Source organism: Euprymna scolopes, chromosome 46, assembly GCF_053919585.1.
Source record: "Euprymna scolopes isolate OS-2025 chromosome 46, ASM5391958v1, whole genome shotgun sequence".
Lineage (NCBI taxonomy): Eukaryota > Metazoa > Mollusca > Cephalopoda > Sepiida > Sepiolidae > Euprymna > Euprymna scolopes.
In genome coordinates, this window is record NC_136527.1 from 155675490 (window position 1) to 155747578 (window position 72089).

The window sequence follows — 72089 nt, forward strand, 5'->3', positions numbered from 1 at the left end:
CTAAAGAACAATCTATTCAAGGTCATCGGAATACGGTGAAATTATTATTTCGTTCCTTCTGTAAAAATGGCCGTTCATTAGTTGGATTTTTTATTATTATTAACGCTCCTTTATTATTTGTATGTCTAATTTATTAAAATAAATAAGATACATGAAGATATAAAAATAACGTTTATTTCTTGAAGATTGGACATTTCATTATTATTTGCATTAATCGAACAACTTCGATGGGAACTGTAGTTCAATCTAAATAAATCCTCATATGAAAATTGCGAAACTGAATGTTCTACATAAACAACTCAAATAAAAGGAAGGAATTGCACAAAGTGTAAGGTCAAATGAAAAAAATATATTTGGATTAAAAAAAAAAGAAGCAAATTATAACTACATGATTACATTATGAAACTTGAAACTTATTTTTATCAGTTATGATGACTTTCCCTTATTATTTCAAACTTAATTTGCTAATTAGCTTGCCTGTTAGACATACAATCAGCAAAGATACGGCAGTTATACTACTCATGCCAGCCATGTTTTCATATTAAAAGTTAAATAGCTAAATTCTTCGCAGAATCCTAAACTAAAAAAAAAGACAATCATAATGAAAATGTAGTACCTGTTTCTGGTTTATGTGTGAAAAAAATCTGTTTTAGTATTTTGACTTTTTTTTCAAAGTAGTTTTCATGATGAACAGTTTATGAATTGATAGACAGAACTATAGAATGAAAGTGTAGTATGTCGCTTGCGTGACACTGCTGTCCCAACTTTCACTTTCTGGTTACCACTTGACGCGTCTCCTCTCCACTCCAAAACGAACTTCTGCAACTTTAGCTTTTCTCTCCCCGAATCCGACTTTTCTCTTCTACAAATACAACTTTTCTGCTCGCAATCTAACTTCAGAATCCCCCCCTTCCCCAAATCAATCCTCTTTTATCTCCAATCAGGAGCATCTCATTTGCATACCTCGTGGTCACCCTGTAGGCATATAAAGAAACAGGGCAGCCATTTTTGTTTCTTTCTTCTTCATTATGAACACGAGGTAAGCCACACAAAAACGCGGTCGGTCGTTCTTGTTTCTTTTTTCTTCATTTACACGCCCCCCTGATCTTCGAGATCAATAGGATACTTCGTAATCCTCCATCCAAGCAGGCCGCCTCCTCTCACGTCGAGGCCTCTGGGGGACAACTTCTTGGGGGTTAACGTTTTCAGGTTCACTACAACGCGGGCCTAAGTCAGGTCGAGCAGCATCATTTGCTTCTCGATGGCCCTCGATTTCCCCTTCTTCACTGCCCTCACTGCATACCGGCAATGTCACACGACGCAGGTCTAAGATATGCCGGGGAACGCCATTCACCATCACATTGTTCTTCGTCTGCAATTCTGTTACGACCCCTCTTTTCCAACGAGTGGTACACTGTGCATTGGGGGGTTTCACCCACACCTCTTCACCTACTTTGATAGTGGCTTCTTCACTCTCAATTCCTGCTGTTTTGTTGCACGGATGCCGCCACTTATATGTGAAAACGGCACTATGAGGCACAGTTGTCTCATCTTGTTTGGTCTTCGGCGAGATGTTATACCAAAACACCGCCTCTATGGGTGATACGTTGCTTTTTTCCACAGCGGCTTTAATGGTGCGATGATTCCTCTCCACTATTCCGTTGCCACTCGGCCGATACGCTGCTCTGACAAATTGCCTTACGCTCCACTTATCGCACACCCCTTTAAAGGCTTCTGATCGGAAAGCGGGGCCATTGTCCATTAATAGTTCCTCAACCGGCCCTCTCTCCAAAAATATCTCCTCGATGACCCCTCCGATCGCCCATGCAGCTTCTGCCCTGATCTTTCTCCAGATGGCAAACCTTCCCGGTCCACAGTCGACCATCGACAGATACAATTTGTGGCGATAGTGTGTCACATCAATGGCCAATCGCTTCCAGTCCTCCGCAACGTGTAGCTCTCCTGCTTCGTGTCTGGACGGTCCAGGGTCAATTGATTGGCACTCTCGACAGTTCTCCACCACCTCCCTAACCTCCTCCTCGGTGGTCTCCGGGTAAACCTCTCTGGCTAGGAATAACGTTCGTTCTCGACCAAAGTGGTGCATTTCGTGTGACTGTTTGACTTCTTCCCCTGCACAGCATACCGAGGAGACCTCCTTTCCCTCCTGCAGCCAGGCCTTCTTCACATGTGTCATCGAATCCGCCTTGTTTTTTTCTGACGGGACCAACACAACAGATACTCTCAACTGGAATTCTGCTATCAGGTCGGTGAGTGCTCTGAGTCTGCGCTTGATCAACATTTCCGCAGCACCCCTGGTCTTAACTCTCTTATCGCCAGTTACTGCCGACCGAATCCACGACGCTACCGTTGCCGAATCGGTTTTGACTTCAATTATTTTCAATCCCCATTTCAGAGCCAGATTGATTCCTTTTATAGCGGCATCTAGTTCTGCTACGTTGATATGGGAGAAGTCGTTGTTTTTTCTTAGCCACGCCGCATCCTCCACAGTTACACCTCCTATCTCTAGTACAATGCCCAACGCCAGGTTACTGGCATCGCACCAAACCACACCCGCGTCTTCGCCGCTGACATACCATTTCCCTTTCACTGGGTCCTCATTCCTCACTCTCGCAATGACTTCTTGCAGCATGTTCATGACCTCCTTCGTCACACGGCCCTCCCAGCCATCAGTGCCTGTTTGTCGTTTAATAAAGCTGCATGCTATCATTAGCCAGCCAGCGATAGGATAGTGCCCGACCAGCCTCCCGCAGACTGAGAAGAGTTCTCGCCTCGTCAGCTCAGATCCGATTATTGCATTCCCTCGTTCGAAGACAAGGCTTTCTTTTCCATCTCGCCTTAGTTTCAACCCCAGCACCGCTCCTCCATCTAGGGCCTCCGCCGGTTTTGCAGTTAACCCATACTTCTCGACATGGCTTCTTACTTTCTCTGCTGTCACCTCTGCCTCCTCCACCAGGATGTCGTCAATGTACGAACTAGTGGCCTCCTCCACTGTACAGTCTTTGCTCAGCACCGTCTTCAGCACAGCAGTCATAATTTTGGGGGCTGAACTCAGCCCAAAGCCTAACCTCGTCAGTTGGTACTGCCAGAGTTTTTCATCTACATGGATCTGCAGATATGCCGATTTCAGATCGACAATCTTAGTGGCCCGCCCCATTCTTCTCCATTTCCTCATGACCTCCTCACATACGTCGATCCCCGTTCCAGTTTGGCAGGCTACGTGTCTGTTCAATTCCCTAAAATCTAGCACGGGCCTAATCTTGTTTTTGGTAGGCTGAACAACCGCCAGTAGTGGCAACACTCCTTTTTCTTCCCCTGTCCACGGTTTCAGAATTCCTTCTTTTATCCACCTCTCCACTTCTTCCTCGAATCCTTTTCTTATTTCTCCTCGCAGAGTGTTTTCGTAGAAGCCACCTTATTCTGTAGTTCTGGGGGCCCGGAGATCCATTTCCATTCCACCGTCCACCTCACGCCATCAAACTTCGCCAGGAAATCTTTGTCCTCAATGCAGCAAACCTCCGGTTTTGGGGTTCTGACGGTTCTATCACCTTCCACTCCTGCCATCCCGACTGCGCCGAGACGTCCAAACGTCACTTGGCCCCCTCTTAACGTAGCGCCCCCCAGTCGGTTAATTGCACTCATACCTATAATCACGTCGACACCACCGACCAGATGATTCAACACTAGGGCTTGCAGTCCAATGGGCACCCCTTGCACCATCACTTCCGCTGTCGTCTCTCCTAGGCATTTCACATCCCTGCCATCCACGGTCCTAATAATCCTGGTTCCGCTCCATGACCTTGCGACATTCCTCGCTAACAACGTTGTAGTGCAGCCTGTGTCGACAAGGGCTATGGCTCTCTTCCCATTGACTACCACCGGTAACCGAGGCAATGTTCCATCATGCGCCATTTCCACACAGAAGGGGTAACCACTGGCGCAATAGCTCCCCTTCACTCGTTTCCCTGGTCCCGTGCAGCAACACAATAGCGGCTAATATGCCCCACTTGTCCACATCGGTAGCACGTGATCCTCGGTCTCGGCTCTTTGCAGTCCTTGATCAGATGAGAACCCTGGCACCGGAAACACTTGATGGCAGGTCTCCCCTCCTGTTGCCTCGCCGGCTGCCTCTCATTCAAGTGAGGCCTCATGCACATATTTCTACTCACAGCTGCAGCCACGATTAGGCTTTTAACATTTTTCACTAGGACTCTGGCGTGGACCAAGAGATCGTCCACTTCCATAGAATGGATCCCCGTGATTCTCTGCATGTTCGTAGATATTTCCTCTGGGAAGCCGTTCACTAGGTACAGCTTTACCGTCATCTCCAGGCTCCTCCCCACGTAACCAGCCAACCCTGCCAGTCTCCTGATCTCTGCCGCAAAGACGTCAACGGACTCGCCGGTCCACCTCAAACTTGACAGCTTGCCAAGTGCTTCAAATGGGCCCTCAGCGAAGGCCAATTTCAGCCTTTGCTCCACTAAGGCAAGGTCTTCCTTGTCTTCATCTCGCATCTGCTGGTAAATCGTGAGGGCTTCCCCCTCTAAGTATAGCGGCAGCAGGGTGACCGCATCTTCTATCTTTTGCAGCTTCGCCACCATTTTTAATTTCTCCAGCCAGTTAATCAGGTCGCCCTCCCCAGTAAAGGGTCTCAACATCTGAGTGCTCAGTCTCCACTCAGCCATGTTAATTGCTTGATGCGCCGAAATAGCTTGCCGCTTGCATGACACTGCTGTCCGAACTTTCACCTTCCCGTTCCCACTTGACGCGTCTTCTCTCCACTCCAAAACGAACTTCTGCAACTTTAGCTTTTCTCTTCTTCAAATACACCTTCTCTGCTCGCAATCAAACTTCAGAATGCCCTCCTTCCCCAAATCACTCCTCTTTTATCTCCAATCAGGAGCATCTCATTTGCATACCTCGTGGTCACCCTGTAGGCATATAAAGAAACAGGGCAGCCATTTTTGTTTCTTTCTTCTTCATTATGAACACGAGGTAAGCCACACAAAAACGCGGTCGGTCGTTCTTGTTTCTCTTTTTCTTCATTTACACCACAAGTATTTTTCAATTTTTAAACTTTAAAAATCCATCAAAATGTTGCTATTGATTCTGTTTGTACGATATCTTCAGGGTCAATTTGAAATTTTATGCTTTTCCAATAAACCGAATATAATATCTTAGAAAAACGTGTTTTTTTTTAATTCACGCATCCCCCATTTTGAAATATCTATTAAAAAGTAAATAATTATTTTTAAAGTTAAAACTTGTTTTTTTTTTACACGATTTTTTTTTAATGAAACCGTTGTCCTTGCTCCCTTAATTAAAAAACAATTAGGGGTTTAATCACATTTTTCGAGTAGTTATAAACTTGAAAAGACAGGGGGTCGAATAATTTCACGCCTCCCATTTTGAAATGTCTATTAAAAAGTAAATAATTAATTTACTCACCAAAGTTTTATATATCACAATTTGAAGAAAAAAGATCAATAAATAATATATTCACATTTAAAACAAAAAAAGAACTGTTTTTTTTTTGAAATTTACCTATAAAGTCCGAAGTTTGAAAGCTTATGTTTTTATTTTGTTTTTGTTTTAATGAGAGCTTTGTCCTTGCTCTTTTAATTGAAAAAAAAATTAGGGTTTGAATTATATTTTCGAGTAGTTATAAGCTTGGAAAGACAGTGGGGCGAATTATTCAATATTTTTCACGCAGTTTCTGACACACCTATCCCTTCAATCAACTTGATAAAATCCAAGTCGAGTTACTTCCCTTAGATCAAGGCCTTTAAGATTAAATTTATTTATTTTTATTTATTTATCCCCAACGTCTATACATCCATATATGTGTGCTTTTTGAAGGTGCTGGCAATGGTCCTGTTGTCATAACTGGGATCGCTAAAGAGTATGAGTTGTGCAGTGGCGCATCTCTAATCTAGCTCATTGAACATTGTGTCACTTTCAGACATGATAGAAGCTGCCATAGCTCTTGGGATTTACACAACTGGCTAACTAGTAAATGGTTTGCAACAAAAAAGAAAACCGGTTTTCATTAAACGGAAATGGTATCATGTCGTCTTTTTTAGGACAACAATTTTATCGTTCCACCTTGTATATATGCCGAAATAAATCTGTTCAAGTTTATCAAACAAATGCCATGCGTCGCTTATTATACGTGTCCCAGGTAATATCCACCGTTCAATAAATGCCTTCAAAGACGACCCTTTGTATGAGGAAATATGATAAAAATGGTAAATGTATTCCTACGCGATATGATGTGTGCCAGTTGACACGGTTAATATTCGGATTAAAAATTGTTATAAAAATAAATACAATTTAGGCACGCATTATGATTATGTTGGCGCGTGAAAAATAAAAAATAACTCCCACGCAAATTCCGGCGTGGCCTTATATATTAAATCGACTCAAAACAAGCAGACGTAGTACAGAGCACCCCACGTGATGTTTCCGTCCAATGGGATTTCTCCAAGGACATTTTTCTAAACTTTTCTTCTTAAGCTTGCTGGAGCTGGTCCAAATAGTATTTAAGCACATACAAACATCAAATCTCTCTCAACACTCTCAACTGCATTTTTATTCGAACGTTCCACGTGTGTTACTATCACTCTTCCATTTTCACCGCTCCGCGCGCTTCATACAATTTCACAGGTGAACATTACCTATTGCCTCTCTTACCATGTTTTAACATATGAACAGTTCAACAAAAAAATACATTCTCCTTTTTTTTCATATGAACACTTAAAAAGGACTTCTGAACTCATTATAAAGAGAATTGCTAGGGGACAACAAAATGTCCAAAAATATAATGAGAAGTTTGTGGCTGGATAAACTCCCAGACACAACAGTACAAATTCTGGCACCCACAACGGAAGAGACAAGCACTGAAAAGCTCGCCGAATTCATGAAAATCTGAGGAACCGCAAAGTAAACTTAGCACAAGCACAGCCAAAACAGACGAGAGACGACGAATAGCCAGACTAAAAACTACGGTCGAAAATCTCACTCGTTAATTGCAGGAATTAATGCAAATAAACCGTCGTTACTCATTTAATAAACGACCTAACTACCGAAAACAAAGTTTTAGTAGAGGTCGAAGCGACACACGAGAACAAGCGACCGAAATCTGTTTTAACCACAACAAATTCGGCGCAGAAGCGAGGCGTTGCACTTATCCTTGTTCTTTTAAAAACAAGAACCAGGGAAATGATTTTACGAGTCTTTTTCAAGTCTCACAAAAACACACATTCATATTTCAAGCTGTCATATACATACGCGCACACAAACATACGCGGCCACGTCCACACATGTACACATATTCACGTTCGCGTACATACACTCACATTCATGTATATATACACACACACTTACGTATACACATGTACTCACACACGCGAATACGAACACACACATGGACGACATCACTTCCGCTTTCTAAGGAAATACACATGCGCAAAAGACACTCCAGAAGCGAGTATAAAACATGGAGACAAGCTGTTTCTAATCCTCTTTTTAGGACCAACTCTCAACTAGAGAGGTTGGGCGAACAAGCCGCCGCCGTTTCGGCGCGCGCGCACGCGCACCTCACGCCCACTTCCTACTATGTATGGGGCACGAGCTAATGACTGTATATATACATTCTCACTCTTTCTCTCTCCATCTACTACTGGTCACTAAGAACACCTTCGCGTAGCTGACTACTAACTGATGACAACTCTAATATCCTCTTCCTTGCCTATACGCTGGATTCTCATTTCCACTACAACACTCACTTCAACTCCCACGCGCGAACAAACAATAGTGACCCAAACTTGAGATGAAAACACATTTCCTTTTCTTGCTACAACACCAGTCCTGCAACGGACATTGGTTACATACGCGCGGACATGTTATAACTAAAATGTTCATTTCTTTCAACAGCAAATAAATGACGTTTATCTTATCCATTACTTGAGTCTTTGTTTCCTTCAATTCTCATTCGTTTCATTATTCTTTTGTAACGGGATTGGGGTATTTATATATCTTAGTCCCCTACAAATTTGGTGACCCCTTTATTTAAATGAAATGGATGAGGTTGAACGAAGCACTCATACACACACAGACTCTTTCTCTACAGGGATAAACGTTTCCTCTTCACAACTTAACGAGAGACGCACGCCAAGGTATAAACTTTCTTTCTCACGTGCTAACAGCAAAAGACGCACGCAAAACTAACCACGTGTGGTACCTTTTTCTTTCACTTGTTTCTTTCACCAAAGAGATTCCTGTTCGTTTAATTCAATTTAACACGTCGTTCGTTTCTTCCTCATGACAATTCATTTTCCCTCGGAACGCGAGAGGAGCACGCATTTCCTCCTATGCCACAAGTCCACAACAAACTGGCGCCCGACTGACGTGGAACGAGCAGGCATGGCGACCCTACCGTTTTGAGATTAATTGTTTTGAGCGAGACGCGTGCTTTATTTGCTAAAGAAAAAAACGAACTTCTCACCAAAGAAAACCAAGCGAACCACTACCCACAGGAATAACTACTACCAACCACAATGACAAACCCTCGTCAGACTCGGTAAAAAAAAAAAAAACGAACACGGAGCTGTCGACTTTCATATCGAATTTAAAAACAAATTCGAGCTTGACAAACATTTTCACGGTTTCCTGACATTACCCTGCAATAAACGCGAGGAGCAAAATCACATAGGCCTATGCAATTCCCTCTCGCACAAGCAGACGCAACAACAAAGAAACAGGACATCCCTATCAACACATAGGAAGAAGTTGAATCAACAATACGAGTTGAGATGCACGACGCACACGGAAAAACTCAAAACTTGGAAGTTTTGTTGACAGCCGGCAACCACGAACGACTACACAACAAACGCCCGTACAGACAATGTACACACACTACCGCAGACGCACTTGCGAAGACAACAGTAACCAGACCCCGTTCGACAAGAACAAACACGCGACTAGCGCCCGTCCAAACGATGCACATTTTACAGCAGAATCACATGCAAAGATACCGTCAACTGGGCACACACACGACACCATCAACACGAAACAAAAATTTTCCTTCCAAACGGAACAATTCACTTCTCTGTCCAAGCAACTCTTTGCACATGTCAACACACAACAGAAACCAAACCAACAAATGTCAGCCAAAAAAAGAGTAAACGCATTTTCCACGCGTAAGTAAATACTTTTTTTACGAACACACTTCGTTTTTGACATTCCGTTCCTTTTTGACGTTTTTTTCAAACAACCACACCAACAGCAAAAAAAAAAACAGGACAAAAAAATCAACTGCCGAAAACATTACTCACAATATATATATATATATATATACATATATACATAAATATATATACATTGCATGTATTTTTTTTTCCTAGGAAGGGGAGTATTTGTACGAGTCTTTTTCAAGTCTCACACAAAACACACATTTATATTTCAAGCTGTCATATACATACACGCACACAAACACACGCGCCCACGTCCACACATGTAGACATTTTCACGTTCGCGTACATACACTCACATTCATGTATATATACACACACGCTTACGTATACACATGTACTCACACACGCGAACACGAACACACACATGGACGACGTCACTTCCGCTTTCTAAGGAAATACACATGTGCAAAAGACACTCCAGAAGCGAGTATAAAACATGGAGACAAGCTGTTTCTAATCCTCTTTTTAGGACCAACTCTCAACTAGAGAGGTTGGGCGAACAAGCCGCCACCGTTTCGGCGCGCGCGCACCTCACGCCCACTTCCTACTATGTATGGGGCACGAGCTAATGACTGTATATATACATTCTCACTCTTTCTCTCTCCATCTACTACTGGTCACTAAGAACACCTTCGCGTAGCTGACTACTAACTGATGACAACTCTAATATCCTCTTCCTTGCCTACATGCTGGATTCTCATTTCCACTACAACACTCACTTCAATTTCCACGCGCGAACAAACAATAGTGACCCAAACTTGAGATGAAAACACATTTCCTTTTCTTGCTACAACACCAGTCCTGCAACGGACATTGGTTACATACGCGCGGACATGTTATAACTAAAATGTTCATTTCTTTCAACAGCAAATAAACGACGTTTATCTTATCCATTACTTGAGTCTTTGTTTCCTTCAATTCTCATTCGTTTCATTATTCTTTTGTAACGGGATTGGGGTATTTATATATCCTAGTCCCCTACATGATCATTCCAGCCAGTAGTGACGACAACTGTCACTGGATTGTCCACTAAAGGTCGTCGGTTTTTTATTTGTGATAGTAATCACAGATATAACTTCTTAATAGACACTGGAGCCGAAATAAGCGTGATACCACCGCTAAGTACACAGAAAGCTACTCCACAGCCTTACCACCTCCAGGCAGCTAATGGCACACAAATACCGACATATGGTGAAAAGTACTTAAGCGTCAATCTCGGCTTGCGTCGCACATTTTTGTGGATTTTTACCATAGCCAACGTGACGACACCAATATTAGGAGCAGATTTCCTTGCACGATTTAATCTATCAGTAGACAGGACTAATCGCACACTGACTGATGACCAAACAAAAGTCGTAATTGGTACAGAAATCAGACGCGACAACATGGCGTCCTTTCGGCGATTTCAGGAGATTAAATGCACAGACCGTACCGGATAGATACCCTATCCCACACATTCACGATTTCGCAATCGGACTGCAAAATGCCACGGTATTCTCCAAACTGGATTTAGTAAAAGCATATTACCAAATACCGGTGGCGGAAGAAGATATCCATACAACAGCACTGACCACGCCATTTGGACTTTACAAATTCGTCAGAATGCCATTCGGACTTAGAAACGCTTGTCAACCCTTCCAAAGGTTAATAGACGAGGTTTTTAGGGACCTTCCATTCGTATTCGCATACGTGGACGATGTCCTAATTGCTAGTAGAATCCTCGACGAACATAAACAACACCTGGAACAAGCTTTCCAAAAACTGTCCCATTACGATTTAAAATTAAACTTGGACAAATGTATTTTCGGTCAGCAAGAAGTAAATTTCCTCGGACATTCAATTGATAAGGATGGTATATCACCATTACCCGAAAAAATAAGTGTCATTACGAATTTTCCACAACCTACGTCTGTTAGACAAGTTCGTCGCTTCCATTGGTGTAATTAATTATTACAGACGATTTTATTTTTTACCCAACTGTTCCACAATCCTTGCACCGTTAACGTCATTATTGAAGAACAAAACGAAAAACCAACAATTAAAACTGGAAGGATCAGCTTTAAAAGCTTTCCATCAAGCTAAAACTGCCTTAATTTTACATATATATATATATATATATATATATATATATATATATATATATATATATATATATATATATCGACTAATCCAAATCATAATGAAATGTTCAATCTTTTACACGAGGAACAAATTAATGATTACACCGTTTTACGATGAACATAAGTTCTTTGTTCTGAAGCAGTTGATTTTTTCTTCTTATAATAATTTCACGTTTAAATCGTGTTTTTCATCTTTTAATTTTGATTCTTTTATATTTTCATATATTTAATTGCTTAATGAATTGGACACACAAAACAAAAGTTGTATCAATTTACTAAAGATTATATTAAGAAATCATAACAAACAAACACATTTTCTGCGTTGGACACAAAAGAAAAACGATTTTTTTTTCGTATTAAATTCCTGGAATGGAAGGTAAGTTTATTTTTTTCACTTTACAAAAATATTATTCAACAACTTAAAAATAATCTTAAATATTAAAATAAGTTTATTTTTTATTGCAATCAAATAAAAATATTGGTTTCGTGTATAAAATATATATGAAATGTGACCATGTGGGTCAATGTCAAGTTTCTTTCCAACTCTTCCAAAAACTTTAAACTGACGACTTATTTAGGTTTTCAATGATGCTGAAAACGAATATCACATTTAAATTTGGGGCAGATAAGTAGGTTTCATGATATGAAGAAATTACTTTTTTAAAAAGTGAGGGATCACTGTCTTATATAAATTTCACGTAAAAAAAGCACCCACGTTCTGGTCACCTAATAATTTCGTCATATAAAACAAACTTGAAAATGAAAAAAAAATGAACGAATCTCTTAGTAAAAAACAGCGCCGGTTTTTTGGGGTGCTGAAAACAAATATCACTTAAAAATTGTTTTATGATATGAAGAAATTACTAAGTGACCAAAAAGTGGGTTCTCGTTTTACGTTATTTTATATAGGAAAGTGATCCCCAACTTATTGAAAAAGTAATTTCTTCATATCATGAAAACTACTTATCTGCCCCAAATTTAAATGTGATATTCGTTTTCAGCATCACCGAAAACCTAATCAAGTCGTCATTTAAAATTTTTTTTTAACGAGTTGGAAAGAAACTTGACATTGACCGAAATGTGTTTATTTGAGTAAAATTAAATATTAAAATAAGTCTACAATCTGAAAGGTAAGTGATTTTTTTACGCTTTAAAACATCTCATTCAATAACTTTTTAAATAATCTGAAACAGTTTTTTTTTTGCAATCTCCTCCAAAAATATTGATTTTAAAAATAATATTAAACATAAAAAGGTTTAATTTTATTGCAATCCAATAAAAATATTGATTTTGTCAATAAAAGTGTGGGTACTCAGCCAGAGAATGATCCATGCTGAAATAATAACATTATTTAAAAAAGCTATTCTTAACATATGGAGGGGTGGTCTATCCTGTACTTTAACCTTACAATTGAATAAGAAACATATCATAAAACTTTAATTAAAGTTGGAAATACGATTTAAAAAATAGCGTGGATCACTCTCTGCATTAGCACCAAAATGTGTTTATTTAAGAAAAATTTACGTGATTTCTGTGAAAATCCTAATGTTAACTGCTTTTTTCGGTATTTAATTGTTTACTAGTGCACTTATTGATCCGTGCTGAAATAATAACGTTATTATTTTAAAAGCCATCCTTAACATGGGGAGGCGAGGGTGTTTTGTACCTATTCTATACATTAACCTTACAATTGAATAAAAAAAAAACATATCATAAAACTTTAATTAAACTTGGAAATACGATTTAAAAAATAGCCCGGATCAGTAAGTGCACTAGCATCGCCTATTTAATTATATATATATATATATATATATATATATATATATATATATATATATATATATATATATATATATATATATACATATATATATATATATATATATATATACATATATATATATATATATATATATATACATATATATATATATATATATACATATATATATATATATATATATATATATATACATATATATATATATATACATATATATATATATATACATATATATATATATATATATACATATATATATATATATATATATATATATATATATACATATATATATATATATATATATATATATATATACATATATATATATATATACATATATATATATATATATATATATATATATATATACATATATATATATATATACATATATATATATATATATATACATATATATATATATATATATACATACATATATATATATATATATATACATATATATATATATATATATATACATATATACATATATATATATATATATATATATATATATGTGTGTGTGTGTGTGTGTGGATCACTCTCTGCATAAGTAAAGTAAAATAAAGTAAAGTAAATTAAATTAAATAAAAAAAAACGTGTAAGTGGACTTCACAGTCGGCAGCCATTTTGAGTGGAAAACTACGCGTTTACAATTAAAAAATAAATTTTTAATTACATTTTCACCCCAAACAAGACACATTGCCACTTTGATGTAGGGGGCTACTATCAGGGACATAAGCTGCAGGGGTACTACATGGGGAGTTGGGCAGCAAGATCTCGTTTCACATTACACTTGAACTTCTGCATGTCAGTACAGTTGGGGAAGCAGGAAGCCAGAAGATAATTTTCAAGTCTATCAGTTCTGGGAAAGAAACAATTAGAGTAGAAGGCTTAGATGACAGTTCAGGATCTATCATGTTGCCAACTCTCTTTTGAACCCTGCCCAGAAGCGAGAGACTAGTAGCAGATGCACCAACCCAAATGTCACAACAATACTCCATACATGGGCGAATGTTAGCTTTGTAGAGGTATAGGATATTTTCAAGTATAAGTAACTTTCTAGCAAGGTAGAGAGAGCCCACCTTCTTCGTACCAGTCTTGGTAATGATCTCAATGTATCTATTCGAACACATGTTCCCTGCCTGAACACAATTAAAAGTAGACTTCATATTCTAGTGGTTGATGCCATTTTCTCTTCCCTGCAAACTCTTTCTCACAGCCTGTCTCTGCTTTATCATTATTTTCATGGCAAGTGCTCGTCTGAGCTCCACTCTATAGTCCCCCTCGCCAAACTTTCATGAGAAACACTCGTCTAGCTGAAAAAATTATCAATAATTTCCTCCACTTTTTACGACGACAGTGTTCCATTGACCATTGTATGCTTATTAACCCTTATCCTCGAGTGGTATCTTGACCTTGATAAATGATGCCCTCTTTTGTAAAAAAAAACGGTAAATTTGTTTTTTTATAGGTAATTGAGGTCGCTGACAACGAATCTGATAGTCAAACTTGGGGCAAATTTACCGTTTGCATGGTATTTACCCCTGAACCCACGAACTACTTTCCACCATTTTGCAGCTTCCGTTTATGCTACGCGCATGCACGCTGTAGCATAAACGATGGCTTCACCAAGCAAACTACGTTGGGGGGAGGGGATTTTTTTTCCAGGACATAGAATTTTCTAATTTTAAAAAATATATTATAACACTTTTTGGGTGAAAAATTTAAAATTAGCTGAAAAAGAAATAAAACAAGAAAAGGAAAGCACTCCAAGTTGGAGTAGGGGGGATAATTTATCTGATTTTTTTTTTACCTGGAACATAGAATTTTCAAAAAGTAACGCACCGACATTTACTGTGCGCCCCAACATCACATCCGCCCCCCCCCCGCTCGCGCCCCCAATGTACACAGTAAAATCTTCGGAAAATGTTAAATGGTGTTCTAATTGGTAAAGGTCAGTGCGTTACTTACGGGAAAACGTTTAACTAAACTGCAGAAGCACCTATTAAGCCACATAACTTCTATAATTGAATCCCCCTCCCGCAAAAAAAAGAATGAAAAATATAAAGATATGTGGTGCTTATGTTTTTGTAAACCACATTAAAAACTACGCGAGACAAAAAAAAGTCCCCCGATTTGTTGTACTTTTCTTTAACTGTAAGTCATTAAAAAAATGTCAATCCATAATTTTTTGATTGGTACGCCATGTGAGAAGGCAGTTTGCTAGGTGAAGCAAGCCGTCGTTCATGATGCAGCGCACGTGCGTAGCGTAAACGGAAGCTGCAAAATGGTGGAAAGTTATTCGTGGGTTCGGGGGTTAATACCATGCAAACGGTAAATTTGCCCAGAGTTTGACTATCAGATTCGATGTCAGCGACCTCAATTTCCTGTAAAAAAACACATTAGAGTGGTTGGTGTTCTGTAGTAGCGTATCTGGATATTTACCAAAAAACATAAGTCAAACATAGGTATATAAAATTTCAAACGAATAATGTTCACTGCTCCAAAAAATATAATAATTTAAAACTTTTCTCAAACTTGAAAACATATATTAATTATTGTGTAAAAACAACTTTTAAAAAATATAATAATTTAAAACTTTTCTCAAACTTGAATAAATATATTAATTATTGTGTAAAAACAACTTTAAAAAAAGCAACAAACTATTAAAAACTGTTACAAACTATTAAAAGCTGGGGTCACAAATTTAAATCCAACATGTTTCAGCATTTTGTAAGAACATTCTGTGGAGATCATAAAATTCTATAAAGTCTCTTCTGTAAACAACATGTGCTCTAGTTCTAATTGAATAACTTCATAACTTAAGTCTGCACCTTATAAACCACACACAAAATGGATAGTACCAGCTCAGAAATGTTAGGTAACCCTATCTAATCCAATGTTCATCTAACAATGAAGTACGACTGCACAATATATTTATTGTCTTATTATTATGTGAAGATGAATTAATATTGATACAGCACAATATATATATATTGTCTGATTATTATGTGAAAATGAATTAGTATTGATAAAACACATAAACATTTTAAGGTCAATCGATTTGGCAGGTGAGTTGTTACACATTCCTTACACATAATACAATTTAATGTCCGGGTAAAGTTTGCTATACAAACAGTAAAGATGATATTTAATGCCAATATGGATACTATGGGTTCGTTGAATTAGCATATCTTTCAATATGGCACTTACCTATCCACTGCTAATTTTATTACTTAAGATCATCTCAGCACTATATAAACGACATGGAATATGGATACTCAATAATAATGATAACCATATGAAATCATACTTAATTCAATACAACAAACTCAATAATGATAATCATATACAATCTTACTTAATTCAAGAAAAACTCAATATTAATGATAATTATAGGAAATGATATTTAATTCAATATAACAAACTCAATAATAATAATAATCATAGGAAAACACAAACCATGGCCGACAATTAATTTTGTGCTCGTTTGACATGTTTATCTAGTGTTACTCTTCATCAATTCTCTGTTAAGGTAACTCATTATAATACATCATCATATTCCAGTACCTTTCTATTCAAAGCTGTAAACTTATGTTTTTTTTTGTTTCTCCCTTTCAATTGTGACTTAACAATGAAAAAAAAAGGTTCATGAAAACATTTGTAATTCTCTCCCGGTTCCCTGTTTTCCTGACTATATATGCAAAACAAATCACAGGAGATGCCTCTGCTGATATGGCCCGAAATCCATAGTATTATGTTTCAGTTGCAATGTGTGTTGTTTTTGAAACGCCAACAATGATACTTTTTCAGTATATTTTGTTTATTAAATTTTTACGTGAAATTATTGAATAGTTAACGACACTTGGCTCTTATTCTCCCTCAACAAACGTAAGAAAACTAAAACCGATACAACTCCCTCTCTGCCACAATAAATTGTAACCATATTGCTTATCATGTTAAATGCATAAAATATAAACGACATGCAAAATTTGTCTTACTAATATTTAAATATGAAACATAAAACTCGCTTATAAGTTAAACGTCTATGATTACAAATAATTTTAACGTTTGAATGAATAAAAAATGAAAAAATATTTTAAGATAAAACATTTCAATCCAATTCTAAATTTTTTCGTCTCAAACAATAGAAGCCTTACAAGCAACAACAAATGAGAATGGTTGGATTTTGATGTTTTTCCGTTTGGTCGAGAGTAGGTATGTTTGTGCAGAGCGTATATTTGAGACTCTTTTAGAAGTCTAAGATAAAGATGATGTTGATAGTTGGCCGAAAGCATATTTGTCAACAATACACAATACATATTTGTCAACAATACACAATACATATTTGTCAACAATACATAATACATATTTGTCAACAATACACAATACATATTTGTCAACAATACACAACACATATTTGTCAACAATACACAACACATATTTGTCAACAATACACAATACATATTTGTCAACAATACACAACACATATTTGTCAACAATACACAATACATATTTGTCAACAATACACAATACATATTTGTCAACAATACACAATACATATTTGTCAACAATACACAATACATATTTGTCAACAATACACAATACATATGGTAATCTTAGCTTTGTAGACCTATACTCTCATGTGCTTACTATGTTTATTGTGTATTACAAATTATTAAATAACAATTTTGCTTTAACCAATAGTTAAAGATTAAATATTAACTTGCTGATGAGATAAACACGTAGTAACAACAATTTCTATATTCACATGAATTAGCGATAAACGGATATCATTAAACAATCGATAAATTTGAATAATATACGGATATCATTAAACAATCGATAAATTTGAATGATATACGGATATCATTAAACAATCGATAAATTTGAATAATATACGGATATCATTAAACAATCGATAAATTTGAATAATGTACGGATATTATTAAACAATCGATAAATTTGAATAATATGCTTTAAATTTGATAAATATATACGGAAAACAAAAAATAACTAATAAAAAATAAATGTACAGATTTTAATGTAGGTTTTCGCACCGAATTAGTTACGTTTTCGGCATTAAATAAATCCTTTATAAGAAATTGTCGATAGTTTTGATAAATTTACATATTTTATATACAGTATATGCATGTGCTTTAGGAAGGCAGAAACAAACGTTTTCTGCTGAACCTAGATATATATCTCTCATTATAACAATGGAAAATATTACATCAAGATTGTCACACACACATGCGCATACATGCGCATTTCCCTTAAAATAATATACGTTTATAATATCTTAAAATACAACGGTTTATTAAACTCAGTGAAAATTATTTACACTTTCAGAGCATATGTAACTTTATTAAACATTTAATTCACATATTGATTAAATTACTGCGTCTTACACGTGCTTCATTGCATAAACTAAAACAAATCATGAGACTTTTGATCAGTTCATCAAAGAATAAAACGTTCACTTTTTTCTTGGTTCAAAAAGGAAATGTTTAACGAAATAAAAATCCAAAATCGATTAAAGGAAATGTAATTTTAAAGCAAATTAAAAACAAAGTTTAAAAAACAATAAAATATCTACTGGTTATCGATAAAACATTAATATGCAGAAGAAAGAAGTTTAGTTCGTATCCCATGTATAGTCTCTCCTGTGAACAACTTCTGCTCTAGTTCTAATTAAATAACTTCATACCTATTAAGTCTGCATCTTATAAACCACACACAGAATTGATAGTGCCAGCTCAGAAATGTTAGGTAAGCCTATCTAATCCAATGCTCATCTAATAGGGAAGTACAACTACACAATATTAAGGCCAATCGATATGCAGAAAAAAGAAGTTTAGTCGTATACCATGAGTTAAATAGGCTCATTTTACAGGCGATATTTAAATTCATACAAAGCTTTCAACATCAATATATTTTAATAATTTATACTATTAGAAGGTGAAAACAATTAGGATAAAAATCATAAAGAAAATAAAAAAAATATATGAATAATAAATACGCAAAAATAGTGGATGAAATAATTTCTTAAATTTCCAAAATAAAAAATTATTTTACTCAAAATTAAAATAATTACTAAGAATATCAATTCTGTAATATTTGGTAAGGTAATCAATTCACCGTTTTTGCTATACAAATATGTATTACATCGTAATTTAAAAAATAAAATTGCAATAATCGATTGTTAAAACTGTTTATATCATTTCGATAATAAAATATGTGAATGATAATAATGCATTCAAAAACGTTGGGTTAAATAGTTTGTTGAATGAAAAATCTTAATTTCTTAAAATAATAGTAAAAAAAATAAAAACCTTATTCTGTTTCATTAAATTCGCTATTATCAGTATTAACAGATGTGTAATGTATGGAAAATATCCAGTTAAATATCAAACACATAAATAAGCAGCTAATATTTTAACACAGAAATACAAACAAAAACTATTTTAAAAGACCATATTAGTATGCATTGCTAAGTAACTAGATTATATATTGATTTCTATTATTAACTTTAATTTAATGAGTATTTAAATTAAATTTTCATGTATTATAAAATTATTATATTTCTATTGTTAGCAATATATATTTTTTAATTTCAGTAGCAAATACGGTAATTGTATGCATATTAGTAGCAATATATTTTATTATTAATTATAGTATTAATGTCCCTACAAATTCTTACTATATTATTGTTTATTTCACTTAATTAATTGCATAATTCTTTTATCAATTATAAAATAATACGAATAGTATTAAACATTTAAACAATATGAATGTGAATTAAATGTTTATTTCTGTGAGTTTTACATGTTTTATAAAGTTATGTTTCTTGTTTTCTTGACACGATTAAAATAAACAATGATATTAAAATATTTAATTTCATTTATTTTTTATTTGCAGATGTTCCTACTTGAATGTTTTTAATGAATATTAAGGGACCATCCTTCACCTTAAACAGTATTCTATACACAATTATTTCCTTACGTGACTGACAACAAAAACGGCAGCACAAAACTTTATTAGACATATATGTGTGAAGAGTTATTTTATCTGGATTGTTTAGCAAATAGTGATAAGAACATCACACATATTTCAATTTGTGAAATTTTTGTTTAATGTTTTCATAAATCATAAGATATCGAATTTAACATTTCAGAAAAATCTGCTAATTTCCAAAATAGAATATTTTCACTTTTACACTACAAAATATCTCTTATCAAACAAATGAAAAGTTATACACAATTAAGAATTCTTTAGCATAAACTCTAACTTCCATAAAAAACTAAGAATTCTTTAGCATAAACTCTAACTTTCATAAAAAACTACAGATTAAAACTGAAAAAGCCAGGATAAAATCTCATATTGCTTATAACTTGGTAGTGATAACTTTCGCCAGGAGCAATTTAATTTAATATGAATATACACATTACGGAAAAGCCACATTATTGTGAAGTGTGTGGCTATTCTTGTTTTAAAAAATCAAAATTAGTGATACATATGAGAACTCACCATGGGGAAAAGCAACATTCTTGTGAAGTGTGTGGATATTCTTTTATTAAAAAATCAAACTTAGTGAGACATATGAGAACTCACACTGGTGAAAAACCACATTCTTGTGAAGTATGTGGATATTCTTGTTCTGTAAAACACTCATTAGTAATACATATGAGAGCTCACACTGGGGAAAAGCCACATTCTTGTGACGTGTGTGGATATCCTTGTTCTCGAAAACCAGCATTAGTGAGACATATGAGAGCTCACACTGGGGAAAAGTTACATTTTTGTGAAGTGTGTAGATATTCTTGTTCTCGAAAATCAACATTAGTTACACATATGAGAACTCACACTGGGGAAAAGCTACATTCTTGTGAAGTGTGTGGATATTCTTTTTCTCAAAAATCAACATTAGTGACACATATGAGAACTCACACTGGGGAAAAGCCACATTCTTGTGAAGTGTGTGGATATTCTTGTTCTCAAAAATCATTATTAGTGAGACATATGAGAATTCACACTGGGGAAAAGCCACATTCTTGTGAAGTGTGTGGATATTCTTTTTCTCAAAAATCAACATTAGTTACACATGTGAGAACTCACACTGGGGAAAAACCACATTCTTGTGAAGTGTGTGGACATTCTTTTTCTCAAAAATCAACATTAGTGACACATATGAGAACTCACACTGGGGAAAAGCCACATACTTGTGAAGTGTGTGGATATTCTTGTTCTCGAAAATCATTATTAGTTACACATATGAGAACTCACACTGGGGAAAAGTCACATTCTTGTGAAGTGTGTGGATATTCTTTTTCTCAAAAATCAACATTAGTGACACATATGAGAACTCACACTGGGGAGGCAGAAAATGATAGCTCTAAATAGGCAGAAAAAGACAGCTCTAAAGTAGGCAGAAAAAGACAGCTCTAAAGGAGGCAGAAAAAGACAGCTGTAAAGTAGGCAGAAAAAGACAGCTCTAAAGGAGGCAGAAAAAGGCAGCTCTAAAGGAGGCAGAAAAAGACAGCTCTAAAGGAGGCAGAAAAAGACAGCTCTAAAGGAGGCAGAAAAGACAGCTCTTAAGGAGGCAGAAAAAGACAGCTCTAAAGGAGGCAGAAAAAGAAATGAAATTAAGACTGCTGCTCTAAAGGAGGCAGAAAAACACTACATTCCTATTATGGAAGAGGAGAACATTCGAAGAATTGAGCCAAGATGGACCTGGGATGAAAAGTGGATACTGATGTGGGCATAGAATATGCTCAGGCAAAATATTCCAAACAAAAACAAAGGACAGAGACTTGGAGGGAAATATTCTTCCATTTCTGTCCAGGAAAACGGAATGTCCCATCTCCAAAAATTAGGTCACAAAGATACAACAGCTTAAAGGTGATGAATGAGGAAGAAATAAGACATCTAAAAACAGAAGTCGCATCCCTCATTAAAACAAACCAGAACCCACTTCAAAACCCCATAGAAATACCACCCAATAACCTACCCATATCTACGAATGAAAATGAAAGAACCACAAATAGTCCCACACTGGTACTTGATTCTTTGGCACCAATGCTAACAGGTGAAATACCACAAACACCAGCAACACTCCCTCAGGAAATGCCCGAGGTGGATGATGACCAGTTAGTCTTGGAAGAAGAACTATGTAAGACCATTGAGGAGGTCCAACGGATGGGACTTAAAGAAATACAAATGCTGCCTAAAATAACAACCACGAGAGCAACAAAGGTAGCAATAAAAAGGGTTAATGTTGCTCTCAAGAGACTAGTGCCATATAGCACAACCCTGACTGAGTTAAATCAGGTGTCTTATGCCTCAGGACTACATTGTAAGGAAAATAATGCCAACGTTCCAAAAACAACGGGAACCAGAGGCAAAAGACACAATACCACGCTGGAAACAAAAGATCCAAAACCAGCTAAACTTGTGCCGAAGGGAATTGTCCCAGATTAAACAATTCCTAGCCGCCCCTGCTGTACAGGGACGACTGAAGAACATCATCGGCAAACTCAGCAGGAAATATGGTACAAAAGCAGGACAGCTACAAAACGTAGCTAGAGAATTAGAAGGAAAAATCCCAGCACTTTCCAAACGCATTAAGAAAAGGGAAAGCAAGAATAGGGCAAAGCATGAAAACAAAACATTTAAGCAGAATGCTCGGTTATTTTACCGTAACCTAATAAGGGACACTATAACGGTGAAAAACCCGCCCAAAATACAAGAGCTGGAGGATTATTGGAGGCCTCTCTTTGAGAACGAGATCACCCATAACAAAGAGGCTCAATGGATCCATACTATTGAGAGGAGCCTAGAAAATAAGCCAGAGATGCCGGAGCCAAAAATAACAGCTGGCACTATAAAAACGAAGTTAAATGGCGTCTCAAATTACAAAAAGCCTGGCATAGACAATCTCCCCAATTTCTGGCTGAAACAACTAACATCATTACATGGGCATTATCGCAGTTGTTTCAACAGAATATTGAGCGGAGAAGAAACCACACCAGAATGGCTATTAAGAGGAGATACAACCCTCATAGCAAAGACAAAAGAAACGCAACACCCTAATAAATACAGGCCCATTTGCTGTCTCACTACCACCTACAAACTCTTCACTGGCCTTGTTGCGGACAGTATATACCAACACCTCTCCTGCGCCACATATCTTGAAAAAGAACAAGCAGGCTGTAGGAGGGACTGTCTAGGTACCAAAGACCAGCTCTTAACAAATAAAACTATCTTGGAAGACTGTAGGAAGAGACAGCGAAATTTAAGTATGGCTTGGATTGATTATCAGAAGGCTTATGACAGTGTACCACACACATGGCTTCTACGCTGTCTAGAGCTATATAACATACACCCGATAATCAAACAGGCCATAGCTACACAAATGAAAATGTGGCAAACAAACATGACATTAAGCCACACAAAAGGAAATATAAGGGTCACGGACGTAAACATCAGGCGAGGAATCTTCCAAGGAGATAGTTTATCCCCTTTACTCTTCTGCTTGGCAATAGATCCGTTAAGCAAACTTTTAAACAAAAACAAATGTACTTACAATCTAAGCCAGGACCGCCGACAAGACCCAAACAAACGAATTAACCACCTGCTCTTCATGGATGACCTCAAGCTGTATGCCAGTTCTGATGCCGACTTAAATGAACTCTTACAAGTCGTACATAATTTCTCCAGAGATATTGGCATGAAATTTGGACTGGACAAATGTGCCAAGTGCTCCATCAAATCTGGGAAGAAGATCGTAACTGAAAATATACAGCTTGATGAATATACCACCATCAAAGACCTAGAAGGGCAGGAAGGATACAAATACCTTGGCATAGAAGAGAATGATACCATCCAGCATGCCAAGATTAGAAACAAAATTGAAAGTGAGTACATACGCCGAAGATACAAGATACATACAAGAAGATTTGTAAAATAGAACTCACAGGCAGAAACAAAATAACTGCCATTAACCAACTAGCCATGACAGTGGTAACATACAGTTTTGGTATTGTCGACTGGCCACAAAAAGACATAAATAGACTAGACACTAAGACACGTAAAATGCTGACAATGTATAAAGTAATATACAGAAACCAGTGTTTGTCTAGAATGTATCTGCCCAGATGGAAAGGAGGTATGGGGCTCTCGGAGATTGACGATCAACATCGTGCAACTATTGTGAGCACCGGACAATATCTGATGAGCTCTAAAAACCCAACCCTCAAGATGGTACACCAACATCAGGAATCAAGAGCCAGTAGAACAACATCCATCACAAAACTGGCCAAACATTTTGGGAAAGACTGTCTTACACGTGAGACAGAAACAGAAAAGATACCTGCGACTGAAATAGCCAGAAAAAGTCGCCAGAAATACACTAAAGCTTTCCATGACAAGAAAGTTGAAGAATGGGCCAACCAACAACGGGCCAAGTATTTTCTGGACGAATATAACCAAGACTATATTGATAAGGAAGGGTCTATAAGCTGGCTAAAGGATGGATCGCTCCACTATGACCAGGAGAATTTTATAATAGCTGCCCAAGATCAAGGCTTGATGACCAATGCGTTTAAAAAGATGAGTGGTCTCAGCAAAGACAACAAATGCAGGTTCTGCCACACAGAAGTAGAGAGTGTGAGCCACCTGATTTCTAGCTGTAAGGTTCTGCTAGGGGACGGCTACTATACAATGCGACACAATGAAGTATGCAAATATCTCCACTGGACGATCTGCAATAAGTTAAATATCGAATGCAGCAAGAAGTCATGGGAACATATACCCGAAAGAACAGTCGGAAACAAGTCATATACCATCCACTATGACTATGCAATCCCTACAGCCACGTTCCTAGAAAACGGAGCTATAAAACCCGACATTGTAATATGGGACAAGAAGGAGAAGGAAGCAACCTTGGTGGAAGTTAGTGTCCCGAATGATGCTGGGTTAAACAGAGCTGAGAGGGAAAAGATTACCAAATACAAGGGTCTTATGTATGACATGAAAAGAAACTGGAACCTTAAGAAGATCTCTATCATTCCAGTAATTATAGGAGCAACCGGACTTATGTAAAAGAATTTTACAAACTATGTTACAAATATACCAGGTAAACCAAGTGCAAAGGAGATTCAAACAATTGCACTTAAAGGGACGGTTAGAATCTTAAAAAGATCTCTCGGTTGGAGTGTCTAAAATAGCAGGTGTATGTTTGGCATCTGGTAGGATGCCCCATCCCTGGCTTAAACAAAATGATAAGAAAAATGAAACAAAGATGGAAAAACCACATTCTTATGAAGTGTGTGGACATTCTCGTTCTCGAAAATCATCATTAGTGACACATATGAGAACTCATTTTGGCCTGGATAAATGTGCCAAATGTACACTCAGAGCTGGGAAGAAGACCCACACAGAAAATATGCAGCTTAATGAAAACATCGACATCAGGGATCTAGAAGAGCATGAGCCTTACAAGTACCTTGGCATTGAGGAAAACGAGAATATACAACATGCCAAGATGAGGGAGAAGATTAGTAAAGAATATGTACGTCGGGTGAGGAAAATATGCAAAACCCAGCTCACCAATAAAAATAAAATTACTGCCATAAACCAGTTTGCTATGCCAGTAATAACATACAGCTTTGGTATCATTGACTGGCCACAAAAATACATCAACCGGCTAGATGTAAAGACACGGAAGCTACTAACGCTTTATAAAATAATATATAGAAATCAGTGTCTACCAAGGCTGTATGTGTCCAGGGGAGAAGGAGGTCTGGGACTCTCAGAGATTAATCATCAACATAGGGCAACTATTGTGAGCACCGGTCAGTATCTGAAAAGCTCCCAGAATGACACCCTCTCAATAGTATATGAACATCAAGAGACAAGAGACAGCAGAACAACATCAGTCACCCAGCTGGCCAAACATTTTGGTCAGAGTTGTCTCTCAGATGAGGACGAAACACTAAACAAGTGTGCCACAGAAATAGCAAGAAAAGCCGGCAGAAATATACCGAGACCTTTCAACAGATGAACCTTAAAGAATGGGAACAACATCAGCGTGCAAAGTATTTTCTGGGGGAACTTTCTCGGGAATACATAGATAAAGAAGGTTCTTTGGACTGGCTCAAAAAAGGATCCCTCCACCACGATCAGGAAAGGGTCATAATGGCTGCCCAAGACCAGGGATTGATGACCAATGCATTCAAGAAGATGGCAGGGATCAGTAATGACAATAAATGCAGATTCTGCCACACAGAATTGGAAAGTGTTGGTCATCTGATATCAAGTTGCAAAGTTCTTCTGTAATCTGGCTAGACCAAACAAAGACTACGAGGAAAAGACAAAAGAAATTTTTTTTTTACTGTTTCGTATACTCAAGGTATGAGAAATGGGGGAGGAAAAAGCTACAGTATTTGAGTTTAGTTAAATCTTCACTCTTACCAAAAGAGGAAACATCACTAACTACAACTAAAAACTTACTTTCAATTATATCCCAAGTACATAAATATCTCACAAAATATGTTAGAGAGTCAATCAAGAAGAAAGCTTTTAGTGAAGCAGCGATTGATTTTACCAAATCTAACACTGCTGAATGTGCACAAACCCAGTGGAGTAGAGAGGAAAAATGGACATTGATTTGGTCAATGGAATATGTAAAAATAAAATATAAAAAACTAACAGAAAGTTGTAAGCAATGGAAATATATTTTTAAACACCACTGCCCAAACAAGAAAGAGATTGAGAAGGAAATGTTAACATGTCAGAAATCTTTTTTTATGAGGAACGTCTTTCTGTGAAGCAAATATCCCAGCTAAAAAAATATCCAGGAAATGGCTTAAAACAATAGTTGCCCAATCACTAATCCCCTTCCTATACCCAAGATCTGCCAAACCCAACAGGGAGACACTACAACACATTCTCACCTGACACAGCTCCCTGAGACAATGCCAACAAGTCCCAGTCTAAGATGTCTAAAAAAAAAACAAACCAGAAATATACTCGCCGTGTCACTCCATCTTATAATGCAACATCTTCCCAGGAATCACTCCCAACACAATTTTAACATGGGCAGACATACCAACAATATGTCACACTTGACATGTTACACTGGATGCGCCTAGTTGGAACTAGAGCAAGAAGGTCTGACTGTTGAAGATCGGCAAAGGCTGTTAAAAATTAACATGAATAAAGTCTACAAGATGTGTGTTTCAAAAGTCAATTATACCCTCACAAGAATCACTCCAATTAATGCAACATTGAGTGAAATAAATCATACAACATACGGGACAGCTGGTTTATACAGTTAAAACTCTTACGCCAACACGTATAAATAAAAACAAAACGCAAAACTTTGAAGTAAAAAGAATAAATAAACTTTTTGCAATAAACCCAAGAATGGTTTATAGGGGCCTCGTTAGAGAAGAAATACAGGTGAGCTCCCCACCAACTCAAGCGCAAGTTGAAAACTTCTGGAGGCCACTCTATGCTGACACTAAATTACATAAAGAAAACAATTGGATAAATAACATAAAAGAGTCGAATAAGGATAAAGAAAAGTTGTCAGCTGTAAAAATTACCTAGGAAGCTGTCTGCAGGAAAGTAGCTTGATACAGTAATTTCAAAACCCCAGGAATAGACAACATACCAAATTTCTGGCTGAAAAAACAAAAATGCGGACCCCCACATGACTAACAAATATCGACCAACCTGCTGCTTTACAACAACTAAGAATCTTCTAATATGGATAATCGCTGATCCAACATACGACCATCTGATTGCTGGTGATTACCTCGAAAGTGATCACAGGGGTGTACGGGGAAAAAACTAGGCACAAAAGACCAACACCTTGTAAACAGAACCATATTAGAAGACTTCAGAGGAAGACAAAGATATCTGTAAATGATACAGTTTATCGGGATACTTCGCTGTTTGGAGCTGTACAATGTGCACACTGATCATTCCTTCAAAAACAAAGATCATGCGAGGAAAGAAGACAAAGAAATCTGATCGCACGTCATCATCACTTACTTTAGGCTGTATATCACTTATTCCCCAAAATGCGGACACCTAACAAATATCGACCAAGCTGCTGCTTCGCAACAACTAAGAATCTTCTAATATGGATAATCGCTGATGAAAAAACTAGGCACAAAAGACCAACTTTTTGCAAACAGAACCATATGTGCTCACTGATATTAAATCATTCCTTCTAAAACAAATGCCCAGATGATGCACATCAACTACGCTACAGCACATGGAAGGAAGGACCCAGACCCCCAAACATAAAGATTAAGCAAGGAATATTCCAGGGAGACAGCCTCTTGGCGCTCCTTTTCTGCCTCACAATGGATCCACTAAGTAAGCTACTTAAACGATCAAATTTATTTCTGAACAATAAGCTTTAAGAGTAAAATATTCAAAGCAATATGTTCTCCGAGAATACTCGAAAATTATCTGACCTCTAGGATTATATTAGATAACATTACTTAGCATTGAATAATCGATCGATAATTGTTTTTCAGCAAAAAAAAAAAAAAACAAAAAAAAACATCACTCTCTAATGAACAGGAGATATAACAAGAGTGATGCGGAATGAAGTTAAACATTTCTGGAAATTAAATCATTATAGGGCAGACAAGTATGTTTTGATATAGAAATGTTACGTGTTGAAATAGAATAATATTATAATGTCCGAATTCGGACAAAATCTCTTGCTGCAAGTTATTTGCCTCGAACCAAAAACAAATGGCCAGATGGTGCACCTCAATTACGCTACAGCATGCGGATGGAAAGATACAGACCGCAAACATTAAGATCATGCGAGTAATATTCCAAAGAGAGAGCCTCTCACCACTCCTTTTCCTCCTCACAATGCATCCAGTAATTAAGCTACTTAAACGATCCAATGCTAGGTACAATCTCAGCATGGACAGAAGGAAGGAGGAAAATAAAAGAGTAAACCAACTACTCTTTATGGACGATTTGAAACTCTATGCAGTATCCGAGAATTATCACTAAAAAACAAAATTACTGCCATCAATCAATTGGCAATATCCGTTGTCTTATGGATTTTTCATAATCAATTGACCACATAACCATATCAATAGCGTTGACGTACAAACTCGGAAAATGCTGGCCCTTCATAGAGTCATTTACAAACATCAGTGCATGGACAAGCTGTACTTACCACTGAGAGAAGGTGGCTTAGGGCTCACTGATATTAACCATGCATACAGAGCTTCAATGGTAAGCATAGGCCAATATATAAAATGTTCTTCTGTTCTCAAAATAAAAATGGTGAATGAACATCACACCAAATGTTTGCCTCAGCAGACGTCAACTACAAGGCGGAATGTTAGAGTTGCATCGATTCTTGTATTGTTTCACTATATTGGTTATTGATAAAGTTGTCACAGAAGCATGGCTAGTAAAATGTAATATAAATTTCATAGCCACAACGAGTGAGAGACAATTAAACAATACAGGTAAATATACTATCTCACTACCAAATATTGTTGCATTTTGTTACTCCTTGGTAGCGGTTGAAAAAGCGGGAGAACACTGCGATTGGTATATGTTATTCAATATGAAATATTTCAATAAAAGAAAATGTTACAAAATAAATTATAACAGTTGGAATTTGATTCAGAAAAATAAAGATAATAAAATTCGTACAAATAGTTTTTTTTTAACTTGGAAATAAAAATACTATATACAATAAACAATACGATGGCCTGATTGGTGACGTAAGAGCTGAACAAAGAAACGCGTTATTATACATCATCTAGTTAGAGAGACCGTCGGTCAGAATTGGCCTAACCAGAGTCTGGGTTGGCCAGTAGACTTGTATACAGATTTTGTGTCTGAAATTCATGTAAGCAGATAGACTAATTAGAGACTAATCGTCATAACAAATTCATCTGTGTTTAGACTAATTAGTAAGGATGTAGAACACACAGAGAATTGTCTGCAACTGAGACAGAAGTATCAGCCATGGAATAAATTTATATGAAAATATTACTTCAGAGGAAATGTATTCCTTCTGCATGACAAACCACCAAGACAGCAAGAGTATGTTATTTGTTCCAGTTGCACACAGGGTTAATATGTACAGAGAATACCGTAAATGCTGTATACTAACAAAACAGAAAGGAGAATACTATATATACATCCAGAGACATATTAACATGAACACGGTTATGTACATGCTATATAATTTGACACATATATATGCATGTTATATATATATGGATGACTAATATATGTATATATATATGATTTTCAGTATGTGATAGAGTGTATATCATAAATTCCACAGCCAAACAACGTCGCAGCCCACAAGAGCCATGACAGTCAAAGAACCACATAACCATATCAATTGCGTTGACGTATAAACTCGGAAAATGCTGGCCCTTCATAGAATCATTTACAAACATCAGTGAATGGACAGGCTGTACTTACCACATAGAGAATGTGGTTTAGGCCTCACTGAAACAAACCACGCATACCGAGCTTCAATGGTAAGCATAGGCCAATATATAAAATGTTCTTCTGTTCCCAAAATAAAAATGGTGAATGAACATCACACCAAATGTTTGCCTCAGCAGACGTCAACTACAAAGCGGAATGTTAGAGTTGCATCGATTCTTGTAGTGTTTCACTATATTGGTTATTGATAAAATTGTCACAGAAGCATGGATAGTAAATATACTATCTCACTACCAAATATTGTTGCATTTTGTGACTCCTTGGTAGTGGTTGATAAAGCGGGAGAACACTGTGATTGTTATATGTAAATTCAATATAAAATATTTCCATAAGGAAAAATGTTACAAACTAAATTATAACAGTTGGAATTTGATTCAGAAAAATAAAGATAGTAAAATTCGTAAAATATTTTTTTTTTACCTTGGAAATAAAAATATTATATGCAATAAACAATACGATGACCTAATTGGTGACGTAAGAGAATGGACAAATAAACGCGTTATTATACATCATCTAGTTAGAGAGAACGTCAGTCAGAGTTGGCCTAACCAGAGTCTGGGTTGGCCAGTAGACTTGGATATAGATTTTGTGTCTGCAATACATGTAAGAAAATAGACTAATTGGAGACTAATCTTCATAACAAATTCATTTGTGTTTAGACTAATTAGTAAGGATGTAGGACACACAGAGAATTGTCTGCAACTGAGACAGAAGTAACAACCGTGGAATAAATGTATATGAAAATATTACTTCAGTAGAATGTATACGTTCTGCATGACAAACCACCAGCAAGGGTATGTTATTTGTTCCAGTTGTACACAGGGTAAATATGTACATATACCCGCACACAGAATACCATAAATGCTGTATACTAACAAAATAGAAAGGAGAACACTATACATACATCCAGAGACATATTTACATGAATACGGTTATGTACATGCTATACAATTTGACACATATATATGCATGTTATATATATATATATGGATGACTATATATATATATATATATATATATATATGATTTTCAGAATGTGAGAGATTGTATATAATAAATTACACAGCCAAACAACGTCGCAGCCCACAAGAGTCATGACAGTCAAAGAACCAGAAGTCCTAGACTCGAGTTTCGCCCTCATTTGGGCTCATCAGTTAGACACATCCGAACGCAAGAGGCTTGGGTGTCGAATCCTGAGTTCGGATGTGTCTAACTGATGGGCCCAAATGAGGGCGAAACTCGAGTCTTGGACTTCCGGTTCTTTGACTGTCATGGCTCTTGTGGGCTGCGACCTTGTTTGGCTGTGGAATTTATTATATATATATATATATATATATATATATATATATATATATCAGTATACTACAACACATACACTTCTTTGGCCTGCTTCTATACAGCACCTATGAACAATTCATGTCTAGAACAGGGCTTGAACGTGATCAGTCTTAAATCACAAATAAAAACGAACTGAATGCATGAGAAACTGTTTGGGATGAAGAAGCAGTTGATTAACAAGATCATTATTTATGTTTGTAGAAGACAACAGACAACTCTAAGCATTGATTGGATTATTGCCAATACACGTTTTTACATTGAACAATAGTAATCCCCGATGTCACCATCCTAAAATTAATCTTTAAAATCGACACCTTACTGCCCGGAGATAAATTAGCCATTAAATAAATGCTCGAGTGCTTAAAATTTGAACCAATGAATTTGCTATTCAAAATATTTAATAAATGCCCGAGTGCTTGAAATTTTAACCAATGAATTTGATATTCAAAAATATTGATTAAATGTTCGAGTGTTTGAAATTTGAACCAATGAATCTGCTATTCAAAATCTTGAATAAATGCTCGAGTGCTTAAAACTTACCGCTATAGCAACACACCCTATCAAATCTAACGCATTTATCAAACTGCATACACATCTATACATGCAGCTTCAATATGCACCGGTTTCCCCGCCCTTGCGGTAATCTTAGCTTTGTCAACAGGTGGCATTCTATGTTACCTCTTCCATTTCTTCTCTCTTCTTCATTTTCCATTCGAGACGTCGAGATGACAACATGTCTCATTGTTCCCTCGCTTGCCTACGGCATGACATTATGTTTCTTATTGTTCAGGTAAGGGGCACACCCCCTTAAACACGACTTGACAGAATTGTTTCTCTTCCAGAAGGTAGCATTAAGCATTTATGTATAATTAAAACTCCTAAACATACAATGGACTTCCAACATGTACTATGAACTCTTGCATAAATTCACGCACACAAGCATGCAACGGATATTTTATCTACGTTCATGTTAGTTCACATGCATACAAACACTCTGTAATGTTCGTAATATTCTGTGTAAATAAATATTCCTTGTATATATGTAATGTTTGTAATCTGTGTAAATAAATATTCATTGTATATATGTAATTTTTGTAATATTCTGTGTAAATAAATATTCCATGTATATATGTAATGTTCGTAATCTTCTGTGTAAATAATTATTCCTTGTATATATATAATGTTCGTAACCTGCTTTTTGGCGTGCTTCATTTTAATGTCTTAAATGTGCTAATAAAACATGCCCTTATCATTGATCGTTTTCATTAAGCTGTACGATCTGCAGATGACGCCCTTCTAGACGCTACTTACTACAATAATCAGTCAGACAATCAACAGCCTTCTGATAAACGGAATCCATCTACAATCAGGGATGACTACTTCAACAACAGAACCAAAACAAATGAGTCAGACACCTGCTCTCACATCTTATTGTTTACAATTTGTCTTAATAAGAAAACAGGTAGGTAAAATATTCTTTTGCTACAGATGGCAAATGATTCATAGCCATAAAAACTTCCTCTGTCTTAAGAATAACAGGTATGTTCAAAATTTTTCTCATTGTCTTATAAGATCCCAAGCTACTCCGGGTGTCCTTGCTAGTATTGAATATGTGACGAGCATGCGCAAAAGCGCACAAGAAGTATGAGTTTTGGAGCGAAAGCCATAATAGCCGAGATAGCTTTCTCCTCCCTCGTGCTGCGACAAGCTAAGTAATTTGTGTTAAGTGATATAAACGCCAGAAATTCTTTTCAAAGTTGAACGAATCAGTTCTTTCTTCTCGCAAACGTCGCACTCTTCACAAGCAAGTTCTTTTCAACCGTCGTATTTAGTAAAATAGAGTTACTTCCCTTAGAGGAATTGCCTTTTCTTTTGAAACTCATCCGCATTGCTCCTTTTCAAAATTATCTTTTGATATCACTTTGAGACTGATCACGTTCAAACATAAGAGACATTTCCTCTGCTTGCAGAGAGAAGGCTTCCTCAAACGAACGTGAATAGTTTCGTAGATCTTCAGGTGATAGGTCGAATGAGCATGACATAGAATTGTGATTAAGTCAGTGCTAAAATTCGTGGCACATGCCGGCTTTTTAAGCAAATGTTCAAGCTAAAGAAGAACCGGTTGTGTTTATAAAAACAACTTTGTAGATAAGTTCTATTTCTGATTTTGCAGGGAACGTGAAATTGAACTCTACTATAAAGTAATAACGCCATCCGACCGACGTAGTCCACACTGCAACTAGATTTAAATTTATAAATTACAATGTTATTATGGTGGAGATAGATTATGATCAATAAAAGACCAAAGTTATACGGTGATAATTAACTTTATTTTCAGAATATCGAGGTTATTCAGCAGAGAAATACTTACACAAATCTAATTGAAAATATGGAATTTTAAAAAAAAACAATTGAAGGATGTAATTGAAATTAGAAAACATGAAAATATTACAATAATTGTAAAAAAAGTATTGCAAGAATATTAATGGTATCCAACAGACAATACAGTAAATGTGTTGTATTTGTAACAATGGAATACAAATTAAATAGCATTAAATAATTGAATAAAAATTTTATTAAAATATTGATGATATTAATAAGAAAATTCAATATGTATGTGTTGAAATAAAATCCAAATCAAATAACATTAAATAATTGAATAAAAATGTTATTAAAATATTGATGATATTAATAAGAAAATTCAATATGTGTTAGTTGAAATAAAATCCAAATCAAATAACATTAAATAATTGAATAAAAATTTTATTAAAATATTGATGATATTAATAAGAAAATTCAATATGTGTTTGCCGAAATAAAATCCAAATTACAATGCTTTAAAAAGTGATAAAAATATTTCATTTCTTAAATATGTGCATTAAATTATTGTAGTAGGTATAAAATACTTAGTTTTGATAAGCTTTACAATATAACTAAATTTTCAGCTTGAAAACATACGGTCATAACTAAGGAAAATGTTAAAGTTAATAATGCCAATATTAAATGAGGTTAATTAATTTTTTACCATTTGATCTAGAGTTTAGAATGAATATTTTTTTGGTGGGGATATTGTGTTACAATAAATGATTCTTGGGGGAAATGCGTTATTTATTTAAGCATTGGTGAGCAAATTGCAATGCTAAAGTCCATTTTTGTGGGAGTTGCGTTATTCAAGCATTCTTTCGAAAATACCTTTAGAGTATAAATCCCATTATTGGCTTCAATGCCATCGTGCAATTTCGATGTAAAAATCTCATCTATGAGAAAGGCATTTCAGAAAATTTAACTTTTGACATTTAATTCCAAGTTGATAAGTAATTTCTGATAAAATCCTTGTTTGAGATTTTAGCATTTTTTTGTTTCAACTGTTTTATTTTTATAGATCTTTAAAAATAATTTATTTTTATATATCTCTAAAAATAATTTATTTTTTTAGATCTTTAAAAATAATTTATTTTTATATATCTCTAAAAATAATTTATTTTTTTTAGATCTCTAAAAATAATGTATTTTTATATATCTCTAAAATAATTTATTTTTATATATCTCTAAAAATAATTTATTTTTATATATCTCTAAAAATAATTTATTTTTATATATCTCTAAAAATTATTTATTTTTATATATCTCTAAAAGTAATTTATTTTTATATATCTCTAAAAGTAATTTATTTTTATATATCTAAAAAATTATTTATTTTTATATATCTCTAAAAATTATTTATTTTTATATATCTCTAAAAAGTAATTGATTTTTATATATCTCTAAATATAATTTATTTTCATATATCTCTAAAAATAATTTATTTTTATATATCTCTAAAAATAATTTATTTTTTATATATCTCTAAAAATATTTTTTTATATATCTCTAAAAATTATTTATTTTTATATATCTCTAAAAATAGTTTATTTTTATATATCTCTAAAAATAATTTATTTTATATATCTCTAAAAATAATTTATTTTATATATCTCTAAATTTATTTATTTTTTCTAGATCACTAAAAATAAAAATATCTTATTTTCACCTCAACGTAAATTTTTATTACCTATTAAATAGGTTTTATGGATATTTAATTGTAAAGTAATCAATTGTTTTAATGTTTTGAAAATGGCAGCTTTTACTTAAGTTCTATCACATCTTTTGAGATATGTAAATTTTCGGTAATAAACTAATTTTTATTAGTTATTTGTTGGTCGTAGTAATAGCTATTATTTCTTCTGGAGCAGAATTGTATTTGAGTTTCGAATAAAGAATTTTTCGTTCCTCCATATCTTGAAACGCGAAACCATATAAAACAATTGTATTTGAGTCTCGAATATAGAATTTCTTTTTCCTACATATCTTGAAAAGCTAAACCATATAAAACAATTGTATTTGAGTCTCGAATAAAGAATTTTTCGTTCCTCCATATCTTGAAAAGCGAAACCATATAAAACAATTGTATTTGAGTTTCGAATATAGAATTTCTTTTTCCTCCATATCTTGAAAAGCGAAACCATATAAAACAATTGTATTTGAGTTTCGAATAAAGAATTTTTCGTTCCTCCATATCTTGAAAAGCGAAACCATATAAAACAATTGTATTTGAGTCTCGAATATAGAATTTCTTTTTCCTCCATATCTTGAAAAGCGAAACCATATAAAACAATTGTATTTGCCTTTCGAATATAGAATTTCTCTTTCCTCCATATCTTAAAAACGAAACCATATAAAACAATTGTATTTGAGTCTCGAATATAGAATTTCTCGTTCCTCCATATTATGAAAAGCGAAACCATATAAAACAATTGTATTTGAGTCTCGAATAAAGAATTTCTCGTTCCTCCATATCTTGAAAAGTGAAACCATATAAAACAATTGTATTTGAGTCTCGAATAAAGAATTTTTCGTTCCTCCATATCTTGAAACGCGAAACCATATAAAACAATTGTATTTGAGTCTCGATTAAAGAATTTTTCGTTCTTCCATATCTTGAAAAGTGAAACCATATAAAACAATTGTATTTGAGTCTCGAATATAGAATTTCTCTTTCCTACATATCTTGAAAAGCTAAACCATATAAAATGAAGTGAATAGTATCAGTAAGTAAAGAATTGCCTTTTAGAAAGGTTTTATTAACTGTAAAATACACGTACGCTCTTGAAAGGATCGAGCGGGAAAATGAAACAGAGGGCGTTTTTATTATGAATGTCAATCCCAAGGGGGATAACTCTTAACAACAAATTAAATCATAACATTTTCCCCGTCCTAAAGTATTCAAGTAAGGGGTAATTAATTATAGACAATTTTTTTTTTTTTTTACAATCACATAAGAATCATTTTATTTACAAATAACATATGAACCCAAGCTGCAGTTTTTTCAGTATTTAGTCACAAAATCCTTATATTTACTAGGGAATTGTCGAACTCGGGACGACCTCCGCACAGATTGGCAGGAATGCTGATTTTCAGTATTATTTTTTAGTGAAATCTGATTTTCTTCAAGATCAGACGATTGATTTTTGTCTTCCTCATGACCAATGTTTTCATTAGTAGAAGGTTCAAATAAAGTCTCTGAAGTAGTAGGATTATTATTAGAGTTTTCTTCATTTGATGAGTTTGGAGCTAAGTCTCGAACGTTGACAGTGGTTTCAGTACCAGAAGGTAGTTGAACATAAGCGTAGTGGGGGTTGACATCTATTAGGGTGGCAGGCGTTACAGGAGGGTCATGTTTACTTGTTTTAGTGTGGTTTCTAATATATATTGGGCCTGGTTTAACCCAAGAAGGAATTGAAATTCCGGAAGCAGACTTACGACTATATTTAAATAGTCTATCATGGGGAGTCATATTAGTGGCAGTACAAAGTAATGATCTAATTGAATGAAGTGCGTCCGGTAGTATGTCTTCCCAATAAGGTAGTTTCATTTGATTAGAATGTAATGTTGTTTGAATGGCCTTCCATAAGGTACCGTTGAGTTTTTCAATCCGTCCATTACCTTCAGGATGATATCTACTTGTTTTAGAAGTAGCAATTCCTTTTTTGTGTAAAAAAATCCTTTATTTCTCTTGCTAAGAAATCAGAAGCACGGTCAGTATGTATCATGTCAGGCAAACCAAAAATTGAAAAGAGTTTGTTTAGACAGTGGATAATGGTTTTGCTTGTCATATCTCTGCAAGGAAAAGCGAAAGGAAAACGGGAATACTCATCAATTAGAGTAAGTAGATATTTGTTGCCATGTATAGAAGTAGGTAGAGGGCCTTTAAAATCAAGATTTAATCGTTGAAAAGGTAATATGGCTTGAATGAGAGTCCCTCCATTGGTATTGGCGAATTTGGGTTTCAGTAATTGACAGGATGAGCAAGAGTCAGTAATATTCTTAATTTGATCCAAAGTAAAAGGGAGGTTCCTCGTTCTTATAAAATGGCTTAATCTTGAAACACCAGGATGACATAATTGTTTATGTAAATCACGAAGATCTTGTAGATTGTAAGTAAGAGCAGAGATGCGAGAGAATGTGTCAGCAGCAATATTTTCAGGTCCAGGTCGATAAACTATAGTGAAATTGTATTGGGATAATTCTATACGCCAACGACATATTTTGTCATTCTTAATTTTTGATTTTCTTTTATTGTCGAATATGAAGCTGATGCTCTTCTGGTCTGTGATGACTTTAAAGTGCCTGCCGAGTAGAAAATGTCGCCACTTACGGAGAGCTTCTACAATAGCGGCTGCCTCTTTTTCTACTGCATGGTGCTTAATTTCGTTAGTATTGAGAGTTCTTGAAAAAAATGCAATAGGACGACCTTCTTGATTTAGTGTTGCAGCAATGCAATAGTTACTAGCGTCCGTTTCTACTTCAAATTCTTTATTTGGATCTACCGTTATTAAAGTGGCGTCTTTTAGATCATTTTTCAATGTTTAAAAAGATTTTAATACAGATGGAGGTAGTGGAAATTCTTTGTTTTGATTTAGTAATAAAATTTTATCAGAAATTTTTTTAATGAATTTGCAGTAATAGGAAAACATTCCAACTATTCTTTTTTGAGATTTAAGATTCAGCGGAGGTGGCATTTCGAGTAATGGTTTTAGTCTTTGATAATCGGGAGCTATTTGATTATTTTCTATGGTGTAGCCGAGTAGAGTAATAGAACTAGAAGAAATTATGCTTTTATTTTCATTTAAAGTGATGTTATATTGTTTAGCAATTTTGTAGAATTTTTGAAGATTGTAATCGTGTTCTTCTTGATTTTTTCCGCATATAGTTACGTTATCAACATACACAAAGGTATCGGTTAGATTTTCTTTTTCTATAATATAGTCTATGCTCCTCTGGAAAGCACTTACTCCATTGGTGACGCCAAAAGGAAGACGAGTAAATTGAAAAAGTTTGCCACTTACTTCAAACGCAGTGAATTTACGATCAGCATGATTTATAGGTATTTGGTGATAATCAGATTTTAGGTCGAGAGTAGAGAAGATGTTATATTGAGCGATGTCGTCTACCATCTTATTGATATTAGGCATTGGGTAAGCGTCTAGTTCCGTGAATCTATTGATGGTATCGCTGTAGTCGACTACCATTCTTTTCTTATGATTCTCATTCGAAGTTACAAGAACTTGCGCTCGCCACGGAGATATCGAAGGTTCAATTATGCCTTCTTTCAACATTCTAGCAGTCTCTTCTTTTATGAATTTGTTGGCGGCAAAAGTGTAACGTCGGGATTTTGTCGCAATAGGAGTAGTATGAGGAGAAAGATTAGAAAAGAGAGGAGGGGGTGGAACGTTTATGGTAGGAAAAAAATTATTCGTGTTTATAGCTCCAATTATAAGTTTGTCTCTAGGACCGTCGAATTTAAGTGTTACTTTTTTATATTTTTTTAAAAATATCTTTTCCGATTATTAAATCAATGAAAAGGTTTTCAATGATTTCAATTGTTATTCCAGAATGGGTTTTATCTTTCAGTATTAAATCCACGACAGCTTCGCCAGTTATTTTAGCATGTTGATCGGAAGCAGCCAGAGCTATAGTTTTGTTTTTAGGTATTGTGAAGAGTTTAAGTTTTTTAGTAGTATTTTCATTAATGAATGTTTTTACACTGCCGGAGTCCACCATAGCGTTCACGAAGTGCCCGTTAATTTGGCATTGAGTGAATGTGACATCTTTGGAGTTAGTTCCTAGTCAGGATAGAGAAGGTGAGGGGTAGTCAGAGTCGTCATAAAGAACAGCAGTATGAGTGTTAGAAATAGAAGATTTACACACTTTAGCCCAATGACCATTTTTTTTGCATTTTTTACATTCGGCGTTTCGTGCAGGACATAAATATCGAGGATGACGTGATTTTCCACAGAAAAAACAAACCCCTTTTGGATGCATATTTTCTTTAGTCAGAGCTATACGATTGTAGCCCGAAGGATTATTTGTAGCTGCTACAGTAAAGTTATTTGCGTAGCTTATCGAATGCTTTTCTGCTTGTTCAAGAGATCTGGCCGTGGCATATGTGTCTTGTAAAGTCAGGATGGGTTTTTCTAACAGTCGTTGTCGGATGGACGAAGAAGAAATTCCGCCGATGAAAGCTTCCCGAATGTATTGATTTTTGTTTTCTTCAGCAGAAACCGCTTCGAAGTTACATGTTTTGGCAAGCATTTCCAATTGTAGTATGAAGGCATCTATATTTTGTGTTGTTTGTTGCTTCGTCGTCATCAATCGATATCTATTATAAACAATATTTTCAGGTTTTAAATAAGCGGCGTCCAATGTTCTTAATGCACTATCGTAGTCGGTTTTATCGCTTATTAAATCGAAAACAGAGGCTGAAATACAATTGATCAAGGCAAAGAAATTATCTGAAGTTTTTTAGATTAATCCGTTATTATGTGAGCGGATATAATTCTGGAGGGTTAATTTCCAATGCCTATAGGATTTTTCGGAATTAGGGCATGTAGGTTCCACATCGAATCTGTCGGGACGTAAGATTCGATCCATTATTTTTATTTTTTTTATTTTATTTTATTTATTTTTTTTTACAGTTAATAAAATTGAAGTGAATAGTATCAGTAAGTAAAGAATTGCCTTTTAGAAAGGTTTTATTAACTGTAAAATACACGTACGCTCTTGAAAGGATCGAGCGGGAAAATGAAACAGAGGGCGCTTTTATTATGAATGTCAATCCCAAGGGGGATAACTCTTAACAACAAATTAAATTATAACATAAAACAATTGTATTTGAGCCTCGAATATAGAATTTCTCGTTCCTCCATATCTTGAAAAGCGAAGCCATATAAAACAATTGTATTTGAGTCTCGAATAAAAAATTTTTCGTTCCTCCATATCTTGAAAAGCGAAACCATATAAAACAATTGTATTTGAGTCTCGAATAAAGAATTTTTCGTTCCTCCATATCTTGAAAAGCGAAACCATATAAAACAATTGTATTTGAGTCTCGAATATAGAATTTCTTTTTCCTCCATATCTTGAAAAGCGAAACCATATAAAACAATTGTATTTGACTTTCGAATATAGAATTTCTCTTTCCTCCATATCTTGAAAAGCGAAACCATATAAAACAATTGTATTTGAGTCTCGAATATAGAATTTCTCTTTCCTCCATATTATGAAAAGCGAAACCATATAAAACAATTGTATTTGAGTCTCGAATATAGAATTTCTCGTTCCTCCATATCTTGAAAAACGAAGCCATATAAAACAATTGTATTTGAGTCTCGAATAAAGAATTTTTCGTTCCTCCATATCTTGAAAAGCTAAACCATATAAAACAATTGTATTTGAGTCTCGAATAAAGAATTTTTCGTTCCTCCATATCTTGAAAAGCGAAGCCATATAAAGCAATTGTATTTGAGTCTCGAATATAGAATTTTTCGTTCCTCCATATCTTGAAAAGCGAAGCCATATAAAACAATTGTATTTGAGTCTCGAATATAGAATTTCTCGTTCCTCCATATCTTGAAAAGCTAAACGATATAAAACAATCGTATTTGAGTCTCGAATAAAGAATTTTTCGTTCCTCCATATCTTGAAAAGCGAAACCATATAAAACAATTGTATTTGAGTCTCGAATATAGAATTTATCGTTCCTCCATATTTTGAAAAGCAAAACCATATAAAACAATTGTATTTGAGTCTCGAATAAAGAATATTTCGTTCCTCCATATTTTGAAAAGCAAAACCATATAAAACAAATGTCTTTTTTTGAATTACAATTACATTGCTTATGAATTCTTTCTATCAAATTTGTGAGTTTTATTCAGACATTAAATTTTCGATATCAACATCAACTTTTTTTTGTTCAATTCAATTGGATTTGTGCAAATTAATGTTTGTTCATATAAACTGACTGTTTACTTTATTTTATCTACTATATCTTTTTAAAAGATATTTACATTGTTGTGATGAAATCAAATATAATTTTATTGTTCTAGTGGGAGGGAAAGGATTGCATTTGATTTCTGAATATTTTATATTTCATTATTTCCAACTTCTAATACTTAAAGTAAGCGAATTGGTAGTAACTATTCGTCTTCTCAATAAACTATTAAACTATATTATGTCTTTTTTGTGGACTTTATAGTTTTGGTGAATTCCAGGACAATATTTGGTTTGGTCTAATGGCGTCTTCAGCTTGTTCATTTTGTAAACCTTAGTAATAGTAGCTCGTCATTAGCTCATATGACCTTGTAGCTAGCCATGCTGAGGAGATATTTTAATTTTAGCCGGCACCTTGCCAGATTATAGATTTTAGATTTGTTTCGTAGTAATTTGACTATTGTGTATTTCAGCTGGCATAAAGCTTGAACTAAGATTAAAAGAAAAAAAGATTTTTACTTGGAAGATTTCTTTTAATTTGTTCACATCCGGGATTGTTATTGTTGCTTAATGAAATATTGTGTTATAGTTTTTTTTTCCGCATCTTAATATAAAAAAGCAATGTTTTCTCGATTACCAAATGGATTTTTTACAAGGTAGTCACCACTTATCAAGGCCTGGTAGCCACTTAGGTATAAGGGTTATTGCGTGTACAGTAATCAATGGGATAGTATCGTAGTAATCGTTAGTATTGGATATTTGATAAAGTGTCTTACTTAAGGGGGCGGTCCATCAGGAATTTGTTTACGTTAGACTTGAAGACATCCAGGTTGTAGTCAGGTGTGAAACAGGCAAAAGGAACAGAGTTCCACAGACGTGCAGTTCTAAGAAAGAATCTTTGTTCATGGAATCTGCATTTTGGTTTTGGCACAGATAAAAAGTGGGGAAAATTTTTGACAGTGGTTTCAGCTAGACAGGTGTTTATCGTGAAAGATTGGCGAGGGGCGACCAGAGACTGGAGCCCAGACGAGCACATGCCATGGAAGTAACGATAAAACCAAGACAGGCTCGCCACGTCTCTCTTGTGGGAGAGAGGTTGCAGGGAAGAGAAAAGGACATCCCCACTAAGCCACAAAGCCTATTTTATACTGTCAGAACAGGATAAGCTGTTTTTAGCAACTCCTGTCCAGATGTGGCCGAGGACTCCATCCTTGGACGTACTTAGCTTTTATATAGATAGAGAATCGCAACAGTAGTGAGATATCTTATGAGCGGTAGAAGGATCCTACCATTTTTCCAGCGACCTTGGCAACTGACTTGATGTACGTGTTCCATTTCAGGTCAGGAGTAAGGGTCAAGCCCAGGAGGTTATCAAAACATGGAGCTTCCCTTAGATGAGAACAATCCATTTCAATTGCTGCCAGATGAGGATCAGAGCGTTGATGATAGAAGCTTGGTTTTAGATGCATTAAAAGTAACCAGCCACCTCTCCCCCCACGCTCAAGATCAGAGGAGAGAGAATCAGAGAGAACTTTGTCATTTACGGCCTAATGAAAATCAAAGCAGGATTGTTATCGTTGCTTAGTGAAATATCGTGTTATACTTTTTTCCGCATCTTAATATAAAAAAGCAATGTTTTCTCGATTACCAAATGGATCTAATGACAATCGAAGAATTGTAGTAAACGTCAGTGTTGCACACTATCTTATACGTTTTGGTAATCAAAGCAACGTTAAGTTTTTTTTCTACAACAATCAGTGATTTTCTTGTTAACCAAAATAAATAGATTAATGACAAAAATAATTTTACCACAAATTTAGTATTTTGTCTATGCAGAGATTTTTCCATGTTCTGTCATTTCAGCCGTTTTTTACTTACATTGAGATATTCATTACTCTTTTTTTCTTTAAAATTGTCCAATCATTTTGTTCTAGCTGTGGATGGTACATGCTACTGGATAATTGAAATTCACCTGCATTTTCATACATTCCAGCCGAGATACCTAAAGATTCTGTTCATTATTTTAATTGCAATTGTTCGAATATCTCTTTACATTCACCATTTTTTGAAATTCTTACATTTAAATTTCTTTGCATTTTCCTCAGTGTAAATTCTAAACTTCATTACAAGACTAAGCACATAATAGTTTCGTCTTTGGTTGTGACTAACTATTTCTCAATGCTTTATGAGTCCATTTGGTAAAATGTTTATATCTTTTGAAGACTTTATAGTTTTAAACCAATTTATTCCTTCTTCAGATGTACTATATTCTGTTCTTCCGCTTAGAACGATCGGCATGGTTTGAATGAAAATATTTTATTAATTGAATATATTTCTGATATGTATCACTAAAATAAAGGTTTTAGAATAGAAATATTCACATATTTTACATTAATATGGCTTTTTCGCAGTGATTTCTCATGGGTTTGACTAAACTTGATTGGTTACAAACTTAACAAGATTATGGCTTTTCCTCAGTGTGATTTCTCATATGTTTCATTAAAGTTGATTTTTCACAACAAGAATATCCACACACTTCACAAGAATGTTGCTTTTCTCCAGTGTGTCTTCTCATATGTGTCATTAAATTTGATTTTGAAGGAGAAGAAAACCCACACAGTTCACAAGAATGTGGCCGTTCCCTTTTTTTTATTTATTTTACTTCAGTAAGTATTAAGAGATCAAGGGGCTCCCTCCTGGAGCTAACACTTGATTCTGTTATGATTTAAATTTATATCCGAGGGCTCTTTTAAGAATAGATGTTCCCTTTATGGCTGCTATTTGTATTTCCTTACAGCTTGGTCTTCCAGGGATTGCTTCTAAGTATTTATGAAGATTCTTTTTTATTAACCCAGTTGCTCCTATCACAACCGGTATAATGTTTATTTCTTTCAGAGACCATGTCGTTTTTAGATCATTTTTTAGGTCCTGATATTTTATTTTTTCCCGTTCAGCTCTGTTAAGGCCAAAATTATTTGGGATTGTAACATCGATAATGAGCGCAGTTCTTTCAGGCTTGTTCCATATTACAATATCTGGCTTGATGGCCTTGTCTTTTATGTATCTCCCCGCCTGTATGTCTTTGTCATAGAACACGGTCACTTTTCCATTTGATGTTATTGGTGGTGGTTCATGTTCCCAGATGTTTGTCGCTCTGTCAAGCTGCATCTCTCCCCAGATTTTCCAATGAAGGTACTTACATACTTTGTTGTGGCGGGCAGTGTAGAGGCCATCTGCCAATAGGATAGGACATGCAGACATTAGGTGGCTTGGGCTCTCAATTGCTGAGTGGCAAAACCGGCATTGGCCATTTGCTTGTGGGCCAGCCATTTTTTTTAATCCATTTGTGAGTAAGCCTTGGTCTTGACTGGCTACAATGAGTCTTCCCTCATCAAATGGAAGTCTCCCGCTCTTGAGCCATTGGAGTGAAGCATCCCTGTCTATATATTCCTGTTTAAGCTCTGCCAGAAACTTTCCTGCTCTTTTATGTTGTTCCCATCCTTGCTTTCTTGTGTCTATTTCGATTTCGGTGTATTTCTTTCTCTTTTTTCTTGCAATCTGTGTTGCTGGATTATCATATACCTCGGCAGTATTTTCCAGTATGACACCCCCAAAGTTTTCGGCAAGCTTCGTGACTGAGGTTTGTTGAGGTAGACGTTCATGGTGGTCACTCACTATTTCTATTGTCATATCTGTTGAGCTTTTAATATACTGCCCCATGCTTACTATGGTGGCTCGATATGCATGGTTTATTTCAGTGAGACCGAGGTCACCCTCTCTTCGTGGAAGGTATATCCTGTCCATACATTGATTTCGGTATATAATTTTATGCAATGTTAGGAGTTTCCTGGTCTTTGTATCTAGCCTATTGATACTGTATTGGGGCCAGTCAATAATACCAAACCCATATGTGATGACAGGGATTGCAAGTTGATTTATGGCAGTTATTTTGTTTTTCGGGCTTAATTCGGATTTGAGGATCTTTTTAAGGCGTGATGTGTATTCTTGTTCCACCTTGTGTCTCATTTTTTCATGCTCCACAGTTACATTTTCCTCTATACCGAGGTACTTATATGTGGCATCCTCTCCTAGGTCTTCAATCAAGCCATCATTGAACCGAATATTTTCGGATGCCGTCTTTTTTCCTTTTTTTATTGTGCATTTGGCACATTTGTCAAATCCAAACTCCATGCAGACATCCTCTGTAAAAGTCTACATTTTCAATCAGAGAGACAAGCTGTTTTTCTGTCTCTGCATAGAGTTTGAGATCGTCCATAAAAAGTAGATGATTTACTCTTTTACTTTTTTCTTTTTTCCTTCCCCTACTAAGACTGTACCCAGCATCACATTTTTTGAGGAGCTTGCTGAGTGGGTCAATAGTAAGGCAGAAAAGCAATGGTGACAGGCTATCACCTTGAAATATACCTCGCTGGACACTGAGATTTGAAGTTTGTATTGTCCCTTCCATGTGGTGTAGAGCCATTGATGTTTGCCACATGGTCATTTGTTTTTTAAGGAATGTCCTTATGCTCTCATCAACATTATATATCTCCAAACATCGCAGTATCCAGGAGTGAGGCACACTATCAAATGCCTTCTTATAGTCTATCCAAGCCATTGATAAGTTTCTTTGACGTTTTTTGCAGTCCTCCAGGATGGTTTTGTTGAGGAGCAGTTGGTCCTTTGTACCAAGTTTATTCCTGGTGCATCCCTTTTGTTCGTTTTCAAGGTACTCACCCTCGGTCAGGTGTTGATAGATTGCATCTGCAATCATTTCTGTAAGCCACTTGTATGTGGTTGAGAGGCAGCAGATAGGCCTGTATTTATTGGGCAAGTGAGTCTCTTGGCTCTTGGGTACCAGAGTCGTTTTACCAAGACTTAACCATTCTGGTGGATCTTCCTCACCGCTGACAACACGAGTAAATGCCTGTGCATAATGTTCATGAAGTGCTGTGAGTTTTTTAAGCCAGAAATTTGGGATCTTGTCAATTCCTGGGCTTTTAAAGTTGCCAAAATGGGTGATTTTTTTCCTTAGAGCATCTTTCGTGATTTTTAGTGGTGGCATATTTTGTTTGCCCTTGACAGCCTCTTTAATTGTATATATCCACTCCCTCTCTTGGTGTTGTTTGGGATCCTCATACAGTGGCCTCCAGAATGACTCCACTTCTTCCTGTGACGGTGGCGAATTTACCTTGATTTCCTCTTTAATTAAATTTTTCCCTGGGCTGTCACATAACAGAAAGGCAGATATCCGGGATATTTCCTTTCGGAGTTTTAATATTTTCTGTTGAAGCCTACTTTTCCAGACTGGTTCTTTTGTTTTGGCCTCAAATTTTCTCTCTTTTTTCTCTTTATGCTGACGTAAAAGTTTCCTCTGCATAAACCATGCTGCCCCAAAAGTTGCATGGTTTATTTCAGTTTATGACGCATTAGTTGGGACAATTTTTGTGAGAGCATCATTCACTTTCGTAACAAGGATCTTGAAGGCTTTGGTACAATTTATTTTCACTAGTCTGGGTCGATCTCCAACAGCCAGGCATCCTGCCATTTCTATTTTATTCGCCAGTTCTTCCTCCAGCTCCATCTGGTCGGCATCCAGTGTCATGTTTACAGGTGGGGCATTGCGGTGTTGTTTGTGCCCATGTTTTAGTTGAGATATCTTCGGGGGTGAGTCTTGAGGAGAGTTACTGTTGTTTATTGGGCATTGCCCTTGATAATGCGTCTCCTCTGTCAATGTTAGGTCTGAGACCATGTCGGGTAGTTGAGATGAAATGGGTTCTGGTGTAATATCACTGGGAAGAGGGATGGGGTTGCTTATTGGGCAGATGTCATCCTCAATCAATAAGTGAATGTCTCTAATCATGCTGGAAATCTGCTTCGTAGAGAAAGCATTGTTCTTCATGTAGTTAAACTTCCGGCATGTGAGTTTTTCTCTTGCGATGCCTTTTTTTATTTGGGCAATGATGTTTAAAGATTTTTTGCCATTCTTGGCATCTTTCTTTGAGTTTTGAATGCTTAATTTTTGCATATTCCATCGCCCATATAAGCATCCATTTATCCTCCCTGCTCCATTGAGTTTGCGCAAACTCAGTTGTGTCCCTTTGGCTAAAGTCCTCCTCTGCCTCAGCAAGAGCCTTTAGCTCTATTACATCTCTTATATCTTTGCTAAGATATTTGCTAACCTGTGACACGATCGACAGTAAGTTTTTAGTTGTTGTCTCTAATACCTTTTCCTTTGGTAAGAGAGACGATTTTATTTGGGCCTCGAATATAGAATTTTTTTTTCTTCCCCATTTTTCATATCTTGAATATGCAAAACAGTGAAGAATTATTTTCTTCTCCTCAACAGACAACTTGATAAGACTATAGTTCCTTTTATTGGTGGTCCTTGCTTGGTTTTGCCGAATTCCAGGACTAGAGTTGGTCTGGTCTGATGGAGTATCCAGCTCAGAGTTGTTACTTGTGGTAACATCACTAGGAGAAGTTGCACCGTTGCTTTCCTTGTATGACCCAGTGCATAGCCATGCTGAGGGGATCTTTTTATTCTGGGCGACATCCTGCCAGTTTGTAGATTTAGAAGTTTTCATTTTCATTTTCATTTTCCCCAGTGTGAGTTCTCATATGTCTCACTAAATGTGATTTTCTAGAACAAGCATATCCACACACTTCACAGGAATGTGGTTTTTCCCCGGTGTGAATTCTTATATGTGTCACTAAATCTGATTTTCTAGAACAAGCATATCCACACACTTCACAAGAATGTGGTTTTTCCCCAGTGTGAGTTCTCATATGTGTCACTAAATCTGATTTTCTAGAAAAAGCATATCGACAAACTTCGCAAGAATGTGGCTTTTCCCCAGTGTGATTTCTCAAATGTGTCACTAAATGTGATTTTTGAGAACAAGAATATCCACACACTTCACAAGAATGTGGCTTTTCACTTTTGTTTTCTCCAGTGTGAGTTCTCATATGTCTCACTAAAGAAGATTTTCGAGAACAAGAATATCCACACACTTCACAAGAATGTGGCTTTTCTCCAGTGTGAGTTCTCATATGTGTCACTAGTGCTGATTTTTCAGAACAAGCATATCCACACACTTCACAAGAATGTGGTTTTTCTCCAGTGTGAGTTCTCATATGTGTCACTAAATGTGATTTTATAGAACAAGAATATCCACAAACTTCACAAGAATGTGGTTTTTCTCCAGTGTGAGTTCTCATATGTGTCACTAAATTTGATTTCATAGAACAAGAATATCCACACACTTCACAAGAATGTGGTTTTTCTCCAGTGTGATTTCTCATATGTCTCACTAAATGTGATTTTTGTGAACAAGAATATCCACACACTTCACAGGAATGTGGCTTTTCCCCAGTGTGAGTTCTCATATGTGTCACTAATACTGATTTTTGAGAACAAGAATATCCACACACTTCACAAGAATGTGGCTTTTCCCCAGTGTGAGTTCTCATATGTATCACTAATGCTGACTTTATGGAACAAGAATATCCACACACTTCACAAGAATGTGGCTTTTCCCCACTGTGAGTTCTCATATGTGTCACTAAATATGATTTTCTAGAACAAGAATATCCACACACTTCACAAGAATGTGGCTTTTCACCAGTGTGAGTTCTCATATGTGTCACTAATGCTGACTTTTTGGAACAAGAATATCCACACACTTCACAAGAATGTGTTTTTTTGCCAGTGTGAGTTCTCATATTTTTCACTAAACAATATTTTTGAGAACAAGAATACCTACACACTTCACAAGAAAGTGTTTTTTTCCAGTGTGAGTTCTCATATGTATCATTAAGGACGATTTTCGAGAAAAAGAATATCCACACACTTCACAAGAATGTGGTTTCTCCCCAGTGTGAGTTCTCATATGTCTTATTAAATAATATTTTTCAAAATAAAATATCCACACACTTCACAAGAATGTGGCCTTTTCTCACTGTGTTCCTGCATGTTTTACTAAACTTTATCCCAGTTCAATATTATTTATTCTGTAATGAATATTACAGAATTTCACTTTAGCATCATTTCGAAAATATTCTCCTTCACAAGAATAAAATATTTTTTTTTACCTATGGAAAAGCTATTTAATGTAATCGAATATTGTACAATCTTGTCTTTTCAAAAACCGCATACTTTTCTGTGATTTGTGATTATCTTGTTTATAGCTTTTCATTCGTTTGAACATTAATCACATATACCGCATATGTGAATATTATCTTCAAGGTGTGATTTTCTACACTATTTCCAATAATTATTTTTAATAGTAGTATTCGCATACATATATGTGTTGTCTTTTATATCAATAATTTTCTATAGTAAAACATACTGATCCATGAAAATGTAATAATATATAATGATATATATACATATTCGCATACATATATGTGTTGTCGCATGTTTTATAATTTGACACAGAAAGAGTCGATACCAGTGTTTTTGACATATACTTGATAAAGAGTTACACGGGATAAGTTTTGTACTTTGGATGTATTTTAAAGTTTTATTCTGTTCGAAAAAAATGTAGTCTCGAGTTGCAGAGTTAAAAAGAAAATATTACCAACAAGAACATGCCGTCTTTGAAGTGTCATTACTGGCTTAAAACTCCCCAAACAAACTAAATACTGAAAGAAATTGATTCAATAAATATCACCGCATACATATATGTGTTGTCGTTCATATCAATAATTTTCTATAACAATCATCAAACAGGAACATCTGTAAATAAAAGAAATAAATGAATTTCAGTATATTAGTATCATCGTTTATATATTGTTTTTTATCAAATCTTGTTTACTCAAACCTTAATATGATACACAGAAGAAAATAATCGCATGTTTTATAATTTGACACAGAAAGAGTCGATACAGGTGTTTTTTAACATATACTTTAGAAACAGTTACACCTAGAATTTTATATGATATTCATCATAGTGAAAACATAAGAAACATTGATATATATATATATATATATATATAGATAGATATTGATATACATATATATATATTGATATACATATATATATATTGATATATATATATATAGAGAGAAATATTGGTATGTCTATAGATACAAAGAAATCCCTTCCCATAATTCCCTTGCTATCTTTCTTTCTCTTTCCTGCACTTCCACCATGAAGTGAAGACACATATTCTGTCTCTCCATAAATTGGGGAGCACTCCACCCTTAATACTAGTTAGGTTAGTAAGCTTTGAAAAACCTATTGTCCAGTTTTTAATAGTAAAAGTTTTTGTAAAATATATTTTAAAAAAATAGTTATGCTTTATATATATATTACAATTGTGAAGCGGTCTGGAAAATGAAGAAAGAAAAGTCCAGTCAGAACGTCACCAAGGGTGAAGACGTCAAGACGTTTCCTGGGAGAAAGAGGAGCAACACAGCACATTCAACATCTCAGGTATGATTTTCTTGATACAAAGACCCTAATGACTGGCCCATCTTTACGCCCACCCGAGACCACTTTAAGACATTTAATATAATACGTATGTCGATCATACACCTCAGTGACCGGCTGATAGTGGTATAAGAGCAGCATATCGGTTGCAGCTTTTTACAAAAAATTTTTATAAACAAAACGTTTGTTACGTTGTTGGGAGATTAGAGCCCACATGTTGTTAACTATTCTGTGCTTTCACCTAACAAATTAATAAACAAAAGATACGTTTTTTATGTTTTGGTAGATTAGAGTTTACATGTTGATAACTATTCTGTACTTTCACCTAAAAAATTAATAAACAAAGGATGCGTTTGTTACGTTGTTGGAAATTAGAGTCTTCATGTTAACTTGTCTGTACTTTCATCTAACAAATTAATAAACAATTTAAAAGTCACAGTGAAAAATCGTTAGATTTTTTATTGTCATCATACAACATACATATTTAAAAAATTATTTGGTTGAATGTTAAATGCACATTTAAAAGTCAAAGTGAAAATTTGTTGGGTTTTATTATTGTCATCATACAACAACTGTATTTAAAAAACTATTTGGTTGAATGTTAAAGTCATATTTAAAAGTCAAAATAAAAATTCATTGGATATTTTTATTGTCATCATACAACAAACGTATTTAAAAAAATTATTTGATTGAATGTTAAATGCACATTTAAAAGTCAAAGTGAAAATTCATTGGATATTTTTGATGTCATCATACAAACATATTTAAAAAATATTCGGTTGAATGTTAAATACAAATTTTAAAGTCAAAGTAAAAATTCGTTGGAATTTTTTATTGTCATCATATAAAAACATATTTAAAAAATTATTCAGTTGAATGTTAAATGCACATTTAAAAGTCAAAGTAAAAATTCGTCGGATTTTTTTATTGTCATCATACAACAAACGTATTTAAAAAAATATTCGGTTGAATGTTAAATACACATTTAAAAGTCAAAGTCAATATTCGTCATGCTGTGGACTTTATATATGTAATCTAAAGCTGGACTTTGGGAAATTGATGCTATTGAGAAGTTAAAAATGCATTCAAAGCTGGGACTTGTGATTATTTGTCGGACTATAGAGAATTTTTTATTTGCACATGCAAGTCAAAATTTGAAAATTAAACATTCTATAAAAGTTACAATGGTAATTCGATTTTGTGATGCTGGAATTCGGTTACATTTTTAATTCGGTTGTATTTGAACAAAAAAAATTGTTGCTGTTAAAAGAACTTTCAATGCAATCCAGTTGACTTGTATGGAAAAAGTCGTCGATTTTAAATGAGAAATTTAAAAAGAAATTTTGTTGCATCTGCTGAAAAATGTTGTCGCTTTTAAATGAAGTAATTTAAATTTGTTTTAAAATGAAGAATTTTGAAAATGTGATTCAGTTTTGTCGTATTAAGGAGGAGTCCTCACGTATTTAGCTGTGTCTAGCCAAGTATCGTGGGCAAGGAAGCACGACTAACAGGGATACTTGAGGGGACTAGGAACCAGAAAAGGCAGGGATATCTGAGTGGGTAAAGAAGCAAGATTAGAAGGGATATCTGAGTGAATTAGGAAGCGAGACTAACAGGGATATTTGAGTGGGCTAGGAAGCAAGATTAGCGGGAATTTCTGAGTGCATTACAAAGCGAGACTAGCAATGATATCTGAGTTGGCTAGGAAGCGAGACTAGCAGGGATTTCTGAGTTGGCTATGAAGTGAGACTAGCAGGGATATCTGAGTGGGCTAGGAAGCGGGACTAGCAGGGATATCTGAGTGGGCTAGGAGGCGAGACTAGCAGGGATATTTGAGTGGGTTAGAAAGCAAGGCTAGTGGGAATATTTTATTGGCTAGGAAGCAAGACTAATGGGAATATTTTATTGGCTAGGAAGCAAGACTAATGGGAATATTTGAGTGGGCTAGCATGCAAGACTAGCGGGAGCATCTGAGTGGGCTAGGAAGCGGGACTTGTAGCGATATCTGAGTGGGCTTGGAAGCAAAACTAGCAGGGATATCTAAGTGGGCTATAAAGCGAGACTAGCAGGGATAATTGAGTGGGCTAGAAAGTGATGGAACTTAGAATGTCATCTGAATGCTGAAAAGTTTCCAATTTTTTTATTAGAATTATGTGGTATTTTTCCACTGTAGAGTGTCGGTTATCTTAGGTTTGCCACAATGGATTGTTGTGATTTGTACCGTAGGTAACACAAAAAGTATAACCTTGTCGGTCTGCTTATGTTAGAAAAGATTTCATCTCCACTGATCATAACTCCAGAATGATTAACCACACCTTCAGTCTGATCATGTGACTTTTTGTACCCAAATTATCCAATCAAATGAGTGTGACGTAATGGATACCTCAAGCATAAAAAGAATCAACATTCCCCAAAACATTTTCTTTGCTTAAGCTCTTCCAGACATGTGGGTTTTAATCCTACCTTCGTAAAATCAAAACAAAAATCGATACAAGCAATTCCCTCTCCCTTTTCCTGCCATAAAACTTTGACACTGCAAACGAGTACATGTCTAGTTGACTGCAATGTGAGCAGGAAGCAGGTGCTTAATTCATGTTAAATTTTTATAACAAAGTCTTAAATATTTATAATTTATAATTTTTTTATTCTATTTTTTCGTGATATTTTTATGGCTTTTCAGACGCAATTGCAAACAAAAAGTAGATTTTCATTTTTTTAGGATTAAAACTATGGTGGCTTCGATTGTAAACATTTACCAATTATTTTTTTTACATTAAATTGTAGTTAATTGGTGATTGCCAATAAATGGGTGCTCATTTTTATGTAAACTTTATTAAAGAAAGTGTTGCCTATTATATAAACTTAAGTATTGAATAAAACATTACAATTCACATGGAAAACAGTAGATTGAAAACTGTTTAAAAAAAATAAAACAATTAAATATCGAAAAAGCAGTTTAAACCAACTTTGAATTAAATTATTTTGTTTATGGTAAACATTATTATTTTACTAGAAATCACTTACTGAAATTTACTGAAATAAACACATTTTTGACAAAACGATCTAATAGTCACATTGAATACTATATTTTAAAGGGAGAATTACTCCACTCTCGAAAATTCCTTTAAAATTGCCACTCTTATAGGTTTTCCGGGTCGCTGAAAACGAAAATAATGTTTTAAATTACGGCAAGTAAGTAGTTTCCAAAATATGAAGAAATGTTAGTTTTTAAAAAGTGGGGGATTATTTTCTTTATTAATTTAACGTAAAATGAGCACCCACTTTGTGGACACGGTTTTTTTCGGGGAGGGGGGACTTTCTTTCCACTCTCGAAAAATCCTTTAAAATTACCACTAACTTTTAAAATTCCAAGAAACAAGTAGTTTCTAAGATATGAAGAAATGCACTCACTTTATGTTTACCTTTTTTTTTGAGGGCGGAGTGCCGGTTTGTTTTTCGTTCATTTTTTGGGGGGATATTCAATTATAGAACTTGTATAGTTTTTTAATAGGTGGTTATGCAGTTTAATTAACCGTTTTAACATATGTAACACGCCGACATTAACCGAGCAGAAGAACTGTTTAATATTTTACAAAAATTCTGCTTACATTTGGTTTGAGGTGGTGAAGGGAGGGGGTGCTATAACCGCCACAACATCCCCGCCCCTCCACCGCCTCACACTAAATGGAAACAGAATTTTTTGTAAAATTTTAAACAGTTCTGCGGTTTCAACAAGTTAATTTCCGAGGATGGAAAGAAAGCCCCCCCCCCAAAAAAAAAAACTCATGGCCACAAAGTGGGTGCTCATTTTACGTTAGATTAATATAGAAAAGTGATCCACTAACTTAAAAAAAAAAAACTAACATTTCTTTATATCTTGGAATCTACTCGTTTGCCATCATTTTAAACATTAATTTCGTTTTCAGTGACCCCGAAAACCTATATGAGTGGTAATTTTAAATGAATTTTCGAGGGTGGAGTAATTCTTCATATTTACCGGAAGATTTTTTTTATTTTTTAATCGGAGATTCGGTACTTGTACAGTTTAACCAAGACATTAAAAAAATGAAAATATCGAAAAATGTTTAAATTGTATGGATCCGTTATGGAACAAATTTCTAAAAAAAAAAAAAAAAACAAACAAAAAAAACAATAAATAAATAAAAAAATAACTTAATTTCATCAAGCAGTGTTTTTTATTTTATTTATTTATTTTTTTTTTACAGCGAAAAAACAATTTGTTATGATACCGACTAAACGGTTCGATGTTTAGGAAGAAAAGCTAGTAATAAAAATGGAGAGGGGGATGTCAGTGCTTTAACTAGAGTTATCTCCCCGTGGCGTGTTCAATAAATTTCACAATGGCTGACTTCAACGCGCTCTCATAAAAACGTGTTTTTACGCTGTAAAAAAAAAAAAATAATAAAACTACTCGATCAAATTAAGTGAAATTTTTTTTCGAAGATCTTCAGTCCAAAACGGATACGTACAATATAACCTTCTTTTCAATATTTTAATTTTTTAATGTCTTGAGGGGAATCAATAATTTTATTAGATTGCAAAAAAAATAAACCATTTTTAATTTTTAAGATTTTGTGTAAAAATGTCCGAATTGTTTTCCTATAAAGTTTAGATTATATTCGTGAATTCTTAAACCTTTTGGGTTTTTTCTATTGTAAATTTATATTTCGTATTAAATTCATTAAATTTTAATTTTTTTTATGTCTGATTAAACTGTACAAGTATCGGAGATTCATATATTTTCATTCAAGTTTGTTATAAAGCATGGCGGAATCAATATTTTTATTGGATTGCAAAAAAAAAATAAACCATTTTTAATTTTTAAGATTTTGTGTAAAAATGTCCGAATTGTTTTCCTATAAAGTTTAGATTATATTTGTCAATTCTTACACCTTTTGGGGTATTTCTATTGTAAATTTATATTTCGTATTCATTAAAAAAAAAATTCTGAGGTGCAAAAAATAAACTGCTTTTCTGTTTCAGATTATTTTTAAAAAGTTATTCAAACGGATGTATTAAAGTCGTAAAAATAACGGTAAAACTATACAAACACCGTGACAGCGAATTACCCCTACCCCTAACCCTAACCCTAACCCCTAACCCTAACCCTAACCCTAACCCTAAACCTAACCCTAACCCCAACCCTAACCCTAAACCCTATTCTTTAGTAAATTGATACAACTTTTGTTTTGTGTGTCCAATTCATTAGGAAATAAAATATATGAAAATATAAAAGAATCAAAATTAAAAGATGAAAAACACGATATAAACGTGAAATTATTTAAATAGAAAATCAACTGCTAAAGAACAAAGAACTTAAGGTCATCGTAATAACACGGTGTCATCATTATTTCGTTCCTTGTGTAAAAATGTCCGAATTGTTTTCCTATAAAGTTTAGATTATATTTGTCAATTCTTAAACCTTTTAGGGTATTTCTATTGTAAATTTATATTTCGTATTCAATTCATTAAAAAAAATATGAAGCTTTAAAAATCAGGTTTATTTTTTTAGATAAAATATTTCATTATTATTTGGATTAGTCGAATTACTGTTAACGTCCAAAATGAGAACAGTATTCCGAATAATAATCCAAATAATGTTCATATTAAAAATTGTAAAACTAAATATTTCACATAAACAAATCCAACAAGAGGAAGGAATTGCACAAACAGTGAAGTCAGTCAAATGACAAAAATAGATTTGGTCCAAGAAATTAAACTATGACGTCATGATTACGTAATATGGTTATCAAACTTGATTCGGTTAAACTTACGATGACCTTCACTCATTATTCCAGACTTAAACCTGCTTTTTAGTCTGCCTGTTTTACATAAGATCAGCATTAAACGAACAACGATGAAAGTGTAATACCTGTTTCTAATTTGTTTGTTCATTTCATTCATGTTTTGCGTTATCATCATTGTAACTAGTTCAAGAGAGGCTTTATTTGTCATGGGTTGTGCCCTCCTCCCATGCATTAACTGTAAGAAATTCTCTTACTCGTTTTTGCCTATGGAATGAGACTCAGAAAAGCAACAAAGGCTCACCTTAAATCCAAGAATAATTTTATTTACAAAAGGGTAAAAAAGGAGTCCATATTGCAAAAGAGTGCCCTCTTTAGCTTCTGCCAAATGGCGGGTAGTTCTTGCCTTAAAAGGCGACGGTAGTTGTAGTTCATGCCTTGAAAGGCGAAGGTAGTTTTCTTCTTGTGAAGATGCTGGTAGACTCGGCCGCTTGTAGAATTGGTTGAGGGTTCGCGAAATCCTTCCAGACTGTCGATACGATCAACGCACTTTGCGATCGATGATCATAAAATAATATTGCGGGCAATGATAAGGAAGTAATTAATCCGTAGAACATTTTAGCCTCCGGCTAATATCCGCATTTAAATGAGTGGAGAAATAAATGGGGTAGAACCATGCCTTAGTTCATTTGGCATAGAGCGAGATTACGCGCGTCTGCTTTGCTCGACGTCAAGTTGAAATCAGTTTTTTGAAACACAAAATTCCCGTCACTTCTGCATCCTCCGCAGCAACTGAATCAACGCAATACCATTGGTCGAATTAATCGCGTGATTGCAAATCACGCTTATCGCCCTTGCATTCTGAAATTTCTAACACACTGCCAAAGGAAGGAAGAGAAAGAAATGGATACTCATTTCTTTCTTTTTTATCGGGAAATTAAGGATTGTCGCCTATTTGGACAAGTTATTACAATGAAATTCTGTCCCCAAGGACTTAATATTAACACAATAATAGCAATTAAATTCAATGTGTGTCTGTTGTCAATCTGAACTTATAACGATCTCTCTATGGCAAACAGAGAATTTATTAGTAATAAAAGGTATGACTCTACTGATGAGTCTATAAAAGGAATATACAATTATTAACTTGGTGTTTTGTCCGCACAATCCGGACACGCCCAATATTCAGCGGTAACTTGTTGGTTGACCCCGACACAACTAAAATGGTACCACCCATTGCACGAGTCGCAACACACCATAGGTGTCGTTCCGTCGTTGGCGACTGAACATGTGGGGCAAAAGAAGGGCCTTCCTTCTTCCGCAAATTCTGCTAATGCAGGTTCAGGATTATGTTTTATCTCTAAAGGATAAATATTTTTTAAGGAATGAATTTGGACACACCCGTCTTTCAGCACTGAGGCCGAACGAACCTTGTTGTCCTTTCCGACCAATAATTTTACTACCCTACCCAACCCCCAGAAGGGCCGGGACTTATTAGGAGCTTTGACAAGAACAATTTCACCCTCTGATATTTTAGAGGTTTCATTTTCTGTAATGTGGGCGTCTACTTCTCTAATTGAGAGCAAGTAGTCATTATGCCAACTACGTTTGAATTTACTGACAAATTCATCCCTCATTTCAAGGGAATGTAAGAGCGAATTTCTATTTGGAGGTTCTGGACAAGGGTCCTCTGAACCGCTAAGATTAATAAGCAGGCGGGGATGATATCCTGTCTGCAAAAAATGGTTGGGAGTCAACCCATCAAGGCCTCTATCAGAAGCTGAAATAAATGTTAGTGGCCTATCATTTATGGCCTTTTGAACAGCTGAAAGGGCGGTTAGGAACTCGAAATAACCGACCCTCCTCCTATCCAACAACTTGGAAAGACACTGTTTCACCGTTTTAATTAATCTCTCCCATACTCCACCATGCCATGCAGAGTACAGGGGAATTGTATAATGAACAATAGTAGTGGATTTGAAATATTCTCTAAATTCATCAGACACAAATATGTCTGATAATATAATACCCGACGCTATGAAAGATTTGGCATTGTCGGAATACATATGAGTTGGTACACCGAATAAGTTGGTGAACCTAACGAACGCTAACAAGAAGGATCTTGCGCTCATGTCCGGTACCAATTCCAAGTGTATGGCACGTAAACTCATGCAAGTAAACAGTAGGATGTACATTTTGACATCCTCATTATTGTTTTTGACAAAAAAATGTCCAGTAAAATCCACCCCTACACATTTGAAAGGCCGGACAAAATTTACTCTATCAAAAGGCAGTTGAGACCCAGAAAGTGCTTTGTACGGTAGAGAATTAATTCTCTTACATATAACACAGTCACAGAGAACCGACTTCACCGCTTGTCTCCCTTGGGGGATCCAAAAACCCGATAGCCTCACCTTGCTAAGGGTTGAATTTGCTCCCATATGACAACAATTCTGGTGAGCTTCAATAATGACCAATTTGGTCAGGTGGTTATTTTTTCCTAATAATATAGGAAATTTCACTTCATATGGAAAAACCTCCGAGTTCTGAATACGTCCTTGAGTCCGTATCAGTCCCTCCCTATCTAGGAATAACCCAAGGGCCGTAACTCTTGGTGGAGCAGCCCTATTAGAGGGTTGTTGCAAATAAGCAAGTTCTGTGGGAAACGCTTCCCGTTGTAAATGAGAGAAGAGCAACAATTTAGCTCTCTTGACGGTGTCAGTCTTTCGGTGACGTAATTTATCACCGAATCTCACAACTTTTTCTAAGACATTAATAGCCTTAGTTAATGAGGAAAAATCAGATATTTTAATTGGAAAGTGATTCTCGTTAGAAGCAGTTTCATCCGAGAACATACATGTTACCATCTTTCTGTTAACATTGTTAAGACAAGGCAAGGGGGCGTGGGCCAGCTGATTTCAACTAGATTAAACCACTGGTCCGCAGGTCCAAAATTTTAAAAAGTGTTTGAACTTAGAGGCAGTAATACCTCTGGTTAAAAGATCAGCTGGATTATCCGACGAAGGAACATATCTAAATTTAGGGTTTATCCCATATTTAAGTTTAATGTTTTTAATGAACTTATTAATGTCTGACACGCGATTTTCAATTAATATATTTTTTTTTCGCAGCCTTCCCATTCAAAATCCATGACAGGGCTACTTGTGCGTTAGACACGACAAAAAAGGATTTGATATTGATAGGCGCTAGAGCACCCAAAACTTGTGGAATAACTTTAAACGCTAGAAATATAGCTAATAATTCCAAAACAGGTAGTGATTTTCCCTTGATGGGTGCCACTTTTGCCTTGGCGAATATCAAGGAGCACTGAGCACCTTGTTTCGCATACACGGAAAACCCATAAGCATGCTTAGAAGCATCGCTAAAGCAAATAATTTCAACAGGGGATTCCGCTAGGAGAGTACATCTAGGAAATTCAAAGTTCCCTATACAATTCAGCTCGTTGGCATGTGCTTGCCACGTGGCCTTAACTTCTTCAGGGATTTGTTGATCCCAAGACAACTCCTTTTTCCACAGTTGACTAATAATAATCTTTCCCTGCACGGTGACAGGAAGAAGTAAAGATAATGGATCATATAGACTTGAGACTTGAGATAATATCTTGCGTTTGGTATTGGCATTGCCATCCATACAGATGGAGCGAGTTTAAGGGTATCCCTTTCAACAGAATATTGATACCCCAGCACCTTTTCAAAGTTGGGGGAAGAAGACGAGATAGTACCGTCTTCCATCATTTTATTTTGTATGCTCGTGCAATTGGAGTTGCAGGATTGGAGTTCAAACCCCGCTTCTCTGAGTCTGTCGCGGACCTTATTATACACATGGGTTAGAGTATCTCGGTCACTATTAGTAGTAACTAAGTTGTCAACATAGAATTTATTGGAAATCGAATGTGAAGCCAAATCGGCTTCGTATTTTTTGGCATGATGCTTAAGTATAAAGCTTAATATAAAAGGGCTGGCATTGCACCCAAATATAATAGTATTAAATCGGTAGGCGCAAAATTTGCCATCTACCTTGAGGAAAAACCAAAATCTATTTTTATCTTCAATAGATTTTAACCTGATCTGTAAAAAAGCTTTGCGCAAATCGCCCAAAAGCACATATTTTTCTTTTCGGAAAGCTAGTAGAATATCTAGCAACAATGCAGTCATGTTAACACCCGAATAAGCAGCGTCGTTAATCGAAATGCTACCTTTACGTTTCAACGAACAATTGAAAAGAGGGCGGATTTTTGTAGTTATTCCCAGACCTTCTTTGATTACTGGCCGATGGGGAATCTATTTATAATTCTCATAAGTTCCATGGGGAACGGAGAAAGGTTCGATAATTCCGCAGTCTTCGTATTCTTTGAAGACCTGTATATAATCGTTATACAATCCCTTTCCTTCCAAGGACTGGGCCACCCTATGCATTATTTGCAGTGAAGGCACATAATTGGACTCCACCTTGAGAAGCCTGTCATGCTCCCAAGGCAGCTCGACGTAATATTTCCCTTCCTTGAGAACTATAGCCTCTTCGAAGGCATTTATTTTTTCTTTATCAATTGAAGACAACTGGTTGGCATCCTCGATACCTATGGAATCCAGAGAAAAAAAACTTTTCTACTCCACGTTCAACAGCAGAACCGTCAAAAAAGGTTGCAGCACATCCTCGTAAGATGTTACTGGCTTTAATACACTATCAATTAAATATGACTGACACATAGGGAGTGTTTTAATAACTTGATCGAAGGCTGGCAATTTTTCCACAGCCTTATCATTTTTGTTTAAAAAATTTGACCCCTCACCGAAGGGAATGATATAATTGGGGAGTTTCCAAACGTAACCTCCCAAGCACTTAATTAAACTGAGATTATTGATTCTAGGAATAAGATCCAGGCCAATGATACCGAAAATGTTAGAACCGTTTAGTTCAGAATAACCAGGGCAAAACTTATACCCTTTTTCAGTTAAATTCGACGTAATCTCATCGAACCTGTTTACGTTAAATTTCAATTTCAAATTTTCAGCAAACAATGCAGAATGATAAAAAGGACGCTGATGTCCCAATTTAATAGACACTTCCAGCTCTGAAAGACGTAAGGACTTATTCCCCACGAGGGTATTGACAGACATTTGTACCGTCTCAGGATTTAGATTACGGTTGTGAATCAACCGGTCCAAAATTGTTTTAGAGAAAAAGGACTTTTGGCTACCCGTATCTATCAGACCGGGTGCCCTTTAACCTTCATAGATATCTTGAGTACAGGACTAATACTCTTGTCCTGATCCGCACTGCAATGGAAGGGGAATCCCTTAACCCCCCTGCAACTGGACTCTGAGTGCTCACCGAGGCACTGGAGACATAATCTTAATTCTTTCGCTCGAATAATTTTAGATTCCGAATTTGGAAATTTAGAACAAACTTTTGTCAGGTGACCATCAACCTGACACAATTTACAAAATTTATTTTCGCCATTTTTGACGAAAGACTTAGAGTTATTATTACTCTGAAAGGACTTGATTTGTTTTGGCTCTGAATTCTTCGCCACGAGGGTTCCAGCATTCAACGAACCCGACATGTTTGGCGGGAATTTTTCCCGCCTTGACGCATTCAAAGGCGACGCCATTATTATGTCTATAACGTCAAACGTATACGTTAAAATAGACTTTAAGGAAGGAAACCGTTCACAGGATTTATTCATTATTTCTCTGCGAACACTGTTCGGAAATTTAGCGAACAGAATATGACCTATTAATTTTCCTGAGGTGGATTTATCTGTAAGAAAATCCGTGCCAAAGGAATTATCCATTTCCGTCAGTTCAAGTTTGACTCGCTGGACGAGGAATCTGATATCCCTCAAAGACGCAAAATGGTCTGGTTGTGGAATAATGTCATCGAATATTTTGATCATAATTGCTGAAGGATTTAAATATTTTTCCTTCAGACACTCCAAGACTGCTTCGTAATTCTCGGGAATCACATCAAACCTAGAAATAATATTAAACGCCTCTCCTGATAATTTGGATTTTAGCAATAATAATTTATCTGCCCTTTTCATGTTCGCAGTACAGAATTCAAATTTCCTTAGGAACCCACGGAACTCAAACTTATTGGGAGTTGGATCCCCACTAAAGGGGGGCACTCCAACTCCATTTTCATGGGAACAATATCCCTTGATTTCTCAATCTTCAGCTGGAGCTCAGCTAATCTATTGTGGACTCCCGCTTTAAACATTTCGAAATCTCGACATATATTTAGTCTTTCCTCATCTGGGGACTTGAAAATTTACTGATCTAATAAAACGTCTACTTCAGACAATCGTTTCTCGATGTCGGAAGAAAAATTATTTATACAACGCCCACCTCCTCTCTCGTTCATCCAATCCAAAGAAGCCGTTATACGAAACCTTTTAGCTTCAATTCAACCAACAAGATTTGAATTTGCAATGTTCGAAGGACACAACACGAGAAAACAAAATGGCCGTTCCCACGTGGGGAAATAAAATCAAAGGGCGCGAAAAGGATTCTCTGACGAGAACCACTACTATCTGAAGGGGGTTACGTCAACAAAATTCGAAACTCTCAATGAACAAGGAATTTAAACCCATAAGAAAAGTTCAGACTGACATTCGACAACACATTTCAACAATGAATCAATTATAAATTCAAGAATCAATATATAATTATTTTTTCATACATTATTACAAACGATTACAATTATCGTAAAATATTTGAAAGGTATTTTTTTTTTACGAATTAAAACTTCAGTTTACAATTTACATGAAATAATATTTATTTTCAATGAATAAGTTCCTTTATGGACCATTACAATTTAATACAAAAATGAATATTCAATATATTATTTTTTCGTTAAAGCACATGGTCTTTTAAGGACCATTACAAATTAATATAAAAATGAATATTAAATATATTATTTTTTAAAGGCGACACAATGAAAGGAAAAAAATCCAAAATAATGTGGGGGGGGAAGGAATATCTTTTGCAATAAAAACGGTGTAAGAAATTCTCTTACTCGTTTTTGCCTATGGCAGAATGAAAGAGACACAGAAAAGCAACAAAGGCTCACCTTAAATCCAAGAATAATTTTATTTACAAAAGGGTAAAAAAGGAGTCCATATTGCAAAAGAGTGCCCTCTTTAGCTTCTGCCAAATTGCGGGTAGTTCTTGCCTTGAAAGGCGAAGGTAGTTGTAGTTCATGCCTTGAAAGGCGAAGGTAGTTTTCTTCTTGTGAAGATGCTGGTAGACTCGGCCGCTCGTAGAATTGGTTGAGGGTTCACGAAATCCTTCCAGACTGTCGATACGATCAACGCACTTTGCGATCGATGATCATAAAATAATATGCCCCTTTGCGGGCAATAATAAGGAAGTAATTAATCCGTAGAACATTTTAGCCTCTGGCTAATATCCGCATTTAAATGAGCGGAGAAATAAATGGGGTAGAACCATGCCTTAGTTCATTTGGCATAGAGCGAGATTACGCGCGTCTGCTTTGCTCGACGTCAAGTTGAAATCTGTTTTTTGAAACACAAAATTCCCGCCACTTCTGCATCCTCCGCAGCAACTGAATCAACGCAATACCATTGGTCGAATTAATCGCGTGATTGCAAATCACGCTTATCGCCCTTGCATTCTGAAATTTCTAACATAACACCTTCTTTGAAAGAGAAGTAGTTTAATGTTGTAAAATGATGCACCGACTCCCGGGTGTGAATATGGTGGAGAATAGAAAAGGACACAAATCAATACTTTACAATCTACTGCTCACCGTGTGACTTGCTCAAACGCTCTTTTATTTACCTTATATATTGTTTCAGGGGAAGGTAACTCTTCTGGGAGTTATGTCCCTTTAATTGCAATCTCTCCCTCGACTAAACAGGATAAACACAACACATTGTCTTCCTATAAATACGTTAATAAACTTTCCTTCTTTTATTTAAATGTGCAGTACTACTGCAGTATCTCTTTATTTCCTTCACGGAATATAGTTTCTTGATTATTCCTATATTTTCTCAACCACACGGTATATCATATTTTTTTCTAAAGATTAAATTGAATAAATTTTATTTTTACACTAAGAGAAGAATCGTTCATTTTTCATCTCATAATTTAGGACGCTACTACTAAGGATAATTTTTTCTAAAGATTAAATTGAATAAAGTTTTTTTTTACAAAAATCTTTATACATTAATCTAGTGAATAAAATAATTACACATAAAAATTATTTTGATTTGTTTTTTAAAAAGCATTAGCAAAGTAATAGAAATGCTTCAAGCAGTTGGTATTTTTTTTCCTTATTACATTAAAAAAATAACCGATATTAATATGGGTGTTTTTGTATACAAGGTGATTGTGCAGAGGGAGACAACTCCATTTCACGAAGAGATTCGTTCATTTTTCATCTCATAATTTAGGACGCTACTACTAAGGATATTTTTATTAAATCAAAACATAAAAAAAAGCTGCAACGAATTTTTTAAAAAAATCTTTGACACGGTAAGTTTGGGAAAAGGAGTTAAAAAAAACCTAGACAAAATACTGTTAAAAACCCACCGAATATATGTCAACCTATGTCACGGTAACATATATTGAGCAAGTTTCCAACAGTGTTTGCATATTTTGTTTTTAACTCCTTTTCCCAAACTTACCGTGTCAACGAAAGAGTCAGGCGACATCTTTAACTTTCCAATACATCGGTCAACACTGTATGTTTTTCGAGCTGAATAAACATGTTACATTAAAGAAAAACACTAAAAACATATCCAGTTAGGTAGAAAAGTAACTTATTTTGCTTTTGATAACATTTATTTGTTATATATTTGTTTTTTGACAACTTTTTTGAATCTATGTGTACAGTAATATAAACTTATTATTGTTAGTTTCTATAAACAAAAAAATATTCTTTAAGCTTAACCCCCAAAGAATGAAAACATTACAAAACATTTTGTTACTACATTTTTAAATTAACAAATACATGTCTGGTAAGATTTGTTGCGAAAATATAGGAAAATGCAACGATAGATGAAGAGGAAATTGTGATTTTAACAAACAACTGTTTTTTTTAAAGCTGTGGCGACTTTTTTCTGTAACGAATCTTCCCATAACATTTATTAATTAATTTTAAAAAGTAGTAAAAAAAAAAAAAGTAAAAAAAAAAAAAAACGTAGTCGGAAAATGTTATAGCGAGATGAGCAATTCACCGCCAGAACTTTTTATCGAAAGAACGTTATCACCAGTCACCGGTTGTGAAAGCCTTCCCTGGGCGGGAACACTTAAAAACGTAACATGCTGTCTCTGTAAATATTCTCAATAGACTTCTCTATTTCTTTATTACTTCAGAACCTCTTTATCCATTTATTTTCCTTGTGGAATACCTTTCTTGAATATCCTTTTATTACGGCCACCCACCGCAGGATAAATCAACTGGCGACGAAGATGAGATACGAACTGTAAATTCATCTAAAAAAACACACACACACACAAAAAAAAAAACACGTGGTAACCGAGAACATTCTGAAAATTGTTGTTCACAAAGTTCACTTTTAATTGAAGAAAAAGCTTCTTAGAAAGTGAAAGACTGGTGTCTGCCACAAATTTACGCAAGTAAAAAATTATTTTATTTTATTGACGAGTTAAACTCCGTTTTTCTCTTTTTAAACTTCCAAAGAGTTGACGTTATATAACGTGTGTGTGTGTGTGTGTGTCTGTGTGAATTGTGACTTTCTTCATGAGAGATATTTTTCATCTCGTTATTACTAAAAATAAAAAAAAAATTAAAAAAAACGATTAACGGACATATTTTTTGTATTTGGTTAATACGATAAAAAAAAACAACAAATGAACAATACTGAGGAATCTGTGTTTATTTAATAAAGAAAATTTTTTAAAAGAAGTTTACATGTGTCTGCTGAAGTAGACAAAAAAAGAGTCTCTTGAAATTTTGGCAAGTGTTATTTTAACGGTGATTTTTTTTTTCGGAACATTCCTATGTGTTGACAATTTTCTGTGAAAATAAGCATCTTGTGTTAGAATAATATTTTTTTCTCTGTGGTATACGTTAACTTGCTATTGATACATTTAAAAAGAAAATGACATCGGAACAAATAGCGACGTTGACAAAAACGTTAACTGAGAGTTAAATCGCTCAACAAAAAGCCCAAATGGATTTTCAAAAACAAATGCTAATTCAACAAGAACGTTTCGAAACTCTTGTAATATAACAAACGACGGATAATCGTTTATTTTGAGAAACGATTTTGTCAGAAAAATCTAAGGAGGGTGCATCCAGATTTTTTTCGGCTGAGGGTATAGCGAACTCGCTTTCAGAGTTTAAATATGACCCAGAAAAGATGACACTTTTCCAGCCTATTATCGTAGGTTTTAAACGATATTTACAAAACGATGCGAGAAGTGGTCGGATGAGGAAAATAACACTATTACTCTAAAAAATGGGCACAGAAGTAAATACTAAATTCACGAATTTGATATTACCTAAAAAACCGGAAGAGATCTCTTTTTCTGAAACTGTGAAAATTGTGTGTGTTATATTCGATGAAAGAGATCGTCTTTTTCATACACGGTATAGGTGTTTAAATATGTCAAAAGACGAAACTGATGACATTGTCATATATGCGGGCAAAGTCAATGCCCAGTGTAAACTGTTTAAATTAAAGGATTTATCAGTGGACATGTTTAAGTGCTACATATTTGTTCAGGGACTGACAGCACCGAAGGACAAGGATTTAAGGTCAAGGATATTATCAATCATGGAGCAAGACTCGGAAATGAACTTGCAAAAAGTGACAGAAGAATGTCAAAAAATGATAAATATAAAAAAAGGGACACTACGAGGATAGAGGGAAAAGTCACATCCCAAGTCGAGGTAGTAAAACAGAAGACATTTCCAAAAGACAAAGGGAAAAGTTTTGAATGTTGGAGTTGTGCGGGTCCGCACTTAAGAAAAAACTGCCCTTATAAAGACCAACGTTGTACCAAATGTGGCCTAGTGGGACACCGGGCATCCCACTGCCGAACTAAGCCATACAAATGACGAAAATGGAAGCCAAAAGTAAATGTGGACTTGTCCAAAGAAGAAATAAAACAAGGAGGGAAACGGAAATTCGTTCACACACAAATAAATGGTCACTCAGTGAAGCTACTTTTAGACACAGGTAGCGATATATCAATTATCGACGAAGTGACCTGGAAGAGAATTGGTGGTCCAACACTGAGAAAAAACACAAAAAATTGTAAAAGGTGTTTCCGGAGAGCGATTAAAATTCATGGAAGAATTTAATTGCAGTGTTTCTCTTGGATCGAAAACTTTTTCCCCAAACCTTTCAGTAGTTCCAGGAATAAATTCTTGCCTTTTGGAATTGATTGGACTGTTTTGTTTGATTTATGGGAGCTTCACATAAATTCATTTTGCATAATGTAAGAGCGTTGGAAAAGAAAAATTCCAAACAATATGACCATTTCCTGGCAGTGTTAAAAAGTGAATTCCCCAAAGTTTTTTCAGAGGGATTAGGAGTGTGCACCAAAACTGAAGTAAATTTTGAATTAAAACAGAATGTAAAACCTGTCTTTAGACCGAAAAGAAATGTGCCTTTTTCTTCAAACGAAGATGTTGAAATTGAACTAAAAAAAACTACAGAAGAATGGTGTAGTCGAAAAAGTTGACTATTCTGAGTGTCCGATCCCCACTGTGTATGTTAAAAAGAAAAATAAGAAGATTCGGGTATGTGCCGATTTTTCTACAGGCCTTAATGACTGTCTGATGGATCATAGTTATCCACTTCCATCTCCTGAAGACATTTTTACAAAGCTGAATGGAGGTAGAATTTTCTCCAAAATCGACTTATCGGAAGCTTACCTTCAGGTAAAAGTCAGTGAAGAATGTTCTAAGTATTTGTGTATCAATACCCATCTAGGACTTTTCCGACAATAAAAACTTCCTTTTGGATTAAAAGTGGCCTCAGCACTATTTAAGCAAATACGATAAGATACGATACTTGCTTATTTAGATGTTGCAATCGCATATTTGGATTACATCTTTGTCAAAAGTAAAAATGTACAGGAACATAAGGAACACAGAGCAGTTTTCCAAAGAATTGAGGAATTTGTTTCAAGTTAAGTGCCGAAAAATGTGAATTCTTTTTAAAACAGATAAAGTATATTGGTCAAATTATCGAGAGCCAAGGCAGAAGACCGGATCGTCAGAGAACAGAAGCAATCGAGAGGATGCCAGCACCCAATAATGTTGCCCAGTTACAATCTTTTTGGGGTTCGCTCAATATTATGCTATTTGTATTCCAAACATGCATAAGTTGAGAGCACCATTGAATGATTTGTTAAAAAAAAGGACAAAAGTGGATTTGGTCAAAAAGAATGCCAAAATGCGTTTGAAGATATTAAGAAATGTCTGCTATCAAATTTAGCTCCAGCACATTTTGATCCACAGAAAGAATTTATTGTTGCATCAGATGCAAGTGACTACGGAGTAGGAGCAGTTCTTCTCCATAAACTTGAAGATGGATCAACAAAGCCAATAGCCCATGCATCCAGATCACTTTTGCCGGCTGAAATAAACTATTCTCAAATTAAAAAAGAAAGCTTGACGATTATTTATGCCATTAAAAAATTCCATAGATTTATTCATGGAAGGATGTTTACTTTGCAAACCGACCACTGACTCTTATTGACTATTTTTGGCTCTAAAAAAAGTATATCTACGCACACTGCGAACAGACTCCAACGATGGAGCATAATTCTACTAAATTATAACTTTAAAATGGAGTACATTTCATCCAAAAATATCGGACATGCAGATGGACTGTCCAGACTCATCCAAAAGTGTGCTGAACCTTTGGAAGACACAGTAATAGCTGCATTGACAGAGGAAAAAGAACTCTCCGGATTACTGTGCAACACAATCAGAGAGTTACCAGTGACTCTAGACGAAATATATAAGGCAGCAGAAAAGGATGATTATATTGTGAAAATGAAAAAGTTGGTGCAACTAAATGGAAAATCAAAGAAAGACTCTAAAATGTTACCATTTTCCATTTGTGCTCAAACCTTGATGTACGCAGAGTCGTCATACCGACTACGCTTCAGAGAAGAATTTTAAAAGAATTTCATAGTGTCATCCAGGCATGTCGAGAATGAAAGCTTTAATGCGTGGATATACGTATTGGCCTAGGATGGACCAGGACATTGAAAAACTCGTAAGAGAGTGTCAAGGGTGTCAGCTAGCAGCAAAGGCACCACCTGTGCAGATACAACCGTGGCCAAAGACTGATACACCGTGGACTCGGTTACGTATCGATTATGCAGGTCCTTTAAATGGACATTATTTCTTAGTGGTCGTCGACAGTTTCACAAAATGGCCAGAAGTGTTTAAATACAAACACCCTGTTTCGATGAGTACAATAGATTCACTAAGAGTTCTCTTCAGTCGTTTTGGAGTGCCTAAAACTATTGCCAGCGACAACAGCACCCAATTTACAAGCAAAGAATTTGAAGAATTCTGAAAGGCTCTAACCATTGAACATTTAACAACGGCAATCTACCACCCAAGGTCAAATGGCCTAGCAGAGAGGCTCATCGATACATTCAAAAGAGCCTTGAAGAAAAACCAAGGCATGGACACTGACGAGAAGAGTCTTGAACAATTTTTATCGGTGTACAGGATAACTTCGAACCCAAACACGGATACCGGTTCGTCACCAGCCGAACTGATGTTTGCACAGAAAATCAGATCTGTATTTGACCGAATTTTACCAAGTTCAACCAGAGTAACAACAACAAAAGAAAAATTTCCAACAAGGTTTTACAAAACTGGTGACAGAATATTCTTCCTTAATTACAGGAGTGGAAAAAATTTTGGGAGGAGGGGATTATCATGAAAAGAATCGGACACATGCTATATTCTGTAAGAAGTAATAAATTCGACTGTCGCAGGCATATATATCAGCTAAGACCTCGACACACTGATGACTACAAACAGACAGAAGAAAATGACCTGCCCCTAGAGGTTTTGTATGATTCTTTTAATATTCCCCAACCCTTAACAGAACTTACTCCAGATTTGAGAGTTCCAGCTTCTCCACCAACTCCACCCACTCAAACGATATTGAGGAGAAAAAGTACAAGGGTGAAAAGAAAAGTTAACCGGCTGAGCCCCAAGCCAAAAAGCAAACGATATTAAGTCAAATTCTCTTGGGAGAAATTGTCTTAGGGGAGGTGTTATGGCGAGATGAGCAATTCACCGCCGGAACTTTTTATCGAAAGAACATTATCACCGGTCACCGGTTTTGAGAGCCTTCCCTGGGCGGGAACACTTAAAAAACTTAACATGCTGTCTCTGTAAATATTCTCAATAAACTTTTCTATTTCTTTATTAACTTCAGAACCTCTTTATCCATTTATTTTCCTTGTGGAATACCTTTCTTGAATATCCTTTTATTACGGCCACCCACCGCAGGGTATATCAGCGATCCTCTAGAACTCAAC